Below are 72,089 nucleotides of genomic sequence, written 5' to 3'. Positions count from 1 at the left end.
TGTGCAATTTTCAAATGTATTTGTGCAACTTCATCACGGAACACAAAAGCTTCAATCTCTGTGTTGCTGGATAGAATTGTGTCAAGGTACCTTAATTCAATAAACTAATGACCCTTGCTTTTTGAATAGACCGCATTTGTCGATTCCTTTGACCGATCTCGAACCAGAGGCTCCTCTTGAGGGGACAAAGATCTTCATAGGCAATTAGCAACAAAAATATTATGACCAAGGGAGAGGCCGTGTGGGAGTAAAGGTGCCTTCCTATCCTTGTACAATTGTTACAATTGCTTCGTGGGGTGTGTGTGTGCCAGGGGCGGGGGTGAGGTTGGGGGTGGGGGCAGTGTGGGGATGACTGGCGAACTTCGGGTAGCTGTGGTCTCCACATTTAAAGAAACGGCTTTGTTGCATTTTAGGCAGCACAGTAAGTGGAGGAAGCCGGTGTCTAGTCTGAGGAAGTTATCTGAGGATAAGAAATTGGGGTAATTGGACCTGTATGCTCTGGAATTTCGAGGAATGAAAGTGATCTCACTAAGATATACAGGACTACAAAGGAGCTTGGTTGGGCTGGTACTGAGAAAGTGATTCTGTGGGTCAGGAAATTGGACATTGGACAAACAGTCTCAGGATAGGGAGTGCACACTTCAGGATTGAGGCAGAGAGAGAGTACTTCACTGAAAGAACTTCTCACCTTTTGAATCATTGAACACAGATTCTGAATATTCTGACGACTGGGATAAGTTTTCTGTTACTGCCAGGGGACCAATGGATGTGGAGAGCGGATGGGAAAATGGAACTGAAGCCCAAGATCAGCCAGAGGGAATGACACAGCAAGTTTGATGGGCCGAATAGTTCACTTCTGCTTCTGTTTCCTGCAGTTCAGAGGGTATATGCTTCCAGGATAGGGAAGCTCACTGCCTTCCATAAGGAATATAAAACTATGTGAACCTTTCAGAGGACAATACTCTCAGAATAGGGAGAACACAATGACAAAGGTCCTCAGATCGCAGAATCCTTACATTGTGGAAGCAGGCCATTCAGCCATCGAGTCGTCATTGAACCTCCGAAGATCATTCCACCCAAACTCACCTCCTACTCTATCCCTGTAACACTGAATTTCCCATGGCTAATCCGTCTAGTGTGCACATCCCTGGGCACTATGCGACAATTTAGCATGGCCAATCAACCCAACATGCACACCTTTGAACTGTAAGGGGCAACTGGAGCAACCAGAGGCAGCACATCTGGGCATAGGAAGAACATGCAAACTCATCACAAACAGTTCCCCCCAGGATAGATAGATTCACTTTGTTTTCAACACAACCAGAACACGCAATAATGCAAACTATTGAAAATAAGAAATATATCGCACAAGGAATGCCAAACACGATCATTATTGGATAGCCGATTTCTTTCAGAAAGAGAATTGGGTGATGTTCCACTTCCAGACAGAAGTACTGGCAGTTTGGAAGACTAACCCAGGAGCTCACAATCTGAGCCTAGGAGTGAGGCTCAGGTCCTTATTATGTCCTGAGGCAATCCTCACCGGGACTGTGAACCTCACAACAAATTATATTAGTTCCAGGCATTTTCACAAACACATTGCAACATGATTTTCCACATGAGCAAAACCACGTCAGTAGTGGCATATACTGCACAATACACCTGGTAGAGACATTTCAGTTTCCCCAACTCTCGGTCATTGCCACTTTACACTTATTGGACGATGTAAAAGATTCTGAAAGGCATCTTGAAAACCAGAGGCACAAGAGTTGTTGTATAAATGTGAATGCAAACAAAACTGGAATCTGCACTTAGCACAAGATGTCATAGCCCCACTCCCTCCTGAGAAATGGAGGACTGGCAGTGGCTTACTTTGATGGTCAGCATTTTCAGATAAGGTTATAGAAAATAGCACCTTCATAGTAACTTCAGCTAGTGCAGGATTTGAACCCAAAACGCAGGTACTATGCTGCATTTGCAAACCAACTGAGCTAACCAACGTTCCTGATGCCTTTGATGCATCTGTAATTATCTACCGGTGATAATGGAGACATCATATTACATCTGGTAGTCATTAAGGGCTCATGTGATGCAGTGCTGGAGTCCCTATCACTCTCACTCCTGCTGACCTGGTAAGGCAAATAATTCATTTCAAAACACTCATCATTATTTTTAAAACCTAACATGGCCTCATTCCTTCGTTTAAATCAGTCATTTATTTCCACCCCACAGCCATGTGATATATCTGCGTACCTCTCTCAAATTCTGAAATCTTGTGTGATGGTGATACCTCCCTTATTGCCTTGATTGCCTGGACCCAAAGCTTCTAATTTCGTCACTGCACCTTCTTGTTTCTCCATCTCCTTTTCAGTTTATATGTTCTAATATTCCATTGTTTTGACATTAGTTATCGCTATCTATCCCCTTGCTTACAGTTACTTTTGTGGTTTAATCTTCTATCTCTCTGTGCCTCTACAGTTCACAGCTTCTCATCGTATTGAAAACACATTGACCTATCAAGAAGAGACCACAGTTGCTAAAGTTGAACTGTACCTGTCACAGCTCTGCTCGCTGATAGCAGAGAAAATAAGCAGTATCAGCTTACTGTATCTGTAGGCATGTACTAATAGCTTGAAATGTGGACACACAATGATATTACGTAGCAGTCTAAACACCCTTATTTAATAGAATGAAATCTCAAGCAGCATTAACCAGAAAATGAATTGGGCCTGTCCTATCCATGCCATGGATACAAGAATGGGTCAGAGGCTGGGAATTCTATGGCGACTAATTCACTGATCTACACTATTTCCACCAAGCCTGTCCACCATTTACAAAGCACAGGTTAGGAGTATGGTGGAATGCTTCCCATTCTTCTGGATGGGAGCAACTCCAGCAACACTGAGGGAGGTTGACACCTTCTCTCTGTCAATGTGGATGTCTTAAAGGACTAATTTTAACTCACTGAAAATCTGTTTACCATCCATTTCCACAGATTTAAAGATTGATTCCATTGCCTCCAAAATGTCACAATCATTGAGGGGGACAATAAACAAATGATGACGAATTTGTTCATAATATTCCATGATTCGTGAATTTCTTGCCCTTGAATATCTGTCTGTAGGTCAAAAATATCTACCCTATGTCAAAACATCTTAATTTACTCCAAATTCTAATATTGTGACACTGTACATTTTAAATGGATTCAATAACACATTTGAGTCGAAAAACTTGTCGTTTTGCATATTCCAAGATTTTTTTTCTTTCTTCGTTCAAGGTGTGAGGGCATCACTGGCTGGGCAACATTTATTGCTCATCCTGAATTGCCGAGAGGACATGTAAAAATCAATCACATTGCTGTGGATCTGGAGTCGCATGTTGGTTAGACCAGGTAAGGTTGGCAGTTTCCTTCCCAAAAGGGTATGACTAAACCAAATGGGTTTTTTCCTGACAATCAACAACGGATCCATGGTCATCGTTAGACATTTAATTCAAGAGTTTATTTTATTGTATACAAATTCCGCCACTTGCCATCGCAGGATTGAAACCTTGTCATTATCTGGGTCTCTGGATTAACAGTCCTGTGAAAAAAAAAACAACTCGGCCATTGCCTCCCTAATGTTGTTTGGTGGAATAGTGGGAGAGTTACAGGGTACTGCAGCTAACAATTAAGTGAAAAGCATGTTACTGTGCGCATGTTTGCAAATAATTATAAGACTATGTCAGCGGCTGGGAATTCTTCAAGGAGCTGACACCCCAAAGCCTGTCCACCATCGATACGATATAGTTCAGCACAGTGATGGAATACTCTCTACTTTCCTGGAAAAATACAATTCCAAAGATTACTCGGCATCATTGACAACTTCTTCTAATATGTTATCTTTATGTCATAGAAGATCAGTGTAGCTTTTGTTTGGAAGCACCAGCAAGTTCCCCTCTGGGACCTGGACCATCGTGACTTGGAGGTATGTTGTCAATTGCCTGCCTCTGTATGACAGTATGTGCTATAAGGAGAGATTTGATACGTCGTGTTTCTCTTAAAAAAGTATATTATCAATTTGGTGATGGGGTGACTGAGCTTCTGGAAAAAGAGTAAATAACATTGTTTTCTTTTTCACTCAGAGGAAACAAGCATGAATGGGTGGAGTCAGGCTCATGGAAACCCAAGGTTTTTTTTTGCTTTCAGTTGTTGAAGTTGGGGTTTTGGAGTTGAACCTGCTAAATACAGTACTCTGTCTGCTGCTGCAAAAACTTGAGTTCTTTCTCTGCTGACAAATTAATTGCGTCAACGTTCCTTCTCCTGGAGTGGACGAGATTGCAAGTGAGGGAAACCTGTTTTATTGAATTTGCCTTTGTTCAAGGCTGTGTTTGTGGAATGCTACAGTTGAGTAGTAGTTAAATAATATATTTTCTTATTAAGTCTTTGGATAGAGTTAAAGTTGTGCAAATTCTCATATTTTTGTTGCTTTATTCTAAGAATAATGTTTTGCTTAAAACATAGAAGCTTGGCCAATTGATCATATTTGGAACACAGCGCCTGAGAATTGCTTCTCATGAAGGAAAAGGTTACGGTTCGGGTTGTCTCCTTGATGTATTTTGATGGGATTTTATCTAGTCAATAACAACTTGAGGGCTTGTCTGAGGTCAAAACTTTGAATTCCAGGTTGGGTCTAGGAACTCAATGACAGTGAGTAGTGGGTGTGAGATTTATTTATTCTGATATTACGTTTGGTTGTTTCCTACAGGGAGTGACTTGTGTATTAATGGTTGTCTCGGTGCCTTGCAGCTTCCTGAGTGTGGATGAAATCACTTGGAGTGCTGACAGAAGGTGAATGAGGCAAAGCTTATGGAATTAGTAAACAACCTGGAGTTGAAGTTGCCTGTGTCCATGAGGAAGTGGGAGATAATTGCAATAGTTCAGCATTTACAATCACCAGAAACCAATCGGAATAATTGGAAATAACAAAAATTCAAGTGCGAATGAAGCAGTTTGAATTAGAAACGATAGCAAAGGAAAAATATATCTTGGCTGCACGAAAGAATATTGGCAGAGGATTTGCAGATTGGAACTCAAATTGTATAATATTTTGACAGCATCAGCTGATTCCTAATTCACTCAGTGCTGAGTATTATTGGCTGTTTTTCATTTATATAAATGATTTGAATGAGATTATCATAGAATCACTGCAGTGTGGAAGCAAGCCATGTGAACCTTCAAATTGATCCAGACCATTACGCTGCATTTCTCATGGCTAAGACACCTACTTTGCACATCTTTGGATTGTGAAATGAAAGTGGAGTTCCCAGAGGAGACCTGCGTGGGGAGAATGAGCAAACTTCACACAGACAATTGTCCAATTGTGGAATCAAATGCAGATACTTTGCACTGAGATACAACATTGCTAGTCACTGAGCTAACCATGCGGAGATGCAACAAACTCTAGGTGTCCTTGTATACCAGTCTCTGGAAAAAAATATGCAGGTTCAACAGGTAGTGAAGTAAGCAAATTAAATATTAGCAGCATCACGAAACCATTTGAGTCATGGGACTGGGATGTCTTGCTGCAAATGCTTATGGCCTTGGTAATACCATTAATTGCAGTTTTGGTATCATCATCTGATGAAGCATGTTTTGGTGTTGGAGGGACTATGACACAAATTTGTCCAATTCACTCCTGGCATGGAAGAACTGAACTATGAAGGCAGACTGGATCATTTCAGATTATTTTCATGGGGTTTAGAAAAATGAGGAAGGATCTTATAACTACAAAATTCTATGAAACTATATATAAAACTATGAAATTCTAAGAGGACTAGTCAGGGAAAGAATAGGAAGGATGTTACAAAGACTGACAAAGTGTAGTCCAGAATCAGAGGTCACAGTCTTAGGAGACAGAAATGTTAATTTTCATACTGAGATAAGGAGAAATTTCTTCACCGAAAGAGCGATGAGCCTCTGGATGGTTGAAGCTAATACATTGCATGCTTTCATAAAGATATTAATTTTGTTCTTTGGATTAAAAGTATCAAAGGCTTTTGGAAGAAAACAGGAAAGGGATACTGTGGGATTCTGAAAGAATTTCAAATTGTCGCACTTTGAAGCTGCGAACTGCAGTATTATCGAATGTATACTTATTAATAACACAAATTAAATCAAAAGTACTGAATTTACTGAAAGATACCACGTGAAATCTAAACAAAATCACACTTTTACATTTACCTTTCTGATAATCAGCCAACTATAATGTGAATTCACACAGAAATCATGGTCAACTTAAATGTGTTTACTCGTGAAAGAACAGGTACAACAATGACTTATCTAAACGCATTTACTGGGTGGACTCAGCATAAGGGCACACCAAATAAACAGAGCTATTCAATTACTGTAAGGTCACCCCGCCGCCTTCTTATATTCCTGGAAAAATGTCCCAGCCTATCCAGCCACTTCTTATAACTCAAACACTCCTTTTATTTCTTGTCAGCTTCATTTCCATTTTTATAAAAGCAGGGCGTACATAATTCCATGTGATGCTCCAAATGTGACCGTACAGATGTCCTGCACAGCTGCAACCTGACGTCCCAACTATGATACTCAGTCTTCTGATCTGTGCAGCCAAGCTTGCCAAATGTCTTCTTCACCAACTTATCGACCTGTGCTGCTGCATTCAAGAATCTACATACACGCACACCTAGGTCTCTCTGTTTGACAGCACTACCCGGGCACTAACGATTAACCATGACAGTTCACTCTGGACTGTCTTACCAAAATGTAATGCCTTGCACGTATCTAAATCAAACTCCAACTGCCACTCCACGTCCATATGTAACAAGAACTCCACAATATTTTGGCTTGGGCTAACAAGTGGCACATATTGGCACTGTTTATAATTTTCAAAATTCACTCGCATTGCCACATTCACACACCAATTCAGCAATGTGTACCATCGGCAAGCTGCATTGCAATAACTGGGACAGCATGTTCCAAATGTCAGTAACTCTGGCACTCAATCTCGCAGTTTCGGATAACCAAAGGAAGTCCCTCCATGTTACCTCGATTTGTTTGTGAACTATTTTTGGACCGAGAAATATTTGTTCCTATCCACTCGGAGCCAATCCTTCAAATTGCCGCGATCCATCAGTCTCTCCAAAAAAAAAAAGTGTCAGTTTCTGCTTCATAGTTATGGGAAATTGCATTTGATATCATAGAGTCATAGAATCATCGAGATGTACAGCATGGAAACAGACCCTTCGGTTCAACCCATCTATGTCGACCAGATATCCCAACACAATCTAGTCCCACCTGCCAGCATCCAGCCCATATCCCTCCAAACCGTTCCTATTCATATACCCATCACGATGCCTGTTAAATTTGCAATTGTACCAGCCTGCATCACTTCCTCTGGCAGCTCATTCCATACACGTACCACCCTCTGTGTGAAAGAGTTGCCCCTTAGGTCTCTTTTATATCTTTCCCCTCTCACCCTAAACCTATGCCTTCTAGTTCTGGACTCCCCGAACCCAGGGAAAAGACTTTGTCTACTTATCCTATCCATGATTTGGAGATGCCGGTGTTGGACTTGTGTGTACAAAGTTAAAAATCACACAACCCCAGGTTATAGTCCAACAGGTTATATGGAAGCACACTAGCTTTCGGAGCGACGCTCCTTCATCAGGTGATAGTGTAGGGCTTGATTGTAACACAGAATTAATAGCAAAAGTTCACAGTGTGATGTAACTGAAATTATACATTGAAAAATTGATTGTCTGTTAAGCCTTTCATCTGTTAGAATACAGTGATAGTTTCACTTCTTTTATGTGTAAATCACAAAACCTTTTTTTTTAAGTTGCATTCTCGGGTTAACTGTTAACAATGGTGGTAGCTAGACAATAAGGGGGCTAACACCTTCAACATATTGTTTAGCTACCACCATTGTCAACAGCTAACCCGAGAATGCAACTTTAAAAAAAAGGTTTTGTGATTTACACATGAAAGAAGTGAAACTATCACTGTATTCTAACAGATGAACGGCTTAACAGACAATCAATTTTTCAATGTATAATTTCAGTTACACCACACTGCAAATTTTTGCTATAAAATCTGTGTTACAATCGAGCCTTCCACAATCACCTGATGAAGGAGCATCGCTCAGAAAGCTAGTGTGCTCCCAATTAAACCTGTTAGACTATAACCTGGTGTTGTGTGCTTTTTAACGTTATCCTATCCATGCCTATCATGATTTTGTAAAAATCTATAAGGTCACCCCTCAACGTCCGATGCTCGAGTGAAAACACCCCCGGCCCGTTCAGCCTCTCCCTATAGCTCAAATCCTCCAACCCTGGCATCATCCTTGTAAATCTTTTCTGAACTGTCTCAAGATTCATAACATCTTTCCGATAGCAAGGAGACCAGAATTGCATGCAATATTCCAACAGTGGCCTAACCAATGTCCCGTACAACCACAACATGACCTCCCAACTCCTGTACTCAATACCCTGACCAATAAAAGAAAGAATACCAAATGCGTTCTTCACTATTCTATATACCTGTGACCCCATTTTCGAGGAGTTATGAACCTGCACTCCAAGGTCTCTTTGTTCAGCAACACCCCCGAGGACCATCACAGTGAACTTGTTCTGCATCCTCAGCATTACACGCAAACCTGTCCACGCAACTCCAAGAACCACACCAAAATCAGAAATCCATGGTCTCGCTAACATCTGGTGATTATTTACAATCAGGGAACGTACAAAGAAGATGTGAGGGTAAGTTCTTTTACACATGGAGTGGTAGGAGTCTGGAACACACTGCCAGCGTTGATGGTGGGGGCAGATACAATAGGGGCATTTAAGGGGTTCTTTGACAAGCACATGAACATGCAAGGAATGGTGGGATATGGATTGACAACAGGCAGAAGGGATTAGTTTCATTGAGTGTCATGTTCGGCACAACATCATGGGCTGAAGAGTCTATTCCTTTTGCTGTACTATTCTGTGTTCTATGTTCTGCGTTCTGCAGTCTATGTTGTATGTTTCAACATTTGGAGATATTTTCACAAATCTGGTCACATGTGATATGACACAACTCCAAAACAGATGGGGGATAAACCAGGACTTCGGGAACGGAGGTAGGAACACCATAGTTTTACCATGTGACTTTTATCACTACATATATACACTATACATGTTCTCCAACTTAAACATGTTCAAATCTTTGGTGTAACCCAGAAACTGAGTGAAATCTTCCAAAGCGTTAAGAAATGTTGCACCCAGAATTTCAAGAAAAAATGTCATTGCACAATTTTTGTGGCTTGCTCATAAATGACTTTGTGGCTATGGTAGGGGATTTTAACTTTTCAAACATCGACTGGGACTGCCATAGTGTTAAAGGTTTAGATAGAGAGGAATTTCTTAAGTGTGTACAAGACAATTTTCTGATTCAGTATGTGGATGTACCTACTAGAGAAGTGCAAAACTTGATCTACTCTTGGGAAATAAGGCAGGGCAGGTGACTGAGGTGTCAGTGGGGGAGCACTTTGGGGCCAGTGACCATAATTCAATTCGTTTTAAAATAGTAATGGAAAAGGATAGACCAGTTCTAAAAGTTGAAGTTCTAAATTGGAGAAAGGCCAATTTTGACGGTATTAGGCAAGAACTTTCGAAAGCTGATTGGAGGCAGATGTTCGCAGGTAAAGGGAGGCTGGAAAATGGGAAGCCTTCAGAAATGAGATAACAAGAATCCAGAGAAAGTATATTCCTGTCAGGGTGAAAGGGAAGGCTGGTAGCTATAGGGAATACTGGATGACTAAAGAAATTGAGGGTTTGGTTAAGAAAAAGAAGGAAGCATATGTCAGGTGTAGACAGGATAGATCGAGTGAATTCTTAGAAGAGTATAAAGGCAGTAGGAGTATAATTAAGAGGGAAATCAGGAGGGCAAAACGGGGACATGAGATAGCTTTGGCAAATACAATTAAGGAGAATCCAAAGGGTTTTTACAACTATATTAAGGACAAAAGGGTAACTAGGGAGAGAACAGGGCCCCTCAAAGATCAGCAAGGCTGCTTTTGTGTGGAGTCACAGAAAATTGGGGAGATACTAAACGAATATTTTGCATCAGTATTTACTGTGGAAAAGGATATGGAAGATATAGAGGAGGAAACAGAGGAGGAAGTGCTGGACGTCTTGAAACGGTTAAAGGTGGATAAATCCCCAGGCCCTGATTAGGTGTACCCGAGAACTCTGTGGGAAGCTAGAGAAGTGATTGCTGGAGTCTTGCTGAGATATTTGTATCATTGATAGTCGCAGGCGAAGTGCCGGAAGACTGGAGGTTGGCAAACGTGGTGCCACTGTATAAGACGGGTGGTAAGGACAAGCCAGGGGACTATAGACCAGTGAGCCTGACCTCGGTGGTGGACAAGTTGTTGGAGGGAATCCTGAGGGACAGTATGAACGTGTATTTAGCAAGGCAAGGACTGACTCAGGATAGTCAACATGGCTTTGTGCGTGGGAAATCATGTCTCACAAACTTGATTGATTTTTTTGATGAAGTAACAAAGAAGATTGATGAGGGCAGAGCAGTAGATGTGATCTATATGGACTTCAGTAAGGCGTTCGACAAGGTTCCCCATGGGAGACTGGATAGCAAGGTTAGATCTCATGGAATACAGGGAGAACCAGCCATTTGGTTACAGAACTGGCTCAAAGGTAGAAGACAGAGGGTGGTGGAGGAGGGTTTATTTTCAGACTGGAAGCCTGTGACCAGTGGAGTGCCACAAGGATTGGTGCTGGGCCCTCTACTTTTTGTCATTTACATAAATGATTTGGATGCGAGCATAAGTCATACAGTTAGTAAGTTTGCAGATAACACCAAAATTGTAGTGGACAGTGAAGAGGGTTACCTCAGATTACAACAGGATCTGGGCCAGATGGGCTAATGGGCTGTGAAGCGGCAGATGGAGTTTAATTCAGATAAATGTGAGGTGCTGCATTTTGGGAAAGCAAATCTTAGCTGGACTTATACAATTAATCGCAAGGTCCTAGGGAGTGTTGCTGAACAAAGAGACCTTGGAGTGCAGGTTCATAGCTCCTTGAAAGTAGAGTCGCAGGTAGATAGGATAGTGAAGAAGGCGTTTGGTATGCTTTCCGTTATTGGTCGGAGTATTGAGTACAAGAGTTGGGAGGTCATGTTGCGGCTGTACAGGACATTAGTTAGGCCACTGTTGGAATATCACGTGCAATTCTGGTCTCCTTCCTATCGGAAAGATGTGAAACTTGAAAGGTTTCAGAAAAGATTTACAAGGATGTTGCCAGGGTTGGAGGATCTGAACTACAGGGAGAGGCTGAACAGGCTGGGGCTGTTTTCCCTGGAGCGTCGGAGGCTGAGGGGTGACCTTACAGAGGTTTACAAAATTATGAGGGGCATGGATATTATGAATAGGTAAAGTCTTTTCACTGGGGTGGGGGAGTCCAGAACTAGAGGGCATAGGTTTAGGGTGAGAGGGGAAAGATATAAAAGAGACCTAAGGGGCAACTTTTTCAGGCAGAGGGTGGTACGTGTATGGAGTGAGCTGCCAGAGGATGTGGTGGAGGCTGGTACAATTGCAACATTTAAGAGGCATTTGGATGGGTATATGAATAGGAAGGGTTTGGAGGGATATGGGCCGGGTGCTGGCAAGTGGGATTAGATTGAGTTGGGATATCTGGTCGGCATGGATGGGTTGGACTGAAGGGTCTGTTTCCATGCTGTACATCTCTATGACTCTATGACTTTTTAATTATTATCTTGATCATTTGGGGATATGGAAATCACTGGTTAGTTTGACATTTATTGCCCAGACGGCAGTAAAGAGTCAACCAAATCGCTATGGGTCTGATTTCTCCTGTAGCACTGAGCAGGTAAAATTGCAGAATTCATCCTGAAAGGACGCTTCTTTTCTGAGTCAAATTAACTTTCTGGCTTTACAATCACAAATGGGAACACGGTCACCATGAGGTTACCTTTTTACTTAATTGAAATTTCAGCTTGTTCTAACGTGGGATTTGAATCTGTTTACCCAGGATTTTAGAATTGGGCTCTGCATTACTTTATTGCTGGAACAGCACAGCAGGTCAGGCAGCATCCAGGGAACAAGAGATTCGACGTTTCGGGCACAGGCCCTTCTTCAGGAATGAGCAGAGAGTGTTCAGCAGGAGAAGATAAAAGGTAGGGAGGAGGGACTTGGAGGAGGGGAGTTGGAAATGTGATAGGTGGAAAGAGGTCAAGGTGAGGGTGATAGGTCGGAGTAGGGTGGAGGCGGAGAGGTCAAGAAGAAGACTGCAGGTCAGGAAGGCGGTGCCGGGCTGGAAGGATCCGGCTGAGACAAGGTGGGGGGAGGGGGGATGAAGAAACTGGTGAAGTCCAAGTTCATCCCCTGTGGTTGGAGGGTTCCCAGTCGGGAGATAAGACGCTCCTCCTCCGACCGTCGGGTTGTTGTGGTTTGGCGGTGGATGAGTCCAATGACCTGCATATCCTCGGTGGAGTGGGAGGGGGAGTTGAAATGCTGTGCCACAGGTTGGTTGGGTTGGTTCGTCCGGGTGGCCCAGAGGTGCTCTCTGAATCGCTCCGCAAGTAGGCGGCCTGTCTCCCCAATATAGAGGAGGCCACACCGGCTGCAGCGGATGCAGTAGATGATGTGGGTGGAGGTGCAGGTGAATCTGTGGCGGATATGGAAGTTTCCCTTGGGGCCTTGGAGAGAAGTGAGGGGGGAGGTGTGGGCGCAAGTGTTGCACCTCCTGCGGTTGCAAGGGAAGGTGCCGGGAGTGGTGGTTGGGTCGGTGGGGGGTGTGGATCTGACAAGGGAGTCGCGGAGGGAGTGGTCTCTACGGAAAGCTGATAGGGGAGGGGAGGGAAATATATCCTTGGTGCTGGGGTCTGTTTGGAGGTGGCGGAAGTGACGGCGGATGATGCGCTGTACATGGAGATTGGTGGGGTGGTAGGTGAGGACCAGTGGGGTTCTGTCCTGGTGGCGGTTGGAGGGGCGGGGCTCAAGGGCGGAGGAGCGGGAAGTGGAGGAGATGCGGTGGAGGGCACCGTCGACCACGTCGGGGGGGAAATTGCGGTCCTTGAAGAAGGAGGCCATCTGTGTTGTACGTATTTTGAACTGGTCCTCCTGGGAGCAGATGCGGCGGAGACGAAGGAATTCCCCCCCGACGTGGTCGACGGTGCCCTCCACCGCATCTCCTCCACTTCCCGCTCCGCAATTTCCCCCCCGACGTGGTCGACGGTGCCCTCCACCGCATCTCCTCCACTTCCTGCTCCTCCGCCCTTGAGCCCCGCCCCTCCAACCGCCACCAGGACAGAACCCCACTGGTCCTCACCTACCACCCCACCAATCTCCATGTACAGCGCATCATCCGCCGTCACTTCCGCCACCTCCAAACAGACCCCAGCACCAAGGATATATTTCCCTCCCCTCCCCTATCAGCTTTCCGTAGAGACCACTCCCTCCGCGACTCCCTTGTCAGATCCACACCCCCCACCGACCCAACCACCACTCCCGGCACCTTCCCTTGCAACCGCAGGAGGTGCAACACTTGCGCCCACACCTCCCCCCTCACTTCTCTCCAAGGCCCCAAGGGAAACTTCCATATCCGCCACAGATTCACCTGCACCTCCACCCACATCATCTACTGCATCCGCTGCAGCCGGTGTGGCCTCCTCTATATTGGGGAGACAGGCCGCCTACTTGCGGAGCGATTCAGAGAGCACCTCTGGGCCACCCGGACGAACCAACGCAACCAACCTGTGGCACAGCATTTCAACTCCCCCTCCCACTCCACCGAGGATATGCAGGTCATTGGACTCATCCACCGCCAAACCACAACAACCCGACGGTCGGAGGAGGAGCGTCTTATCTTCCGACTGGGAACCCTCCAACCACAGGGGATGAACTTGGACTTCACCAGTTTCTTCATCCCCCCTCCCCCCACCTTGTCTCAGCCGGATCCTTCCAGCCCGGCACCGCCTTCCTGACCTGCAGTCTTCTTCTTGACCTCTCCGCCTCCACCCTACTCCGACCTATCACCCTCACCTTGACCTCTTTCCACCTATCACATTTCCAACTCCCCTCCTCCAAGTCCCTCCTCCCTCCCTTTTATCTTCTCCTGCTGAACACTCTCTGCTCATTCCTGAAGAAGGGCCTGTGCCCGAAACGTCGAATCTCCTGTTCCCTGGATGCTGCCTGACCTGCTGTGCTGTTCCAGCAATAAAGTTTCAACTTTGATCTCCAGCATCTGCAGACCTCACTTTCTCCTCTGCATTACTTACCTAATGAGCTTATTATTAGAGTACCACTTCTCCCCCAGTCAATGTAAATTATTTATGTAGCTTACAGATGAGGGAGGAAGGAGATTTCAGCACATTCTTCATCTCCTCTCTGAACCTCCTCTGGGTCAGTGCGCAAATACAAATGGTTGTGCAGGAACTGGTGCACATCAGCAGGAATGTCACCCCGATTGCAAAATAGGGGAAAGCCACCACCTGACTAACACCGACACAGATGTGGATGATAGTGATGGGCACTGACAGCGGCACGAAGCAGCCGGAGATAGTGAAGAGCAGAACGATGGAGGTCCTCCTGCTCTTCAGCTCGGAATCTCTGCCCATCTCCCCAATACCATCTCGGCTGCTCTTCAGGACCTGGCGAGCTCTGGTGGCCACTAGGATGTGGCACTGGTGAGAGAGTTCAACAGCAGCAGCATGGGAATAGGAAGAAACATGTTCGAGATGTTTCTGAGCCACCGGTGAGCTGCCCAGGCCGGTGAGGTGATGTAACCGGCGACGGCGCCGCAGCCCCACTGTAAATTGTTCACAACGTGATTGGGTTCATAGCTTAAAGACAAGGTAATCTCGATCAAAATGTTTCAGGCCAATACAATGGATATGACCATTCTGGCTATTCTTTCAGTGCAATACCTTGTCTTTAGTTTGTTGCAGCAAATTGCTACAAAGTGATCAAAGGTGAAGGCGATGGTGAACCAGATGGAGAGTTGGATGCTGAACCCTTGCAGGAAGGCACTGAGTTGCCATGCAGGAGTGTAGTTCAGCAGTGAGCCCGGGAAATGATACTTGAAGATCTGGATCGCAATCACGTTGAATACAAGGACCATCAGATCACCTGTTGCCATGGCAGTCATGTAGTGAGTCGTTCCTTTGGGAAAGATTCAACACTGTCATCAGGTTCACAGAAAAAAAATCCAATTGTCAAATGTATCAGAATGCTGAGCAGAGATGGGCACAGGCAAGGCCTGGTACTCCAGAAGGAGGGTTCTGCAAGATTGTGGATGCTGCCTCGTGATTCTAGACACATACATCAATGAAAAATACTGTCATCTGATTGGCAACACATTATCTCTGTCATGGAAGTATTCTGAAGGTGATTTCAGGAGTAGAATATAGCTCATTGTCACTTTACAACCTTCTGCCTACCTATTTCAAGAAAACAAATATTGCTGCTTTAGTAATTTGGAGAGCATTCATTACGTTATGACTGGGATTAAAGTCTTTTGCTGTGAAGAAAGGTTATGGCTACATCCATTCAAATCCAGCAGAATACGAGGTGATCTCACTTAAACATGTAAGTTATCAAGGAGACTAGATAAGGTGGATCACTGGGAAATAGTCTCCTCTCATGGGGTACTTGGGGATACAGTTTAGTAATAAGTAGTTTCCCTTATCAAACAGAGATAAGGACATTTCTATTCAGTAGAGGATGTTTCGTATGTGGAATGCTCTTCCTCTGAAGGTAGTGAGGCTAGTGTTAGAAATACTGAGTTGGATTGTTTTGAACACACAAAGCATTCAAGAGCTGTGGAATGCAGGCAGGATACTGGAGCTTATTTTTATCAACAATCCTCCTACTGAAATTTCAAAAAGTTTCAAAGGGCCAAATTGCCTATTTGTGTTCCAAAATTGTACGTTTCTGTGTTCCTCTCCGATGGCTAACTTTCATCAAAGGAGTTGTATTTCTGAGTTGTCTTATATGTCTGTCCCTATCATTAAGAATCTGTCTATGTCAGGCCTTAAACATTCACGTGGACTCCACCTCCACAGCTCTCTCTGTGGCAATGAGTTTCAAATAGTCACAATCCTCCAGAGAGAAGAAATTTCTCCTCATCTCAGAATTAAATTTGTACTCCTTTATTTTGTGCCCTCTGGGATATTTCAAAACAGAACAAGCAAGGAAAATTACACAACATCTTCTGAGCACTTATTAAATTCTTCAAGGATTTTCGTGGTGAAATTGAGAATTTCTATTCAAAATGCTTGTGGTCCCATTTTCTGGCAAACCAAGGACACAGTTTTATTTTAACGGGGAAGAATTGCAGAAAGCTGGAAATCAAAGCGACTTGGGGGTTACTTGAGAATGAAACAGATAAAGCTAGGTCACAAGTGTGGGAATCTACTCCCTGGAGTTCAAAAGAAACAGAAGTGATCTCATTGAAACATCGGATTTCAAAGGCGTAAATGCTGAGAAAATGTTTCCCCTCATCGAAGATTTCTTTGGTCGGCACGATTCATTAGATACGATTACCCTTTCACGAAGCTGTGCTGACTCTGCTTGATGAAATATGGGTTTTACAAATGTTCTCTTGTCCTAATATTATGTTTACTCACTTTATGCCTTCCTCACCTTTTCAATAGGAGTGTCACATTGTCAATCTCTGTCATTTCTGGACACTCCAAAAATTGTTTTGTGATTTACAGCCAACGCACCTACTACCTACATAGCTAAATCTTTTAGGATGCTGGGATGTAAGTCGTCAAGGTCAGGAAACCTATTTACATTGAGCCCCATTAGTTTGTCGAATGCTCTTCTTTCAGTGATAACGAAATGACGTAATTCCTCTCCCATATTCTTCAACGTTAATGGGATGTTCGAAATACTCTTCACCGCAAAGATTGATGCAAAACATGGATTTAAATCATTTGCCATTTGCTTGTTTTCTTTAGTTAAGTGAAACACAGTTGTTTCCAACCCTCAGCAAACTGAGACTGGACAGATCAAGCTCAGGCTGAAACCAATGGTAATGAAGAGACAGCAATATCAGCAATAAGCAGGAATTCCATTTGTGGGACTTTGGAAAAATTCGCAGACACCCCAAATCAAATCAGAACACACAAGAAAAAGGTCACAGTGGTTTCGAATCACTTACCAGGAATTCCAAAGACTGCAAGAATGGGAAAGAGAATTTCAAGTGGAAGCGCCTGTGGTCCCATTTTTCGGTGAAAGCAAAGTTAAAAATCATGCAACACAAGGTTATAGTCCAACAGGTTTAATTGGAAGCACACTAGCTTTCGGAGGAGCGCTCCTTCATCAGGTGGTTGTGGAGGTTCATACGATCCTCGGTAGTAAAATGGTTCGTGTCCCCGCCTGTCACGTGGGAGACCAGGGTTTAATTCCCTGCTGGGGAGGCTGCTGTATTTTGAGAATCAGGGTCCTTACTTCAAGCCAGGAATACTGGGTTCAAGTCCCGCTTGCTCCAGATGTGTTCATTGACATCTCTGAGTGGACTGCTCATAAAAACAGTCTGACCAACAAGGAAAACCTACAATAGTCCCCATTGGTGAAAGCAGAAACAGTCAAAATGAGGGAATGTATTGAAATACACTCAATCTATACACATGTCCCCAGCCTGAGAGAGAGCGTGAACAGATGTCACGTAACACAACAAATTCTAATATACGTGTTAATTAAGCCTAGGAGCATGGGGCTGGTAGTGCAGGAGTCTCCTGTGGCTATACCTATCTGAAACAAGTATGCCAATTTGGAAATTTTAGGAGGTTATGGGCTCTGAAGGAAATGTAGCACGAGCAGCCATATTCCTGGTACCAAGGTGGGCTCTCATGAAATGAGCGGTATGCAAGGTTCCAAACAATTCTTTATTATAGGGTCTCTCTGGACAGAGGCACAGCCAGACGTTTCTGCAGCCGGCAGTGAGAAATCAGAATGGCATGTTACCTTCCTGGTGCCAGGATCAAGGATATCTCAAAGAGAGGGTAAAATGTTCTCAAAGGGGAGAGGGGCGAGCAGGAGGTCATTGCACACACTGGAACCAATCACATACAAATGGAAAGGGATGAGATTCTGAAGGGAGAATATACAAAGTTAGGCAGGAATTGAAAAAAAATGGTCCTTTAGGTTAGTAATATCTTAATTACATCCGGGGCTGCTAGCTAGTGATGAAAGGACTAGGAGGATAAAGCAGATGAATGCGTGGTTGAGAAGCTGGTGCAGGGGAGAAGAGTTCACATTGGATAATTGAAATCTATATAAGATGGACCAATTGCGCCTGAATTGGAAAGGGACGATTATGCTGACAGGGAGATTTGCGAGAGCTACTGAGGAGGTTTTTAACTAGTAAGACGAGGTGGGACGCAGGGAGATAGTGAGGAGAGAGATCAATCTGAGATTGGTACAGTTGGGAAAAGGAGCAAGTCAAGCAATCAGCGCGGGCAGAAACAAAACAGAGAAAGGTAAGACTGAAATTAAACTGCATTTATTTCAAAGCAAGAGAGTAAACAGGGAAGACAGATGAACTCAGGACATTGTTAGGAACATGGGACTGGGATTTCAAAGCAATTACTGAGATGTGGCTTACAGAGGGACAGAACTGGCAGCTACATTTTCCAAATTAAAAATGCGAAAGAAAGGGGTTGGGGAGTGCAGGCAGATGGGTAATCTTGTGCGTGGAGCTGGCAAAAGACGAGGTGTTTTTGATAAGGGATAACATTACGGCTATACTTAGGGAAACTATTCCTGGGAATACGACCAGGATGGTTATTTGAGTGGAACTGTGAAATAAGAAACGGATAATCACATTATTGGGACTTTCCAATAAACTTCCTAATACTCAGTGGGAAATTGAGAAACAAATTTGTAAGGAGATTGCAACTGCCTGGAAGGATAATAGCGTAGTCGTGGTAGAGGATTTTTAATTTCCAAATATAGACTGGGATTGCTACAGTCATGAGGGTTTAGATGGAGACGAATTTGTTAGGTGTGTACAGAAAATTTTCTGATTTAATATGTGGACGTACCTACGAGAGAACGTGGAAAACTTGACCTTCTCTTGGAAAATAAAACAGGGCAGGTGACTGTGGTGTCACAGGGGAACACTTTAGGGCCAGCGACCATAATTGTAATAGTTTCAAAATACTGATAGAAAAGGACAGACTTGTTATAAAGGTGAAGGTCCTTAATTGGAGAAAGACCAATTTTGACAATTTGAAAATTTAATTCGGCGTGAATGTTTGCAGGTAAAGTAATGGCTGGAAAACGGGAAGCCTTCAAAAATGAGATAACGAGAGCCCAGAGACAGTATGATCCTGTGAGGCAAAGACAGCAAGACGGGTAGTTGTAGGGAATGCTGGATGACTCAAGAAATGAAGGTCTTAGTTTGAGAAAAAGAAGGAAGCACACGTCAGGTATACACAGCAGAGATCAAGTGAATCCTCAGAGGAATATCACGGCAGTAGGAGTATACTTAAGAGGTAAAATCAGGAGGGAAATAAGGGGACATGAGATAGCTTTGGCAAGGAGACTTAAAGAGAATCCAAAGGGATTTGATAAATGCATTAAGGAGAAAAAGGGTAACGAGGGAGAGAATAGGACACCTCAATGATCGGCAAGGCAGCTGATGTGTGGAAACACAGGAGATTAAGGCAATGCTAAACGAACGTTTTGCATCAGTATTTAATGTGGAGAAGGAAATGGAAGATATCATGAAAAAAACAATACAATAGACGAGCAAGTGCTGGATGTCTTACAAAGCATAAACATGGATAAACTCCGAGGAGCTGATCAGGTGTTCCAGAGAAAACTGTGGGATGCTAGAGAAATGATTGCTGGGATTCTTGTTGAGATATTTATATCATCAATAATCACAGGTGAGGTGCTGGAAGACTGGAGTTTGGCGAACATGGTGCCACTATTTAATAAAGATGGTAAGTAAAAATCAGAGAAACATAGGTTGGTGAGCCTGACATCGGTGATGGACAAGTTGGTGGATGGAGTCCGACGGGCAGGATTACCATGTATTTTGAAAAGCCAAAACTGAATAGGTATAGTTAACATAGCTTTGTGCTTGGGAAAACATCTCTCACAAAATTGATTGAGGTTTTTGAAGAAGTAGCAAAGAGGATTGATGAGGGCAGAGTGGTGGACGGAGTAATTATGGACTTTAGTTAGGTTTTTGACAAGTTTCCTCATGGTAGACTGGTTTGCAAGTTTAGATCTCATGGAATACAGGGCGAAATAGCCACATGGATACAGAACTGGCTCAAAGGTAGAAGACAGAGAATGGTAGTAGAGGGTTGCCTTTCAGACTGGAGGCCTGCGACCAGCAGTGTGTCACCAGGATCGATGCTGGGTTCACTGCTTTTCATCATATGTTTAAATGATTTGGATATGCCCGAGAAAAGTGTGGGAAGCTAGAGAAGTGATTGCTGTGCCCCTTGGTGAGATATTTACATCACCGATAGCTGCTGGTGAGGTGCTGGAAGACTGACGGTTTGCTAACAAGGTGCCACTATTAAAGAAATATTGTAAGCAAAAATTCAGAGAAATATATGTTGGTGAGCCTGGCATCGGTGGTGGGCAAGTTGTTGGAGGGAATCCTGAGAGACTGGTGGTACTGATAAAACATTTGTAGATGACAGCAAAACTGGACGTGTACAGGGCAGCAAATAAGGCTACCTCAGAGTACAACGGAATCTTGATCATATGGGCAAATGGGCTGAGGTGTGGCAGGTGGAGTTTAATTTAAGTAAATGTGAGATGCACCACTTTGGAAAGATACACAAGGGCAGGAGTTATACGCTTAATGGTAAGGTCCTGGGGAATGTTGCTGAACAAAGAGGCTTTCGAGTGCAGTTTCATAGTTCCTTGAATGTGAAGTCGCAGGTAGACAGGATAGTGAAGAAGGCGTTTGGTATGTTTTCATTTATTGGTCAGAGCATTGAATATAGGAATTGGCAGGACATGTTCTGGCTGTACAGGACAATGATTAGGCCACTTCTGGAATATTGTGTGCAATTGTAGTCTTCCTCCTATTGGATGGATGTTGCGAAATTTGAAAGTGTTCAGAAAACATTTACAAGGATGTAGCCAGAGTTTGAGGATTTGAGCTAAAACGAGAGGATGAATAGGCTGCTGTTGTTTTTCCTGGAGCTTCAGACGCTGATGGTGATCTTACAGAAGTTAATAAAATCATGAGGGGCATAGATAGAGTAAATAAACAAAGTCTTTTGCATGAGGTGGGCAAGTCCAGAATTAGAGGGCATAGGTTTAGGGTGAGAGGGAAAGAAAAGAGACCTACGGTGTAGCTTTTTCAAACAGAGGTTGGTGCGTGTATGGAATGAGTTGCCAGAGGAAATGGTGGACTCTGGTACAATTTCAACATTTAAAAAGCATTTGAGTGGGTATGTGAATAGGCAGGGTTGAGACGGTATGGTCCAAATGCTGACAAATTGTACTAGATTAGTTTAGGATATCTGGTCGGCATGGATGAGTTGGACTGAATGGTCTATTTCTGTGCTGTGCATCTCTATGACTCTATGACTGCTTGCCTCCTGTCATTGAGAAGCATTTACAGTGAGCTGTGTGATCCCCAGAGAAACAAAGCCAGTGTCTGCCAGGCATTTGAACTCTGAATTATGAAAAGAAAATGACACGGGACCAGATTCCCTCTGCCTGACCCAATGGGGTGTGATTCAAGTAATGAACTGTCACCATTTTAAATCAATCTGTGGTACCACACGGTTCTGGAGAATGAGAGTGTTGATCCGAGATCTTTTAGCCCAGAGAGAGCTCAGAGAGAGGAATCTAACAACTGGGTCACATGAGCCTTCAAGTTGCATCTTTCCAATCTTATCCTTCTCTTCCTCCCATACTAATTGTATTCAGCGAAGGAATGAAGTAGTCGTCTTAAGAGCCACTTTCATTTTCTGTCAGAAAGATCCTCACAACATGATTTCTATGGTTTACATGGACAGTCATGAGAGTTTATGTACATGTACACTATTTTCCCATGAGACCTCTCTCAATGATGTAGAAGTCCATCGAATATTCCTGTAGTCTTTCTACTTTGTTAAAAAATTCTTTATTAAATTTCTGAAAAGAATACCTACTGTGCTGTGATTTAGAATTTCTGATAAAATACATTCACGCCAGCATTTCGCAGAAATATGTATTTCGTCTTAGATACCAGTAAAACTGAGAACCTTTCACCTATTATTAATGAAAAAAAAATCAATCTCCCGTCTCTTTAAATTTATTCAGTGCTTTACGATTTAACACATATTCCACAGATTTATGACCCTTTGTGGGAAGAAAATTCTGCCATCACAGTTTTAAATCTACTCCCACTTAACCTAAAACAGTGACTGCGTGAAAGTGAGGACTGCAGACGCTGGAGATCACAGTCAAGATCAGAGTGGTGCTGGAAAAGCACAGCAGGTCAGGCAGCATCCGAGCTTGACTAAAACAGTGACCTTTCATTCCACATTTCACCACACGAAGAAAACATGCTCACTGCCTCTCTTTTGCCAATTGTCAAATCAATTATTAAAGGTCAAAGAACTAACACTTTCGGCAGATGCCTATGATGTTTCACATTGTCCGTTACAAGTGAGGACTTAGACGTGGGAATTCACAAAGCGATTTGACAGACAGAACATATGGGGATGGACGGAGTTTTAGGGAGCAAATGGGAGGATGCAAAAGCTACAAGTCTGAAAGTCCTGAACTTGGAATGATAAAAAGAAACTAACACATCAGTTGAAGTAATGCTAGACATACAAAAGCTCACTTTTGGACTTTAATTGGGCCAATGATTGAAGTGCTGGGAATGTCGAAGTAATCCTCAGATAAAATTCTTCCTCACCCACTGATAAAACGATTCAGAAGAATGGAGGTTTTGCGTCTTTTATTTCAATGGAAGTCGACTTTCTTCATTCCTCAAAACAAGAGCACCTGAAACGATCGGAAAAAATCAGATATGGGATGACATAGTCCAGGAGCGATCCCATAACTTAAAACAGAATTACCTGGAGTCTGGTGTGAAGAGGATGACGAAGCAGAGATGAGAAACAATTAGGTGATTGCCACAGATTCGTTTTCCCCCCAAGGAACTTGTTAATTTGACGAGCATTCATTGTACAGGGCTGTTCCTGAAGTGTAGGATAAAGGTGACTCTGGTGGAACGACAAAATTAAGATTCTCATGAACAGTGCTGAGGAGATTCCACGGCAGTCCATCATTTTGCAGAAAACTGTGCCTGTTTTGGGCACTTGCGGCTGACTTGATTGGGTGCTGCCCTAAAGTGAGGATTGGTGGCTAAATCCTCAAAGATAGGACTTAGTATTGTATTGGACTCAATTTAGCAGGATTTTGTCAGTGAAACCTGTGTGCCTCATGCTGAGTGGCATGTTCAGTGAACGTGTTAGGTCAGTCACTGCTGTATCTGTTCTTTAATGTGTTAACCTAATTATGTTGACCACGATTTAGATGTGAATTCACGTTGGATGTTGGTTTCATTGTGATTTTATTAATTTCACGTTGTGTTCTTCAGTAACTTCAAATCTTTTGATTTTTTTCGACGTCTGCTTCATTTGGAAACTTCGATGATACCGAAGTTCTCTAAATTAGATTCATGACTATTCTGAATTCTGGGATTCAGACTTTCATCCAACTCAGTCTATCTTTCTTGCTGTCTCCTGATACCCTTTGCTCCTTTCAGCCCTAAGAACAAAATTAACTCCGTCTTGAAAACATTCAATGTTTTAGTCTCACCCTCTCCCTGTGGCAGAAAATTCCAGAGGATCACACTTTCCGTCCTCAAGATCCTACTCTGTGTGCTCAGAGTGTGACTACAGGTTCATATCTCTCATTTATTCAGAACATTCTTCTTATTCTTGCCCTGTATGGTCTTTTTTAGAACTGTTGAGTTTGAAGTATAATTTTAGTGAATTATATAGTTATAACATGCTCCGTCATTCTTGTTAATGTCCGTGAAATAATCCAGTATGCATTCAGTGCTGCCATCCTAAGAGTCTGTCTGGTAAATTCTCATTATACTTCCAACGTTGCCAAAACATCCCTCATTAGATAAGGAAAGCAAAACTGCACTTACTATTCCAGACGTGGTCTCACCAAAGTGCAAAATAATTGCAACACAATTTCCCTTCACTAAGGAGGAGGAAAACAACATCAAACTGCCATTCCAAGATGTCACAGTAGAGCGAAGAGCCAATGGGGAACTTCAAACCAGTGTCGACAGAAAAACAAATATTGAACTACAGAAGCAATTATCCCAACACCCACAAATGAAGCTGCATCAAAACATTATTTCAACGAGCCAATACACACTGCAGCACAGAGGAACTACGCAGAGCAGAGGAAAATCTCCTGTACTGTGTATTCAAAAAGAATGGGTACCCAATGAACACAGTCCGCTGATTTCTCAGCAACAAACCCAAACAAGCAGGCAAAACACGTCCAGAAACAAGCCACTTTCCTCTACGTCAAAGACGGAAATGACTGCAAGACTACTCAGACCACTTGGCATATTGGTAGCCCACAAACCCAGCAACACACAAAAACAGCAGCTAATGAACTTGAAAGACCCTATACTAAAAATGAGCAAAACTAACGTCATTTAAAAAATACCATGCAAGACTGTTAATAAAAACACTACATTGGACAAACAGGCAGAAAACTAGCCACCAGGACACATGAACACCAACTAACCACAAAAGACATGACCCTCTCTCACTTGTATCTTGACATACGGATGAGGAATGACACCACTTCGATTGGAGCAATACATCCATCCTCGGTGAAGTGAAACAAAGACACACACAAGAATTCCTAGAAGTATGGCATTCCAACCGGACATCTGTCAACACATCCAGTTTGATGCCAGCTATCACCCGCTGAGAAAAGGAACAGGAAGATGACTTCACCACTGGAAATAACATCACCACAGGAAATGACATCACCAACACAAAGAAACCCAAACATATAAATAGAAAGCAGGAATTTTCAGCATTGCTTCGCCTGAGGCCCACTGAAGATGTTATATAGTAGGGTAATGAAACGTCTGGAAAGGAACCTTTCAGCTCAGCGAGCAAACCGACATCCAAAACTTTAATTGCGTCAATCATGATTGGCTACATGTTCAACTTAGGCCAGCATTATTTGCTTGCAAAATTCATCATTTCCCATTATGCGATTTGAACCTGTATATTAGTTTGGGTTCTGGATAACTGGCCAGTGAGGTTATCATGACACAACCAACTCCCCCCAGTTAAATAAATTACTTGTGTAGCTTTCAGCAGAACAAAATGAGATTTCAGCAAATTATTCACCTCCTCTCTGAATCTCCACTGGGTTGTTGCATAAATACATGTGTTTGTGCAGGAGCTGGTGCACATCAGCAAGAACGCTGCCCTGATTGCCAAATAGAGTAAGTTTGAAAATTGGAAAGACATAATGTGGGTAAAGCTGACACAGATGTGGATGACAGTGATTGGCGCTGACAGAACCATGAAGCAGCCAGAGATGATGAAGAGCAGAACGATGGAGATCTTCCTGCCCTTCATCTCGGGGCCTCTGCCCATCTCCCCAGCACAACCTCTCATGCTCTTCAGGGTTTGGCGAGCTCTGCTGGCCACTGGGATGTGCAGGGCAGTGCGAGAGTTCAACAGAAGCAGCAGTGGAAAAGGAAGAAACATGATTGAAATGTTGGTGAGCAACCAGTGAGCTGCCCAGTCTGGTGAAGTGAGGCAACCAGCGACTGTGTCATAGCCCATGCTTACATTGTTCAGAACGTAATCACGTTCATAGCAACAAGACAAGGGAATAATTACCATAATGTTGAGTGTTCATGATGGATATGACCAGATTGGCCGTTCTTTCAATGCTATACATCGCCTTTAATTTGTTCTAACAAATTGCTACAAAGCAGGAAAAGGTGAAGGCAATAGTAAAGCAGGTGAAGGGTTGGAGGCTCAACTATTTCAGGAAGGCACTAAATCAGCACGCAGGAGTGTATTTCAGCAGAGAGCGTTGGAAATGATAGTTGAAGATCTGGCTCACATTTCAATTGAAGAAATGGATCATCAGATCTACTGTTGCCATGGCAGTCAGTTAGTGAGTGATTCCTTTGGAAAGGCCGCATTTCCCTTGGGAAAAATCAAAACTATCATCAGGTTCGCTGTAAAGAAAATTCAATTGTAAGATGTATCAAAACACATCTTGTAAGAGTTGAGCTACGATACCGTCATAGAGTCGTAGAGTCAAAGAGATGCACAGCACAGAAACAGACCCTTTGGTCCAACTCATCTGTGACGACAAAATATCCCAACCCAATCTAGTCCCATCTGCCAGCACCTGGCCCATATCCCACCAAACTCTTCCTATTCATTTACCCATCCAGAAGCATTTCAAATGTTGAAATTGTTCTAGCCTCCACCACTTTTTCTGGCAGCTATTTCCATTCATGTAGCACCCTCATAGTGAATAAAGTTACCCCATAGATCTCTTTTATATCTTTCCCCTCTCACCCAAAACCTATGCCTCTAGTTCTGGACTCCCCTACCCAAGGGAAAAGACTTTGTGTATTTATCCTTTCCATGCCCATCATGATTTTGTACAGCCACTTAAGGCCACCTCCTCAGCCTCCAATGTTCCAGGGAAAACAGCCTTAGCCTATTCAACCTCTCCCTATATCTCAAATCCTCCAACCCTGACAACATCCTTGTGAATATTTTCGGATCTCTTTCAAATTTCACAACATCTTTCCGATAGGAAGGAGACCAGAATTGCACGCAATACTCCAATAGTGGGCTAACCAATGTCCTGGACAGCTGCACCATGACCTCCCAACTCTTGTACTCAATACTTTGACCGATAAATGAAAGCATACTAAATGCCTTCTTCACTATCCTATCCACATGCGACTCCACTTTCAAGGAGGTATGAACCTGCACTCCAAGGTCTCTTTGTTCAGCAACACTCCCTAGGACCTTACCATTAAGTGTATAAGCCCTGTTCTGATTTGCTTTCCCAAAATGTAGCACCTCACACTTATCTAAATTAAACTCCATCTGCAACTTCTCAGCCCATTGGCCCATCTGATCAAGATCCCAATTTAATCTGCAGTAACCTTCTTCGCTGTCCACTACACCTCCAATTTTGGTGCCATCAGCAAACTTACTAACTATACCTCTTATGCCCACATCCAAGTCATTTATATAAATGTTGAAAAGTAGTGGATCCAGCACTGATTATTGTGGCACTGGTCACAGACTCTAGCCTGAAAAACAAACCTCGACCAACACCCCTGTCCTTTACTTTTGAGCCAGTTCTGTAACCAAATGGTGAGTTTTCCCCATATTCCACGAGATATTACCTTATTCACAAGTCTCCCATGGGGAACCTTGTCGATCACCTCACTGAAGTCCATATAGATCACATCTACCGCTCTACCCTCATTAATCCTCTTTGTTCCTTCTTCAAAAGCCTCAATCAAGTTGGAGAGGCATGATTTCCCACGCACAAAGCCATGTTGACTATCCCTAATCTGTCCTTGCCTCTCAACACACATGTGCATGCCCCTCAGGATCCCTTCAACAACCTGCCCACCACCGAGGTCAGGCTCACTGGTCTATACATCACTAGCTTGTCCTTACCGCCTTTCTTAAACAGTGGCACCACGTTCACCAACCTCCAGTAATCCAGCACTACGCCTGTGACTATTGATGATACAAATATCTCAGTAAGAGGACAAGCAATGACTTTCCTAGACTCCAGTAGAGTTCTAGGGCACACTTGATTAGGTCCTGAGGATTTATCCACCTTTACACGTTTCAAAACATTCAGCACTTCCTCCTCTGTAATATGGGCATTCTTCAAGATGTCACCATCCATTTCCCTATATTCTATATCTTCCATCCTAGATTCTACAAAACTGAGGTGCTGCTGGCAATTCTGGACTTGAACTTCAACGAAAACCAGTGAAATCTCATTAACAATACATTGTCTGTGCCATGGACCTAATCAAAAGATGTTTTCATGAATGGTATATTCAATTAGATTCCCTACAGCATGGAAGCAGGCCCTTCAGCCAGCAAGTCCATGCCGACCCTCCAAAGAGTAACCAACCCAGATCCATTCCCCATATTCACCCCTGACTATGGGCAGTTTAGCATGACCAATTCACCTAATCTGCACAACTTTGCATTGTGGGAGGAAACCAGACACCCGGAGGAAGCCCAAGCAGACATGGGGAGAAAGTGGAAACCCCACAAAGACAGGCACCCAAGGCAGGAATCGAACCTGGGTCCTTGGCCATGTGAGGAAGCAGTGCTAACCACTGTGCCGCCCCAAAACATGCGACAAAGCATTAACTAGGAATTGAAACGAGGCCTCCTGCATGGCGGGCAATAATTCTACCAAAGAACCACCAATGCCATTGCTGCTCCCGTTGCACCGCTTGCTCTCCTGATTTCAAGAAACCAAATATTATTATTTTAGAAGTCACTCAGACAAGATTCCCTTGCCACATTCCTGCGAATAAGGTTTTGTTGAAGTAAGGCTATGCACATCTCCATTCGAGTCTGGAAGAATCTAAGGTAATCTCACTGAAACATGTAAGCTCTTGAGGGGACTAGATAAAGTTGAAAACAAAAGGGAGATAGTTTGCTCTTGATTACAGTGATTCAGACGAGGGGACACGGTGTCAGAATAAACTTTTCTTTCTCAAACAAAGATAAGAAATTTACTATTCTCTGCGAGAGTGGTTACAGAGCAGAATTATGTTCCCTTGAAGGTAATGAGTTAGACAGAGTTTGGATACACAATGGAGGGGGAAGCTATGGTTTCCAGGCAGGGCAGCTGTTAGCCACTGATGAGAAATTTTTAGTATTGCAAGGATGGGATCGAGAATTTCTGTACCAAGTGCTTTTTGATCCAATTTTCAGTTGAAAGCAGGAACAGCCAAAGCACACTCCGATGAGGGGAACATCCTCTCAGCATTTGCCCTGTCAAGGCCCTTAAGAATCCAATGTGTCTCAATGGGATCACTGTTCATTCTTCTAAACTCCAGTGAGCAGACTCTGAAACTGTTAAATTTTTGACCATAAGTCCGTCTTTCCACATCTATGGTAATCCTAATGATTCTCCTATGAATTACGTCCGATGAATTTTTCTTTCCTTTATTACTGGATCAAAACTGCTCACAGATCTATTCTCACGAGCTGTTTGTAACTTGCAGTTAGATGTCCCCGCTCTTGTACTCCAACCCTCTTGAAATAAGGGGGCAAAATTCCATTCGCCCTCCTTATTACGGCGTAAACCTGTGTGCTCTTTTTCTGTGTTTGCATGTAAGTAGCCCCCAAGTCTCCTTGTGTATCAGTTTTCTGTAACGTCTCTCCATTTCAATAAAACTCTGTTGAATTGTTCTATCTTCCAAAATGAACAACTTGACATTTTACCACATTAAACTCCATTTGCAATTTTTTTTTTTACCATTTACTTAATCAGTCAATATGTCTCTGAAAAACGTTTGTATCTCTTTCAAAATTTCCATTTCAATATGTGTTGCTGCAGTCTGCAAAATTCACTTGATGAGATTAAAATTTTCCAAATGTTCTGCTATTCCATCGTAATTAACTGTTTCCAATGCCTTTTCAATAGCCCTTTCCTTCCTTTTGAATTACAGTCACAGTTTTTCAAGCCTGTGCTACTTCTCCACAATAATAATGACACACTTTTTTTGCCCCTCCCTCTTTCAGGATGCAAGGTTGCAATTCATCAGAGCCAGGAACATTATTTGTTTTTCGTCACATCAGTCTGTCAAATAATCCTTCTTTACTGATGGTCATCTGACGTAATCCCTGTAACCCACTCCGCATATTAATGGGATGTTCATAGTATCATCCACCGTCAAGACTGACGGAAAGTAATTCTTTAATTCCTTTGCCATTTTCTTTCGTTTAGTGAAACACAGTTGTTTCCAATTCAGTCAACCCGGACAGGACTAATTGGACTCAAACCGAAATGAATGGTAATTAAAAAAATGAAAACTCCGCAGAAAGAAGCCGTTAAATCCATGGTATATCGTTTCAAATTGCAAAGATTCAATTTAAAACAGAACAGTTAAGAAAAATGTCACAGCGGCTTCTAATCACTTACCTGGAATTCGAAAAATTGCAAGAACAGGAAAGAAATTCTATTGGAAGCACCTGTGTTCGCATTTTCAGATGGAAGCAGAAAATTTCCCAATGAATTAATTCATTGAAACATCACCAATTTATGCACAAGCCAATCCTCCAGTGAAACAGTAAACAGATCTCATGAAACGTACTATTTCCAAAGAACAAGTTAACATCTCTCTTAACTGAGCAGTATTTACAGTAGCAGTGTGATTCGCCCGAGGATTAGGGCCGGTGTCTCTCAGATTTCACAGTTCTTCCTTCTTAGGAGGCCACTCGAGAACTGATTGCCTCAGTTCAACTTTAAACAAGCATTGAGACTAGATTAGTCCATGACGAAGATGCAAATTATGAAGTTACATGTTTTTAAGTCAACCTGTGCTATGACACGGCGCTAGAGAAAGTTAGATGAGGGATAGCATATACCATATACATTTACAAATTAGAGTCGTTGACATGAAAATCACGTTTTACTTAAATCTGTTTCGACTAGGAGATCTTAAATCACATTGTCAAAAGCAAAATTGATTTCAACGTTTATAATATATGTTCTGTCAGCCAAATACAAGACTTTTATGCAACTCAGCTCAAGTCTTAAAGTTTCAAAAGCAATTAATTTCATTTCCCACAGGATCTCAACAAAAGAAAAATAGGTCCCTCTAACATTCCTGTGTTCATTCAATGTTTTTGTTTTTCCCTGTATGCAACAAATGTCTGGAAGGAGCCATTACAGTGCTGCAATTTGGAATCAATTTCTGATAAAATATATTCACGTCAACATATCACAGGATTCTGCATTTCGTCTTCGGCATTGAGATGACCATAACGGTTTAATTCATTGCTTAATAAAAATCCGTCTCCCTCATTCTTTAATTTACACAATGTTCTGGCATCCAATGCAAAGTCTACAGATTCATGACGGTTGCAAGAACAAATTTCTTCTCACCTCTGTTTTGAACTTGCTACCACTAATCCGAAAGCAGTGACCTCTCCATCCAGATTTCCCTACGTGAGGAAACATTCTCCATATGACGATTTTGTCAAGTTTCAAGTCAAGGCTCAAAAACCAAGATATTGGAGTTTAGGCGGAAATACATGATGTCTGATATGGAGACTTGGTCATGAAGTAATTCAGAAGGGGAGTGGAGGGACAGAATATTTGGGGATGAAACAACCTTTCTGGAGAAAAAGAGAGAATGCAAAAGTCATGAAGCTCCTGGTCTTAAAATGATATGAAGTAAATAATATGTATCTGTTGAAATGATGCTCGGCATACAAAATCTCATTTTTGGACTTTCAGTGGGACATCTATTGTAGTGCTGAAATGTCTAAGGTATGTTTATAAATCAGCGCATCTAGAAATGAAATGGGTATTAAAACAATAATTGTTACGCATTTCATACTCTTCCTCAACTATTAATAAAGGTATTCAGAAGAATAAAGACTTTGATTTTTGCTTCAAAAGGAGCCAATATTCTATATTTCCCAAATGAAGAGCAACTAAAATGATAGAAGAAAACATTGGGTTTTGGATGGGGCGTGCTAGGAGTGACCAACTAATTTAGAACAGAGCAACTTGGAGGACACAAAGATGAAGAGGAAGAGGACATGAAGAGAAATAATCTCAGTACAACAGGTTCATTTACTTTACAGGAATTAGTTGATAATTACAGCCTACATTTTTTAGTTACGTTACTGTGAGGTCAGAGAAAAGTGACTCTGGCTGAGCCACACCATTAATATGCTGAGAGTACTGGATAGTAAATACGTTAGATAAGCCATTGTTGTGCCTGTTCTTTCATGAGTAAATCCAATTACGTTGACCAGGATTTGTATGCGAATTCGTGTTATATTTGGTTTAATTATGAGAAAAAAACATGTAAAAGTGAGATTTTGTTTTCATTTCACTTTGTCATTCAGTAAATTAATTACTTTTGATTTACTCTATCATTCATAATAACACATTTTATACATCATAACACATTCATAACAACACATAAAAGCCATAATAAATAACTCGCTAACACATTCGATGACACCCCAGCTTTCGATTTTAAAAGTATGATCATTTTGAAATTCTGCACGTCAGAATTTCATGCAACTCAATACCATTTCTTGCCTTCTTCCAAAACCCTTTGATAGCTTTAGCGTGAACAGCAAAATTCACACCTTCCTGAAGGGACTCAAGAAGTTAGCATCTATCTTTCCTTGTGGAGAAAGTGAGGTCTGCAGATGTTGGAGATCAGAGCTGAAAATGTGTTGCTGGAAAAGCGCAGCAGGTCAGGCAGCATCCAGGGAACAGGAGAATCAACGTTTCGGGCATAAGCCTGAAGAAGGGCTTATGCCCGAAACGTCGATTCTCCTGTTCCCTGGATGCTGCCTGACCTGCTGCGCTTTTCCAGCAACACATTTCCAGCTCTATCTTTCGTTGTGGCAGGGAATGCAAAGGCTCACAGCTCACGAGGTGAAAAAAATTCTCATGATCACAGTCTTAAATAGCTGATTGCGTGTGCTCAGACTGTGAACTAAGATTCTGGAATTCGAAGTCAATGGAACATCATTCCTATTCTTGACCTGTCTAGTCATCTTATAATTTTATAGTGTATATACTTAGTTTCATGGAATTTTGCAGTTATAAGATTCCACTCTTAACTCCAGTGAAAATAACCCCAAATGATGCAGTCTGTCTTCAAATGAAAAGTGTGCCATCCCTGGCGTCAATCTGGGAAATTTGTGCAATAGTCCCTCCTTCACCAAAAAAATACTTCTTCAGATAATGAGACAAAAACTGCACTCAATAGTCCAGGTGTGGTCTCACCAAGATTCTAAAAATTGCAGCAAGACACCCCGGACCCATCAGTCAACTGGGCCCGTTATGAACTCAATATTTATTTTCCATTTTTTCAGTACCTTTTGCACCTGTACGTTTAGCTTCAGGGACAGGTGTATAAGGACACCCAGGAGTTGTTGCACCTTCTCATTTCCTAATCTATCTATTCTTGATTATCAAACATAATATCATTGAATGATTGAGCATACTCACCTGATTGAATGGCCTACTTCTGCTCCAACATCTTATCGTCTCATTTTCTCCTCATTCTGCAAACGACAAATCAATGCTAAAGTAAAATACCACAGCTGCTAGCGTTCTGACATAGAAACAAAGTGCTGAAAAAAATCCAGGTGATCTGATAGCATTTGCGGACAAAGACTCCTGCCAATCTCACCAGAGCGTATACCTTACCCTCACTATCCACACCACTAGCAGTGCATTCAAAGAATGATCCGTCACCATCGTACACAGCTTTACACCCTTGTCATCGTTCCAAATGGTCTAATCATATCAACACACTGTGGATCTTTCCTCCTTCGCCCCCAATATGTCAACCACCTCCACATATAGGACCTCTTCTTTTATCTCATCCCTGATTATTGTTCAAATTCCCAAACACTTCTTTCCCAGTGAAGCAGTGTACTGTACATATTTCTATTTGGATTTCTGTATTGACTGCCCACAACACTAGTGAGACAAACACACACATTGCGAAACTGCTTTCAGCACACCATCCTGTTCACATGCGAGCATAGTTAGTGCTAGACCACAGCAGCTTTACAGTGAAGACAAACACAAGTTAGAAGAACAACATTTAATTTTCTTGGGGGCTCCTTTACAGCTTTTTGGGCTCAATATTGAATTTGGCAAAGTTAGACTTTGGTTCTCTACTCCACTTATATATTTTCCCTTCACTAATACCTACTGAGTACGTGCATCTTTTCTCTCGTGGTTTTGCTTTCAGTCAGAACTTATTTTCCTTCTGTAATTCGCAGCTACACTGGATCTAAGTCTCTTCTCTGTGACAAATACCACTCTCTTTGTACTTTACTTTGACACGAAAGATCTCCAAATGCCCTATAGTTTCGATTCCAATTGCCCACTCTCTTTTCAACAATGCAAAACTCATGACTTTCCGCCTGTCCGTAGTTCTAAACAACAGTTTATAACAGCAACCTGTCAGTGTCGCTGAGGGCCATTCGTTAGCTCCAAAGTGAGCCTTTCCAAATGTTCTGGTTAAAAAAAAAACTCCATAATTCTACCCAAAGATTTAGTTTAATTGAAGAAGTGCAATGTTTGAATTAGATTAGATTACATTACAGATTAGATTACATTACAGTGTGGAAACAGGCCCTTCGGCCCAACAAATCCACACCGACCCGCCGAAGCGAAACCCACCCATACCCCTACATTTACCCTTATCTAACACTACGGGCAATTTAGCATGGCCAATTCACCTGACCCTGCACATCTTTGTGACTGTGGGAGGAAACCGGAGCACCCGGAGGAAACCCACGCAGACACGGGGAGAACGTGCAAACTCCACACAGTCAGTCGCCTGAGGCGGGAATTGAACCCGGGTCTCTGGCGCTGTGAGGCAGCAGTGCTAACCACTGTGCCACCGTGCCGCCCACAAGAAGAAGAAGTTCCTGTTTTCCTCCAGTGGACAGGTTCGTGGGTGTGCGAGTGTTTTGTTTTGTTTTGTTTTTATTCTCAAGTGAGCTAGTAAAGGCAGAGGTCCCAAACTGTGTCATTTAACAATGACAGGGGAGTGGCCAGTTCTGCCAGTTTAGTTTTTGTTCTGGTTTGCTTTAGTTGTCGCAGAGAAACTGATGGTAGCTGCAGTAGAAGCTTCTACGTTGGAATAAAGGTTCCATTTTTCGGCAGATGATTCTTTACTGGATTCTCTCTCTGAACTCTCTCCTGATTGTAAGAACCAGTGTTTAAATCTAACTTTTGCCAGAGGGTGTGTTTGTAGGATGTAGAATTGGAACAGCTCCTTGGTAAGTTGCTATGCCGAGTCAGTTGGGTTTTCAAATGTCGCGTTATACTAAATTATGTTTTCTTTTGTTCGTGTTCCAACTGTAGCATTTAAATAAATTCTGTTTTGCTTAAAGCCGAGCGGTTCGACCAGCTGCATTACTCCTGGTTAATCCACTACACATCTGCCTTTAAAGTAAGAAAAAGTTAGGGTCAAGGCTACCTTCTTGAAATACTTTGAGTAGATCTGGTCTGGCCCATAACAATATGCAGCCTCCAGTAATTATAAATCCAAACTGATGGTAGTGGCTCTCTGTTTGTTAAATTTTGCATTATTTGTTTATCAGCCTGCTATTGTCCTGCTTTTCACTCTTTCTGGTTTAAATCCATCTCTCTAAAATCTGACTACTGCATGAGCCTCATGCAACCCATCCAGCTGTGTGAGATGAGGAAGAGGGCTTCCAAATTGTTTGACCATATTGCTAAATCATGTTTGATCACGATGTTATCTCCCCGCAGGAACCAATTGCTCCCCGCAGCAACGATGCTTCAGATAATACATAATCAAACGCACTTCACCAAAGCGTTAATTGAACAGAAAACGATACTGTGAAACATTCTAACTTGAAACTCGGAATCGCCAACACACTTTGAAGGATTTTTTTTTTAAAAAAGTACTATTCTGAGGACGAAACAAGAACTAACTGATTTGGAGGACGAGCCAGGAATTCACAACTTTGCGTTATTTTCAATGGTGATTAATAGCAGACATTCCAAACCGGCATAAATCGGGAAGTAGAACGTGGTCTATCACAATCAGAGAGTGACGTGGCGGCGCCAGTGTTCAACTGGAGTGGAGAAGATCAGAAGTCCACGACACCAGGTTTATTTGAAATCAAAAACTTTCGGAGCACTACACTTCGAAAGTTTATGATTTCCTGTGACTTCTGACAGAAGGGTTGGAACCACCCGATGTTTTCCCGCCTTCTTTTCTGTTCAACCTTCAGATCTGAACAAGCACAGAGCGCCTTAGCTGCTGGGCAGGACAAGGAATGAGCTCAGCCTGAGGAACAACATGGGAGGTTCTCAAAAGCATTATGCCAGCCCCCTGACGAGCATGCGCACTGACAGAACCTTGCCATAGAGCGGTTCCCAAACCGCGTTGGACTGTGGGAACTGCAACTTCCATTGCTCAATTGCAGTCAGTGAGTCTTCAGTAGACAAGCAAGAGGACTATGGAACACAGTAAGACAGGCAGCATCAGAAGATGGAGAAGTTAACGCCTCATCTGCAACCTTTCTTCAGAACAGGGGTGTCTGAGGGAGGTAATGAGTCTTTCTGCTTCCATTTTCAATATTCACCCTGTCTCTATCCCAACAGATGCTGCTTGATTGGCACAGCAGTCAAGTATTTTCTGCTCGAAAATATGGTGCTGGCAAAGCACAGCAGAGCAGGTGAATCGACGTTTAGAGCAAGAGACCTTTATCAGAAATTCCTGATAAAATGCTTTTGCCAGAAACATTGATTCTCCTTCTCCTCGAATGCTATCTGAAAGCTGTGCTTTTACAGCACCACATTTTCGACTCTGTCTCAAGCATCTGCAATCCTCACTTTCTCTAAGTATTTTCTGCTGTCATTTTCATCGTTTTGGCTTTGGATTTTAAGCTGGCTTTCTCCCACATGTGGTAGAATCTGCACATTGAGTAGACCTGTGTTATGCACGTTGCCAGACCCACTCAACACATTTCAAGAATGTAGTCCAGACCATGACTTCAATCGTTCTTTTAAGCATGTGTACAATGGATATTCCAGGAGAGATGCTGCTGGTCAAACCAACTTTATTTAAACAAAACAGAATTCATGTGCAAGACTACCGAATGAAATATAAACAAAAGAGAGCAGAATACCGAATAACAACCTATCCATAAATCCAACCAATATCAACAACTTAATGAAGCTATTCCCAAAGCTTGCAACAATTCTGAGAAACAGAATTCTCCTCACACAAATGGCAAAATCAAACAGGTTCTTACAGGAGAGAAGTCAGAGACAATTTCAGCAAGAACCTGCTTCTTTGGGTCCAGCAGCTTCACAACTGCCTGACTACTTTCAGTGAATACCTAGACTGCCAAAAACCAAATCAAAGCAGAGAGAAGCTGACCCGGGCGAACTGCCCACTCCCCTTTTATTGTGCAAATGTGTTTTTTTTTAATACTTGAACGTCTTTTGTCTGAGGCCGGATCTGGTAGTTTTTATCGAATTGGCCTTAAAAATCTTCAGTCATAGACATTTCGCGTTCTTTTCCGACCTCTCTGAAAGAATGCCGAGGACAACATAATCTTGTCAAAGTAGCAGCATCATCGCACCTCTCAGAATCTATTAAACCACAGTCAAAACAAGTCATCTTCTTTGTTGAGGCACTGAGATAAAGCAGAATTGAAACGTGGGGTGGTATCCTGTTTGTGAAGAAACAACAAGCGCAAAGAAGGCTGTGCCATATCAAAGTTTTCTCTTGAGGAGCCAAATATATCTTAAGTCCTTAACTTCCCAGCAAACTCCTGGTCTCAAACGTGACCTTCACTCTGACTCCCCCTTCTTCCGTCAGGAAAAAGGGTGCGGACTTCAAAGATAATGAGTTATATAAGTCCTTAACTTCCCAGCAATCTCCTGGTCTCCAACGTCACCTCCGCTCTGTCACCCGCTGCTCCCGGACTGGAAAAAAGCCGCGGGATTTGAAGGTAAGCATTTATAGTAAGTCCTCACCTTCCTGGCAAACTCTTGGTCTCCATCGCCACCGCCGCTCTGTCCCCTGATGGTCCTGGGCTGGAAAAAATATCCCTTCCATCTCATCTCTAAATTGATGTGCACTACTTTTCTACCTGCAAATACTTGTTTCTGTCGACACTGAGCCAACCTTTCATCATTCTAACCGTCTCAATCAGCTGGGTCACTTCCAGTCAAAACAAAAATAAATCCAGTGTATACATTTCTTCTTCGCAGTTACAGGTATTTGTATTTGGTATTATCCTAATTACTCTTCGACACAATCAGTATGACACGCAAACTGTCAATGTGACAGCCAAAACCGCACTAAACTCGACAATTGTGGTCTTGCTAACGTCAGATTTAAATTTACTGTAAGTCCCAACATTTGTGGATAGTTGAACAAACCTGGTCATATGTTCAGAAACGATTTACATGGATATTGCCAGGGTTGGACGGTTTAGGGAGCTACAGGGAGATGTTGAATAGGCTGGGGCTATTTTCATTAGTGTGTCAGAGGCTGAGGGCTGAATGTTTAAAGGTGAAAAAAATCATGAGGGACATTGACCGGATAAATAGACAAGCTCTTTTCCCTGGGTTGGGAGAGTCCAGAAGTAGAACGCAGAGGTTTAGGGTGTGAGAGGAAAGATATTAAAGGGACCAAAGTGGCAACTGCTTCACACAGAAGGTGGTACATGTGTGGAATGAGCTGCCAGAGGAAGTGGTGGAGGCTTGTACAATTACAACATTCAAAAGGCATCTGGATGAAGAGGAAGGGTTTAGCGGGATATGGGCCAAATGCTAGCAGAAAGGGATATCTGGTCGGCATGGACAAGTTGGACTGAAGGGTCTGTTTCCATTACCATATATGTGTTATACTGCATTTCTGAAATAAACATCACCTAGGATCAGATGGGTTGAATTGAGAATTACAAAATTTAGATGAGTGTACGAATTGTTGCTCAAGTGTTGGAAAAGGTTATGAAAGTCAGGATTTATAATCATCTAGAAAATAATAATTTGATTCGGGATAGTCAGCACGGTTTTGTGAAGGGTAAGTCGTGCCTCACAAACCTTATTGAGTTCTTTGAGAAGGTGAACAAACAGGTAGAAGAGAGTAAACCGGTTCATGTGGTGTATATGGATTTCAGCAAGGCGTTCGATAAGGTTCCCCACAGTAGGCTATTGTACAAAATGCGGAAGAATGGGATTGTGGGAGATATAGCAGTTTGGATCAGTAATTGGCTTGGTGAAAGAAGACAGAGGATGGTGGTTGATGGGAAATGTTCATCCTGGAGTCCAGTTACCAGTGGTGTACCGTAAGGGTCGGTGTTGGGTCCACTGCTGTTCGTCATTTTTATAAACAACCTGTATGAGGGCGTAGAAGGGTGGGTTAGTAAATTTGCAGACAACACTAAGGTCGGTGGAGTTGTGGATAGTGACGAAGGATGTTGTCGGTTACAGAGAGGCATTGATAAGCTGCAGAGCTGGGCTGAGAGGTGGCAAATGGAGTTTAATACAGCCAAGTGTGAGGTGATTCACTTTGGTCAGAGTAACCAGAATGCAAAGTACTGGGCTAATGGTAAGATTCTTGGTCGTGTAGATGAGCAGAGAGATCTTGGTGTTCAGGTACACAGATCCTTGAAAGTTGCCACCCAGGTTGACAGGGTTGTTAAGAAGGCATACAGTGTTTTAGCTTATATTAATAAAGGGATCGAGTTCCGGAATCATGAGGTTATGCTACAGCTGTACAAAACTCTAGTGTGGCCGCACTTGGAGTATTGTGTACAGTTCTGGTCACTGCATTATAAGAAGATTGTGGAAGCTTTGGAAAGGGTGCAGAGGAGATTTACTAGGATGTTGCCTGGTATGGAGGGAAAGTCTTACGAGGAAAGGCTGAGGGACTTGAGGCTGTCTTCGTTCGAGAGAAGATGGTTGAGAGGTGATTAATAGAGACATATAAGATAACCAGAGGGTTAGATAGGGTGGACAGGGAGAGCCTTTTTCCAAGAATAGTGCCGGCAAGCACGAGGGGGCATAGCTTTAAATTGAGGGGTGATAGATATAGGGCAGATGTCAGAGGTAGTTTCTTTACTCAGAGAGTAGTAAGGGTATGGAATGCTTTGCCTGCAACGGTAGCAGATTCGCCAACTTTAAGTACATTTAAGTCGTCATTGGACAAGCATATGGACATAAATGGAATAGTGTAGGTTAGATGGGCTTCAGCTTGGTATGACAGGTCGGCTCAACATCGAGGGCTGAAGGGCCTGTACTGCGCTGTAATGTAATGTTCTATGTTAAATGTAATGTTCTAAAGCATTTTGTTCATTTGAGACATTGTCATCACCAGTGAGGTTGGCATCTAATACCCAGAGGACAGCTGTGATTAACCCAGATGGCCATAGTCCTGATGCCACAGGTAAAGGTATCAGACTTGCATTCCTTAGTTCTGAGATGACAATTAACTTTCAGGCTTGACAACTGCTAACAGGATCATCAGATCTCCCGTTGCCATGGCAGTCACCATAAAATGGCTTTTTTATTGAATGGAAATTTCACAAATGATGCGACCTGAAACTGCGCCCACAAGATTTTAGCTTTGGTTTCTGGATTACTGGCCCGCTAAGATGATCATTACATCAGCTTCTCCTAATGTCAAACTCAATTATTTACATGGTTTACAGAACAGGGAGGAATGAGATTTCAGCACATTCATCATCTCCTCTCTGAACTTCCTCTGGGTCAGTGCGTAAATACAGGTGTTTGTGCAGGAGCTGGTGCACAGCAGCAGGAACATGACCCTGATTGCCAAATAGAGTGAAGTTGAAACATGGTAATACACTGTGTGGGTAAACCTGACACAGATGTGGATGACTGTGATGGGCACCGACAGCACCATGAAGCAGCTGGAGATGGTGAATAGCAGAAAGGTGGAGGTCCTCCTGCTCTTCAGCTCAGGGTCTCTGCTCATCTCCCGAGCACCTCCTCTGCTGCTCTTCAGAGCCTGGCGAGCTCTGCTGGCAAATACACAGGAGTTGGATTCGTGGGGGATAGCTGTAAATTGCTGAAACGAAATTCAGTGCAGAACCAGCAATACAAATGTCACAGAAACCTTTAACCAAGTACCAGGAATTCCAAGATTTGCAGGAATGGGAAAGAGAATTTCCATCAGAAGCGCCTGCAATCTCTTTTCCAGGTGAAAGCGGAAGCATTCAAAATGAGGCAAAGCATTGAAAGGCACTTGATTATACAGAAGCCAATCCTCCTGTGAGCGTGTGAGCAGATCTCATGAAAAAACACTATTTCGAACAAACAAGTTATTGTGTAGCATTTAAAGCGAGCTCTGTGATCCACAGAGAATAAGGGACAATGACTCCCAGCTTCCAGAGGCACTAACCTCTGAGAGGAACACGAGAGACCTAATTATTTTGGTTTAACTTTAATTTGATGCAAAGAGTAAGTTATTCCATGAGGTAGGTACAGAACATCGCGTTTCAGCCTTTTAAATCAATGCGTGCAAGGGGAGGGCAGCTATGAGTAACCCAGATGACCATGGGCCTGATTCCACAGATAGGCACATCATCTAAAGATATCAGAATTCCATCCCTTAGTTCTGAGATGTCAATTAACTTTCAGCTTGACAAAAATTAACAGCCAGACGGTCACCATAAAACTAAGTCTTTTATGATTGGAAATTTCACAAATGATGTGATTTCAAACTGTGCATCCAGGATTTGGTTTCTGGATTAAAGGCCCAGTGAGGTTTTCATTACATCAGCACCTCTCCATGTCAATGTGAATTATTCACGTGGTTTACAGAGCAGCGAGGAGGGAGATTTCAACAAATTCTTCATCTCCTCTCTGAACCTCCTTTGGGTCAGTGCGTAAATACAGGTGTTTATGCAGGAGCTGGTGCACATCAACAGGAACGCCGCTCTGTTTGCCACATAAAGAGAAGTTGAACCTTGGTAAGTCACAACCTGGGTAACGCCGACACAGATGTGGATGACAGTGCTGGGCGCCGACAGCACCATGAAGCAGCCGGAGATGGTGAAGAGCAGAATGATGGAGGTCCTCCTGCTTTTCAGCTCGGGGTCTCTGCCCATTTCCCCAGCACCACCTCTGCTGCGCTTCAGGGCCCGGCGAGCTTTACTGGCCACTAGGATGTGGCGGGTGGTAAGAGAGTTCAACAGCAGCAGCAGGGGAATAGGAACAAACATGGTTGAGATGTTGGTGAGCCACCGGTGAGCTTCCCAGGCTGGTGAAGTGAGATAATCGGTGACGGTGCGGCAACCCACTGTACATTGTTCAGAACATAAGCAGGTTCAAAACGAAAACACAAGGGAACATTGACCATAATGTTAAGAGCACTCACGATGGATATGACCACATTGGCTGTTCTTTCAGTGCAATATCTCGCCTTTAATTTGTTGCAGCAAATTGCTACAAAGCAGTCAAAGGTGAAGGCGATGGTAAACCAGATGGAGAGCTGGAGGCTCAGCCCTTGCAGGAAGGCACTGAGTCGGCACGTGGGGGTGTAGTTCAGCAGCGAGCCTGGGAAATTATACTTGAAAATCTGGCTCACGATCACGTTGAAACTAAGGACCATCAGATCTCCCGTTGCCATGGCAGTCATGTAGTGCGTGATCCCTTTGGATAGGCCACACTTCCCTTGGGTAAGAATCAGTACTGTCATCAGGTTCGCTGTAAAGAAAATCCAATCGTCAGATGTATCAAAACGCCCAGCAAGGAGGAACAGTGTCAGGGATTCGAAAAGGTGGGATGCTGTTTGTAATTATATATTTGTACAACAACGAAGAACAGTGACATCTCATTTGTAATCCATGGTCTCTGTCAATGATTAATAGGATTAGGATTATAGATAGGGGTGAGTAATTGGAAGAGGATGAGAGGAATATTATACAAGTAGTTGTCACTTTTCACCGCTTGATCTCCCCTTTCAAGAAAAAAAAATCCTGTGGCTTTTGCGGCAGCTCAGAGAAGATTCGTTTGCCTCATTCTAGAGATTAAAGTTTTGGTTTGCGAAGAAAGGTTCTGCCTATATCAATTTGAGTCCAGAAAAATATGATGTGATCACATTGAAATATCTTCGATCTTCTGGGAATGGAAAAACATTAGAAAACCAGGGGTTACCTTCTTGACAAGAAAGGTTAAACTATGGGACTGGTTTAAGGATGAGCAGTTTCTCTTTTCAAGCAGTGATAAGGAGGTTTTTATTCTCTCAGACAATGGTTATAACGTGGAATCCTCTTCCTTTGAAGACCGTGGGGGCAGTGTCTATGAGACCGAGTTGGATAAAGTTTGGATAAACCAGTTGTTGGACACCCATGCAGTGCAGGTGGTTTGATGGAGCTCATTCAGATCAGCCAATATCCTCCTGAAAGTCGGATGGTGTTCAAACGGCCAATTGGCCTATTCCTACTCTTAATTCATACGTTCCAACATTCCTTTTCCCTAGTTAATGTGCGTCAAAATTGTTGTCTTTTTGAAATGTCTGCCACTGTCATTAAGAATCATATGGAGCTCAGCATTAAATATACGTAAAGACTCTCCTTACACAGCTACCTCAGTAGCAAGGAGTTTCAAACACTCACAACTCCTGGAGAGAACTCTTTCCTCCTCACATCAGTCTGAAATTGGTATTTCTTTATTCTAAGACTATGCCCTTTCGGATGTCGCAAAATACAACAGACAAGAAGAATGTCACAACAGCTCTTCACCACTTAACAGGAATTTTAACGATCACAAGGATGGGATTGAGAATTTCTGTCAGAAAGTGCTTTTGATACCATTTTCAGGTGGAAGCAGAGACAGTCAAAGCACTCTGCCATCAGGGGAGACATCCTCTCAGCATTTACCCTGTCAAGCCCCTGAAGAACCTGATCTGTCTAAACGAGATTACCTCTCATTCTTCTAAAATCCATTTAGTCGACCCCCAAAATGTTTAGCCTTTACTCATTATACAATCCCTCCATATCTGTGATTGATCTAAAAATCCCTCTTTGATCTGCCTTTTATGAAATGGTACCTTTCTTTCAATAACAGAATCAAAACTGTTCACAGAAATCCTGATTTGGTCTCACCAATACAGTGTACAATAGCAGAAAGACTTGCCTACTCTCACACTCCAACTTGAACACACGTACCAACAGGTTCAAAAACAGCTTCTGAATATTAGAGTGCTGAATGCTCTCTCTAAATTCTAATAATGTTGACATTGCTAATGTTGATCTTGCTTTGCAAAACTCCTGTGCAGTTGTAACCTATATGTTTCAGATCATCTGAATACCCACGATCTGCATGATCTTCTTTACTATGATCTGTCCGTACTACTCGCAAAACAAAACTATTTTTTACTGTACTAAGGTACATGTGACGAAAATAAATAAAATGAAATCAAACTAACTCTTGAAATAAGGGTCAACATTCCATTAGCATTGATGACTACCAGCTGCACATGTGTGCAAACTTTGTACGTTTGTTGCACAAGGTCCCCTTTATGTTCCAGCTTTCTGCAGCTTTTTTTCTCAAAACTCTGTCTCTTGTTATACTTTCCAGAATGAAAATCTTCACATGATCATGTTTTACTCCATTTGCCAAGTTGGTGCCCACAAACCCCATCAATATCTCTCTTTAAACCGCTGGTGTTCCTCTCATAATCTGCCTTTCCACTTATGTTTGGTGTCATCTGCAAATTTGGCTGTGGTAAATTCACTTCCTTCCTCTAAGTCGTTGATTTTTATTGTAAACAGTTGCAATCCGAGGTGCCTGTGGAACCCCACTGTTCATAGAATGCCAAACTCAACAAAAAAAACCATTTACTTAATCAGTGCTTCTTTGCATGTGGCCAATTCTCTATCCATAACAATGCACTACTTCCAACAGCATGAACTTTGGGTGGCTAGCTTGATGAAGGGATTCTCAAAGTTGAAATATAACGCAACTACAGTTGCCCCATATCTATTCTGGTTGAGTCTTCCTCAAAATATTCAAATCAATTTGTCAGAAAAAGAATTAACTTTCATGAAGCTGTCCTGTCTGCTATTAAGATTAGGATTTTTTAAATATTGTGCTGTCCCATCTTTAGTAATTGATTCCAATACTTTTTCAACGATATATATAGTTACTCTTTGCTCACCACAAAGCGCAGGGATCCGGCTTCAATTCCCACTTCAGGCGACTGCATGACTAGAGTTTGTAAATTCTCCCTGTGTCTGCATAAGTTTCCTTCCTCAATCCAAAGCTGTGCAGGTCAGGTGAATTGGCCATGCTGAATTGCCCATCGTATTCAGTGCATTATTCAGGGATAAATTTAAGGGGATGCGTTACTCTTTGGGACTTGCTGGGACAAAGGGCCTGTTTATATACCTTCGGGAATCTCATCTCATTTATCCACTATTTATGTACACATCTCTTTTTCAGTCTTTGCTGCAAGTCATCAGGGTGAGGGAACTTATTTGCCTTTAGCGTCATGAGGTTGTCTCATCCTTCTTCTTTCGTGATTGAGATGGGCCTCAGTTTCTCCACTATAGTCTTTAGAATTAATGACATGTTCGAAGTATCATCCACTGTAAAATGTGGGGCAAAACATTTGCATTAGCCCTCTGCCATTTCATTGTACCTTGTGATTATGTCCCCAATTCATTTTCACTCTGATCACTCTCTTCGTTTTTACATATTTAAAGAATCTCTTGCAGTCGGTTTTTATATTCGTTGGTGGCTGGCTCTCAGTTTATTTCCTCTCTCTTTTCAGTCCTCCTTTGCTGACTTCAGAATTTATCCTTTTTCAGGCCTGTCGCTGATTTCTGTATCTGCGTGTGCTTTATCTTTTAACTCAATATGCTTCTGACCTTCCTTGGATAGCCACCGTTGGTTTATCCCACTTGTAGAATCTTTCCTCCTTACTGGGATGTATTTTCTTTTTGTGGAGTGTCATGAATTACTCACGTAAGTGTCTGCCATTGCTAGCTTTGTCATTTCTGTGTATCTATCCATCTAGTTCACTGTAGCTAACTCTATTTCATTTCATTGCAATACCCTTTGTTCAGGCTAAGCACAGGTGTTTCCAAACCAGAGGATTGGGTTAGGACAAATTGCACTCAAGTTGAAACTGATGGTAATGAAGAGCAGGCAACGAAACCAATATGCAGGAGATGAATTCATGGGGTACATTTGCCAATTGCTGTGACGGAATTCTACGCAGAACCAACAATAAAAATGTCACACAAAGATTTCACCACTTCCCAGGAATTCCAACGATTGCAAGAATGGGAAAGAGAATTTCCATCGGAAGTGCCTGCAATCCCTTTTCGGTGAAAGTGGAAGCATTCAAAATGTGGCAAAGCATTGAAAGACACTTGACTTATACAGAAGTCAATCCTCTGGCGAGTGTGTGAGCAGATCTAATTAAACACACTATTTCTAACAAACAAGTTATTGTGCAGCATTTAAACTGAGTTCTGTGATCCACAGAGAATTAGGGACAATGGTTCCCAGCTTCCAGATGCACTAACCTCTGAGAGGAACATAAGGGATCTAATTATTTTGGCTTAACTTTAATTTGATGCAGAGAGTAAGTTATTCCATGAGGTAGGTACAATGAATCACATTTCAGCCTCTTAAATCAACGTGTTCAAGGAGAGAGCTGTGGAGAAAATAAAACTTGGAACCAAGGCCGACTCGCCCAGCGTGAGAGATCGCACAACAGTGCCATGTCAGCCCTCAGTTGTGAATTTTTTAATCTTATTCTTCTCTTTCTCCAGTGGTCTAATGCATTTGTTGAACAATGGAAAGGCATTCTTAAGAAGTAGTTTGACATAGTATTAGCAAGAATTTTTCGACATGATTTCTATGGCTCACCAACATTAATGAAATAAAACACATTGATTGCCAGAGCAATCATATTTTACTTAAGGCTGCTTCAATCAGGACGTTTTAACGCATTTGGATTAATTCATATCAGCTTTTGCTAAAATGTCCATTAAAATGTTGTTCTTTCCGGCGAAATTAATGATTTTTATATTATACAGCTGTGCTATTAAACTCCAAAAAACTTCATTTCTCTTTACACACAGTTTCTCCTAAAGCCAATGAAAGCACGAAGGGATTGTCGTCAATATGTGTACGTACATCAAAAGTCATTTAGGCCATGAGATCTTAAGAAATTTGAATGTATGCATTTCGAACCTTTGTAGAGTCAACATACCTCAGTGTCTCTTTATATGCTATAGACGTTATTGGCAATCAAACTATTTTATGGCAAATACCTGAGTGGCTCTACCCTACCCCGATCCGAACAACAGATAAGGTTTTGAAAAATAAGGTGTTGTTCATCGAGAAAGTACTGATGAGGACTGATTTCTCTGAGAGGTATGCACGTTTGGAAATTCCGTGTCTCAAAAGACAATGGGATGTAGAATTCTTAAGAGTCTTTTTAAACGTGTAATTGGATAGATTTTAGATTATCACTGGGATGAAGATTATCAAGGATACACAGGAACCTAGAGTTCATGTTCATATCAGATCAGCCATTATCTTATTGAATGGCAGAGAAAATTCGAATTGCCAAATAGCTGAGTTTTGCTTGCATGTTCACACATTTGCCCAACACCACCCCCTACCCTCCAAACCTCATATTCGTGCAGCTAAATGACATCAATATCAATTTTACTGGCATCAGCACCCAGTTTTTATGGCTTCTTATAATTTGGATATTGCTAAACCCAAATGTAATTGTCAGCACAACTTTCAAGTTGGCATAACCGGCCTCTCCAGTTTTCAATCAAATGGTTTCCCTTTCTTCAATCAATTCCTGGAAGGTGCCACTTCAGTGCTGCAATTTAGAATGAACTTCTGAAAGTACCCATCCATATCACAGAATTTGCCATTTCATCTTAGGCCCAAAGAAAACCATACCCTTTAAGCTATTCATAATTAAAAACCTGTCTAACTCCTGTCAATGTTGAGGCATCCAGCACACTTTGTTCAGACTCATGCCTCTTGTGGTAAGAAAATTCAGTTTATCTCCGTATTAAATCTGCTACCACTTTTCCTAAAACTATGACCTTTCATTCCAGATTGCTTCAAGGGAGGAAGCATCCCCTACATGCTAACTCCGTTTTGTATCACATCAAGTATCAAAGATCCAAGAACTAGACTGTTGGCTGATGTTTATGATGTCTCACACAGTCTAGTATGTGTGTGGAGTTGGTCATAGGAATATAGAGTAATAGAAATGTACAGCATGGAAACAGACCCATCAGTCCAACCCTTCCATACCGACCAGATATCCCAATCCAATCTAGTCCCACCTGCCAACACCTGGCCCATATCCTTCCAAACCCCTCCTATTCATATACCCATCCAAATGACTCTTAAATGTTGCAATTGTAATAGCCTCCACCACTTCCTCTGGGAGCTCATTCCATACACGTACCATCTTATGTGTGAAAAAGTTGCTCCACTATCCTATCTACCTGTGACTCCACTTTCAAGGAGCTATGAGCACTCCAAGCCTCTTTGTTCATCAACACTCCCATACCATTAAGTGTTAAGTCCAGCTAAGATTTGCTTTCCCAAATCTGAATTTGTCTAAATTAAACTCCATCTGCCATTTCTCACCTCATTGGCCTATCTGGTCAAGATCCTGTTGTAATCTGAGGTAACCTTCTTCGCTGTCCATTACACCTCCAATTTCAGTGTCATCTGCAAACTTACTAACTGTACCTCTTATGCTCACACCCAAATCACTTATGTAAATGACAAAAGGTAGAGGACCCAGCACCGATCTTTGTGGCACTCCACTGGACACAGGCCTCCAGTGGAAAACGACCCTCCACCACCACCCTCTGTCTTCTACCTTTGAGCCTTTTCTGTATCCAAAATGGCTAGTTCTCCCTGTATTCCATGAGATCTAACCTTGCTAATTATATGGTCATTCAGAAGGAAATTGTAGGGAAACAATATCTGGGCATGGAATGCTTTTAAGGGAGCATATGGAAGGGTGCAAAAGCCAAAAAAGCTGAAAGTTCTAACCTAAAATGTTGCAAAGAAAATAACGTGCATCGGTTGAAATAATGCGAGCCACACAAAGCCTCTATTGTGGATGTTAGGTGGGAGACAAATTGCAGTGGTGGGATTGTCCTCTGAGTGGAGTGCATCTGGAAAGGAAATGGGTATTTAAACCGTCGTTATGTTATGCAGGTCACATTCTTCCTCAACTGGTGGTTATAAAAATCTGAAGTATGGAGACTTTGCATTTTTTATTTTAAAAGGAGTCGATTTTATTTTATTCCCCAAACTGTTAAGTTAAACATCAGGAGCAAGTCGTTCACTCACGTTGTCCGACAATATAACTGCTGACTTAGTGAAACAGCGAATCAACTTATTTTGAGGCAAGCATGCAGATTGCAATTCAGTTCCAGTACACCAGAGTTTTATTAAAGATTGACTAATAAAACGGTTAATTTGTCTTTGGAATAGTGCAACGAGACCCTACTGATTTCAACTTTGCAAAATCGCCTGTCTAGTTCTAAGACATTGCTTTCACTGAGATTGAATCATCGGGAAATAAGGATACGTGAGATGCTTCCTGACTTCTTGAACTATATCGCAGGCTTGTAGAATTAAACTGGTTGTTTGGGGCAGGGGTGTGTTTTGGCGGTGGGTGGGCAGTGGACAAATGTTCAGAAAAGGAACATGACTTGGAAATTGAGTTGTCTGACGATCTTCAATTCTAAAAAAATTATAACATCACTTGAAGAAAGAGAGAGAGACTGACTTGTATAGATCACTTATTCTAATGGAACCTTAATTCCTGAATTGAGAGTTACACCAAACAGCCTAGATAGATTTTGAGTCAGAACAAATCACAGAGACTGAACAGGCTGGGATTATTTTCCCTGGAACGTCAGACGCTGAAGTGTGAGCTTGTAGGGGTTTATAAAATCATGATGGGCATGGATAGGTTAAATAGACATGGTCTGATCCTTGGGGTGGGTGAATCCAGAACTACAGGGCGTCGATTTAAGATAAGGGGTGAGAAATTTAAAAAGGACCAAGGGGCAATTTTTTTCAGGCAGAGGGCGGTAAGTGTATAGAATGAGCTGCCAGAGGAAGTGTTGGAGACTAGTACAATTGCAGCATTTAAAAGGCATCTGGATGGGTTTCTGAATAAAAAAGAGTGTAGAGAAATATGGGCCAAGTACTGGCCAATGGGATTCGATTAGTTTAGCATGTCTGGTCGGCACGGATGAGTTGGACCAAAGATCTGTTTCTGTGCTGTACATGTCTTTGACTCTATGGCTCTATAAATCTCTGAGGCCATCATTTGATTAGAAGGAAATAGAAAGCATCTTGAGCACGTTGACGACAAAGACACAGACAAAGTTATAAGTTATTATTAAGTACATTTTTGCAGTAGAGATTGAATATACTAAATTGATTGGGCAGAATTAACATGGTTTTGGACAATGGAGTCATCTTTAATGGATTTACTGGAGTTCTTTAAGAAAGGAAGGTGTACTATGAAGAGGTTCCAGTGTCGGTACTATGCTTAGATATCCAGGCAATATTTGATAAGGTGATCTATCAAAGTGCGTGCAGGAAATGACAACTCATGTTGTCGTGGATAACATACTGATACAGGCAGGTTGATTAGCTGTCCAAAAGAAAAGCAGAGAATATGCATAAATAGATTTTTTTTTCTGAACATCAATATATGACAAGTTGTGCATGACAGCGGTCACTTCTGAGGCATCAACTATTCATAATTATTACAAATGACTTGGTCCAATGGACTAATATTATGATTGCTATATTTGCTGTTTTGACGAAAATACACTGAAAGGTACATTTGTGCTGAGGTATGAGGAGTCTACAAAGAGATATAAATAAACAAAGCATTGTCACTGATATGGAAAGGAGAATTTAACATTAAAAACACAGTGACGTTGTCAATTTTGGCAGGAAGAATGAGAAAGGCTTTTTCTAAATGATGAGATGGTCAAGCTCTGAGATGCAGAGACATCTGAATGTCCTAGTGTTTGAATTGCAAAATGGTAGTTTTCAGGTATAGCAAGGCATTGGGAAAACAATGGAATGTTATCATACAGTGTACGAAGAATTGACAGCAAAGAAAGAAGTCTACTTTTTAGAATCTTCAAACTTTGCAATTATTCTGAGATGAGCGGGAGTTGATTCCCATGTGGCTACTGTTTGCATTCTAGATTTTATTAGAACAACAATCACCATATTAATACTTCAATTATATCTATGTATATGCCGGTGACAAAGCAACATAGTCATGGCTACTTTGCTATCCTGTCAATATGCCTGGCTCAAGTAGTTTTCTAACGTGATCATTGCACTGTCGATGACATTATGTAATCTCTCACATGATGGAAAGGTTCAACTAAAATGGTTTAAAAAACCCAAAACCTCACTTGTAACTTGGATAAACATTTGCTCAGGAAAAGAGAATGGTGAATAATCAGAAACACTGAAATTCATTTGTTGAGTTGTTTTGACTCTGGTTGCAGTCCATTCAGAATGCAAGTGTGCAATATATGTAAGCTGACCAAAGAGGGAAATAAATTCAACTGGTGTTAAATTTTCAGCAGATACTTCAGGAGGGTATCATTAAGTTACTGCGTTCAGATTAGTTGAATTTAGAAACAAGAAAAAAATCACAAGAATCTGAAATAACAACATAGAATATCATAAATATGTGTCAGGTCAGGAAGCATCTGTGGAGAGAGAGGGACAGAGAGAGAGACTAAGAGAGAGAGAGAGAGTTGGTGAGACTGTCGGTACAGCAGAAGCAGCAGGGCAGAGAAAGAGAAAGAAATAAAAGCAAGGTCGAGAGGGACAAAGGGGTGGCTGCGGTCACGGAGAGAGAGAGAGAGAAAATAAAGAGGAACAGATAGGTGGAGACAAAGGGACAGTGGGTAAGAAATAATGGGACAAATAGGTAAAAAGGAATAGAGAAGACTTCATCAAATCTTTCATTGTTCCACATAGACAAGAATGAATCGAAATGAGTTGCTCCAGGATAGCCCATATATCACAGTTGCTGCTGCCAAAAGGAGCTGACAATGGAGCAGCTGCATTATGACACTGACAAATAAGGCATTGACATGCAAGTTACCCTGTCGAAGAAGGGACTGAAGAAGGAGCACCGAATTCAAAACATTAGCCCTGCTTTCTCTCCACAGATGCTGCCAGACCTGCTGAGATTCGGCCTGTAATTTCTGCTTTGGCTCCCGATCTCAAGTATCCGCCCCATCGACAGCATTTGAACTTCTTGATGGTTTCTATGGCTGGATATCTCCAAGTAAAAGTTGGTGTCCCATTGTTCTCGGAACAGGGCTTATCCTAGTGTGGCGATAGGCATTGATGGCTCAGGAGGAGAGCCACTCTTCACAGATTGACCTCAGCAACTTGTTTATGACGCTGGTCAGCAAAAAATGCCAAGATAGAAACATAAGCAGTGAAATTGTCAGTGACGGTCGTGTGACTGTGAATGAATATTTACTTGGAAAAGTTGCTTGTGCTCTGGAATTTTCCAGGTGCCAATTATTCACTTAATTTAAACACCACGCACAAACACGGCTTACCACACTGTTAGAATGTTTGTGAATTGAAGCTTTTCCTCCAACAATCGTATGCAGACCAACCGAAAATGCGAAGAAAAGTCAGTAATAGATACAAAGTACTTGAATTGAATCAGTTCGGCTCTGGGTGTATATCGGCTGACCATTAAAATGTCCTGCTTCACATCAAGATTGACACTTGTTTGAGACTTTGATGAACGTTTGCAAAGCATTACTTATATTTGGAAACATTGAGTTTGAAAGTAGAGCTACACGGGATTTTGGTTTTTCCATTATGTGATAGAGCCTTGTTTTTACTAAATGTCAGAAAACCATTATTTTGGCATTTAGTCAAAACAACATTTCTGAGACATCATGTTGACTTAAGAAAAGTGATTAGACAAGCTCCCTTGTGAGATATTTGCTTAAGTGCTTAATCTAAGATTTACGATGCAGATCAAGTCAGAAGTCAAGGAAGCTCAACGAGGTTCAACTCAGAGACAAAATATCCACTGTGGCAGAAGGACATAAAAATTTGAAAGTCCCCAGGACATTAAATACGGAACATAGTTTTAAGCTGTATTAATAGTCCAAGTAGATAGTGCTGGGAAAATCGCAGGCTTTTTTTTTTAACAGTGTTAACTTGTGTATGTGTCTCTTGCTGAGAGAGAGGGTGTTAGAGAGAGAACCATACCTGATGAATATGCATAGGTCATAGAAAGGAATTCCTTGAATTAGAAGTTGATTAGATTATGATTCAGAGATGCCGGTGTTGGACTGGGGTGTACAAAGTTAAAAATGACACTACACCAGGTTATAGTCCAACAGGTTTAATTGGAAGCACACTAGCTTTCGGAGCGACGCTCCTTCATCAGGTGATTGACAATGAAAATCCTTTATTGCATTTGAATACCTGTAAAGGATATTGCTGAGAAAAAAACGTTGATTTTTATTTGTTGGCAATGATAAGACTTTTCAACGTTATCTGAAAATCTAAAAATAAGGACCTCAAGAATTGCAGGTGTTGAGAAGTGAAAATAACACACCATATGATCCTGTAAATTGGTGCTGTGAACTGTACAGCCGCATTGCTCTCCTGAACCTGGAGCAATTTTATTTGTCTGTGTATGTGGACATAGAGGACTAAGAAGGAGATAAGAGTTACAATAAATAAATTCGCAAGTTGATATATTGTATTTAGTTTTCATGTGATTAGTGCTGATTCTTTTGCAATGATTAGTGTTTTACTGTCACATACAAAAACCTTGTCAGTGTCTTCCGTTGCCCTGACTTTATCAGAAAAGGAAGCTGAGGACTGGTTGATAATTTTATTAAAACTTTAATGCTTGTGACAGCCTGTGAATAGAAGGATTCCTGTATAAGTTCACTTTTGCTTATGGGTCATGACAATGCCTCAGTTAATTTTCATTCTGTCATCCATATCTCACTCAAGGCCTTCAGTAGATCTGGAGCCCAAATGTTCTGGTTGCATCAGAACTAATCATTGGCTTCACCAAAACATCCTTCGAAATACGTTTTTTTCCTGAAGTCCTTCCAACACTCTATGGTGACAATCTGATAATACATATATCAATCTAGAACTTCAAGGTTTCCATCTTCAACATTACATTTACTTTTTTGAGCAACAACCAACACCGATATTAAGAGAGATTCCATCACCAAATAGCATGAAAATATTTTGCCTACTTCAATAGGCAGAATGTTTGTGATATTTTCATTAAGCTGCGTGAATTGGTGGCACAAATTGAATAAGTGAGAATGATGTAATTGCCATTATGGAGACATGGCTGCAGGGTGACCAAGCATGGAAACGCTGGATCTTGGAACAGAATATCAAGATGAAGAGGATGAATGCAACAGAGCTATAAAGGGCATTAGCAATTTATTGGAACTGCTCATACACTACACACCAGCAATGTTTGCTTGGGAAGGATATTAATTAGGAAATGAGAGGAGCATTTAACAATGCAAGAGCAATACTTTTAGTTAATTATAATTGTTATATAACCTGGAAAAAAGTCAATGAGTACAAATACGATAGACATAACTTTGTTTTATTTCTTTTCTGAAATACCTTCTGGTTCAGATTTATTGCCTGTCCGTAACTGCCTATGAACTGACCAGTTTAATAGTCTAATGCAGATTCAGCCATTTTGCTGTCAGTCCAGAGTCACATGTATGCCAGACAAGGTACCTAAAGGATACCAGTGATCCAGATGGGATTTTACAAATATCAGAAGAGATGCCAATGTTGGTATTAGGTTGATATTTATTGAATTGAAATGGCAACATCTGCCATCTTTGGATTATAATTGCTGATCCAGAACATTAATATGGGAGCCAGTGTTACTAGTCTGAGGATTTTACCACCACACTATTATTTTCTTCTTCAGAATATGCTGAGATGGATTTTCTGGAGCTGTTTGTTGAGGAACCAACCAAGGAAGAGGTTGTTTTCCAATTTTACACCTCACATTAAGCAATGAGTATGGGCTAATTATTAATCTTGTTGTAAAATCCTATACTTAACAACAATGTTTGAATTAAAAGCTAAACTGATAGAAGGGCAAGATCTGGTGCTTGCATCATTAACATATGGCTTTGAACAAACACGCATTCATTTAAGAGGGAATGTAAGGTCTGCGAAAGCAACAAAGGAATTTAAATATTACTAAGCGACATTCAACTGAAAACATTAAAATCTATTTCTCTTTCCAACGTTGCAGTCAGGTCTGTTCAATTTCTCTGGCCGTTTCTGTGTTTAGTGAAGTCAAATATTGCATTTGATCATACATCACAAAGTTGCTAAAAACTAGTAATCATAAAGATTAGATACACTTCAGTATATAGCAAATGATGCCCAAGAAATCAATAAAAAAGGAAGAGTGGAATATTGATTAAAAAAAACAGGAAACTTAAAGTTGTAAATACTTCAACATGTACATAAAAAGTAAGTGATTAGCAGAGACAACGTTGGAATAGGAGTATTTATAAAAACAAACAGATAAATGGCAGAGTTTAAAACAATTACTGTGTGTTGCTGCTCAGAAAATGTTACAAGAAATCTCATAGAAATGACAACTATCAATGAGAATGAAGAACTGAAAGCAATTTAAGAAAAAAAAAAGTCACGTACAAATTAATGGAGCAGAAGTTTGACAAACCTCTGGCATCTGAAATTATGCATCCCAGTGTTTCAAAAATGATGTTTAAACAGTTTCTGGACACAGTGCTGATCATCTTGGAAATTGGTTTATGGAATACAGATTTACAATATTGCAAATGTGAACCCTTGTTTAAAAAGAATGAAGAGACAAAACACAAAATGCCAAACTTGAAAGCCTGATATGACTGGTCGGGAAAATCCTGGTAGACAATATAATACGAAAAAAATATATTTGGAAAGCTATAAAATGATGGTCTGATTGGGCTGAGATCAATTAAATGGAAATAATGTTCGGCAGAGTTTATGATCTATCTGAGTCTGTTGCTGGTAGCATAGATGAGGTGGTGAAGTCAAAGCTTTAGTGTTAACGTTTTTGGACTATCATTCTGGAGACTCAAAAAATGTTACAATGACCTGGGTTCAAATCTTGCAACAGACGATGGGAGAATTTAAATTCAATAAAAAAAGTCTGAAATTAGGAGTCTAGTGATGACCTTGAATCCATTGTCAATAGTGAGAAGATGCCATGTGATTCACTAAAGGCCTTTAGGGAAGAAGCTGACTGATTTACCTGGTCTGGCAGACATGGGACTCCAGATGTGGATGACTCTGACGTTTCCTCAGGGCAATTAGGGATGGACAATAAATGCTGGCTGAGAAAGTCACCCCCACATCCTGAGAACGATTTAAACAAAAAGAGTCATTGAAGTGTACTCTGATTTTAAAAAGGTATTTGACATATTTGTGTAGATGAGGGCATGAAACAAAATTGGAGCACCTGGTTGAAGGAAGTGGATTGAGGAATGGTCAGGTGTAACAAAACAGACAGGAGAAATGCATGGTCCATTCTCAGATTAGCAGGCTGTGACTGGTTGAGCACTTCAAGTAACACTGCTTGGGCCCATGCTGTTCATCATTTCTGAAACACAATTTGGAGACACATCTAATTTTTACAGTTGTGTGGATCACAGAATACGAGGTAGTGATGTGTGCTGTCAGGATAATCAAGAGGCTACAAAGACTAATTGAATAGCGAAGAATATTCCAATAGAATGTAATTTCCCGGTAGTGTGAGGTTGCCACTTTGTTAGCAATAGTCGAAGTATGGATTATTTATAAAAAGTCCAAAGGTTATAAAGTTCTGATGTTCAAAGGGCAATAAGTGTTTTTGTTTGTAAGTCACTACAAACTAGCGTGCAGCTACCACAAGCAATTTGCAAGTCAAATGGTTTGTTGGACTTTAGTGTAAGATAATGGACGTGCAGGAATAAGGAAGTTGTGCATCAGCAATTAGAACATTCGCGAGACCACTTGGAATTCCATTTTGGTATGCTCAACAATTAAGAAGTAATATGACTTCACAAAAAGGGCCACAAAGTGATTTCACAGACTGTTTTCTGGGATGTTGGAAACTCCTGTGAGGAGAGATTGCAAAGACGAGGATTGTGTCCTCTAAACTAGTCAAAAGTGAGTACTGCAAATGCGAGAGATCAGTGTGGTGCTGAAAAAGCATGGCAGGTCAGGCAACATCCGAGCAGCAGGAAAATCAACATTTTGGGCAAAAGCCCGCCCCATGAAGACACTAATATTGCGTCTTCTAAAGATAGGGAAAATGAGAGGAAGTCACGTTGCAGCGTAAAGTTTCTATAAACACTCACAGGATAGAGGTTGGCCCTAGCTGAACCAAGGAATAAAGTTGCAGAGAAAGGAAAAGCCGTTCAGCACCGAAAATGATTAAGCAGGTTCTGAAACTCCTTTACTTGAAACTGTAGCTTAATGTGACATAGGTAGTGGTCTGTTTAGGGCATCTCTCCTTTCTGCAACAAGGAAAACAAATTGAATTTTGGAATTTGCTGCTAAAGGAATAGAACTTAAAAGATAATGAAGTGCTGCTGTCCACGTCCAAGGCATTTGTGTGACTGCATGTGCAGTACTGCATACAGTTCTGGTCTCTTTACACAAGGAGGGATGAAGTTGCATTGGATGCAGTTCAGAACGACTTCACTAGATTAATTCCAGAGATGAACTATCGTGTTATGCAAAGAAATTGGGCAGATTATGCCCATACTCGCTCAGGTTCAGAAGAATGGACGGACATTCATTTGAGAAATATATAATGCGAGAGGCAGATAGACAAATTTGATGTAGAGTGGATATTTCTTCCTATGGATCAACCTGGAACCAGGGGTCACTGTTTTAGGATGGTACAGTAGCACATTTAAAACAAGGACGAGGATGAGTTTCTTCTCTCATAGGGTTATGAATCAGTTGAACTCATTACCCCAGATGTGGTGAATTCTGGTACATTGAGTACATTTAAGGAAGGGATAGATTGATTTATAATGAGTAATGTGGTGTAGGTTTTTGGGGAGCAGGCAGAAAAGTGAAGTTTAGCTTGAGGTAAGATCTAGCATGGTCCGATCAAATGGCAGAATGGGGCTGAATGGCCTCCTGCTGTTCCCAGTTCTCATGTTCCCGTTCGAACATTCTGCCAGTTGAACACTCAGACTCACGTTCCCTCTGCTAAATAGTTCCATTTAGAAGACAAAGCTAGAATTGGTCTCATTGGCTGCACATTGTTTCTCCAAACTATGAACCTGAACTCCTGAGTGTTTCTAGTTTACAAAATTCTCCAGGGCCGACCATTATAAGTGGAAGTCCCTACAAAATACAATACCTCGCATCTTTCTGAATCAAACTCCATCCGCCACTCCATGTCCATTTGTACCTAGATCTGGGCAACTTTCAGGCTAGCACTGATAACTGATACCTTCGAAATTCGCTCCCTGTTCCAACAATGCACACTCGCATCTATGTGTAACCTCTTCAAGAAAGGCTACAACAACTTAGTAAGTCTTCGAGGAATGCATTTGCCATACCTGTTGTCAGTAACAGCTAAAGATTCAAGGACAGCATATAGGAGGGAATACCATCACTGCAAGTTCCCTTTCAAAGCACATGCCTTCCTGATCTGGAAATATACTGCCATTCCTTCACTGTCACGAGGCCAATAATTCTCCTTGTCTCAGTCTCAGCCTATTCTTCCATATTGGTCTGGTCGCTGCTTCCTTTAATGACACTGACAAACCATCCCACACCTTTGGATAGTGAAAGGTCGTCAATTGCCTCTGTTTTCAGCTGAACATACTTCATCTCATCAATAAGTCGATTTCTTCCACACCTTGACTCGTCAAAAAATATTACAGTACTTTCTGTGTAAATCCTTTATCATTCTAACTACCTCTATCATCACACAATGAAAATTACCTCACTGTTTCCATTTCTGGTACAAAGTTACATGGTCTTTTACCAGGCATTATCCAAATGGATGTTTTCTGCACCCTCAGAATTAACCCTAACCTGCCAATGTGACTCCCTAAACCATAGAAAACTCTGCAGTTGTGGTCTCACTAATGACTGGCTTACTATCAGTCCCAACATTTTTGATATTTGAACCATGATGGTCACATGTGATATGACACACTTTTGAAACAGGTGGGTCTTGGAACAGGTTTTCTTGATCAGAGACAAGGACACTACTAGTGCACCACCTGACCCTTATCTTTTTATATTTACTGTATGTCCTGCACATTCCATCCTCTAACTCACTTCAACTTTTTAAAATCCTTTGTGGATTGCTCCGAAAATTTCAAGAAAAAAGATAATGTTCAATGTCAGTCGCTCTATTAAAATTGGCATCTCGGATTTTGTTCTGTTGGGTGAGTGGGCATCACTGGCTAGTTTGGAAATTTATTGCCCAGAGGTGTATTAAGAGTCACCAAGTGGCTATGAGTCTGATGTCCATATAAGTATAGATGTCAGAATTTTTTTCCCAAAAGGACATTAATTCTTCGATGACAATTGACACTCACTCTTGACAATCACTCACGTTTTCATAGCTTGTTAATGAATGGACATTGTTACAATTTGAGATATGGGATTTTAACCTGTATACCCAGTTTATTAATTTTGGGCTCTGGATTACTGGCCCAGTGAGGTTATCACTCCACCATAATCTCTGCCATAAATATAAGTTAGTCACATATCTTACAGAGTAGAGAATAGGGAGATTTCAGCACATACTTCAACTCCTCTCTGAATCTCCTCTGAGTCAGTGCATAAATGCAAGTGTTTGTGCAGGAGCTGGTGCACGTCAGCAGGAATGCCGCCATGATTGCCAAATAGAGCGAGTTTGACCCTTGGAAAGCCACTGTGTAAGTAACGCCGACACAGATGTGGATGACAGTGATGGATGCCAACAGCACCATAAAGCAGCTGGAGATGGTGAAGAGCAGAATGATGGAGGTCCTCCTGCTCTTCAGTTCGGGGTCTCTGCCCATCTCCCCAGCACCACCTCTGCTGTTCTTCAGGGCATGGCGAACTCTGGCCACTAGGATGTGGCGGGCAGTGAGAGAGTTCAAAATCAGCAGAAGAGGAATTGGAAGAAACATGTTTGAGATGTTGGTAAGCCACCGGTGAGCTGACCAGGCTGGTGAAGTGAGATAACCAGTGACTATGCGGCACCCCCACTGTACATTGTTCAGAACTTGAATGGGCTCATAGCGAAAAGGCAAAGGAATGTTGACCATAATGCTAAGAGCGCTCACAATGGATATGACCACATTGGCTGTTCTCTCAGTGCAATACCTCACCTTCAATTTGTTGCAGCATATTGCTACAAAGCGGTCAAAGGTGAAGGCGATGGTAAACCAGACGGAGAGTTGGAGGCTTAACCCTTGCAGGAAGACACTGAGTCGGCATGCAGGAGTGTAGTTCAGCAGTGAACCCGGGAAATGATACTTGAAAATTTGGTTCACAATCACGTTGAAAACAAGGACCATCAGATCTCCTGTCGCCATGGCAGTCATGTAGTGAGTGATTCCTTTGGAAAGGCCGCACTTCCCTTGGGGAAAAAATCAGCACTGTCATCATGTTCGCTGAAAAAAAAAATCCCAATTGTCACACGTATCAAAATGCCGATCAGAAATGGGCACAGTCAAGGCCTGGAATTACAGAAGGAGGGTTCCATAAGATTGTGGGCTGCTTCCTGGTGATGCTAGACTTGTACATCAATGAACAAAACTGACATCTTAGTGGCAACACGTTATCTCTCTCATAGAAATATTCTGAAGGTCATTTCAGGAGTAGAATAGAACTCACTGTCACTTTGCACCCCTTTGCCTGCGTATTTCAAGAAAATAAATGTTGCTGCTTTGGATGCTTGGAGAAAGTTCATTTACCATATTCCTGGGATTTAGGTCTTTTGCTTTGAAAAACAGGTTATGCCGACATCCATTCAAGTCCAGAAGAACGTGAGGTGATCTCACTGAAACACGTAAGTTACTGAGCGGACAGGATATGATGGATCACTGGGAAATGCGCTCCTCTTCATGGGACACTTGGGAATACAGTTCAGTAATAAGTAGTTTACCTTATCAAACCGAGATAAGGACATTTCCTTTCTGTTAGAGGCTGTTTGGTATGTGAAATGCTCTTCCTCTGAGGGCAGTGGGACTGAGTTGGAAGGACTGAGTTGGATTGCTTTGAAAACACAAGACGTTGGAGGACTTTGGAATGCACGCAGAAGTCCAGATCTTATTCTCATCAACAATACTCCTACTTAAATTTGGAACGGTTTCAAAGGGCTACATTGCTTATTTCTGTTCCGAATTCGTAGGTTTCTGTGTTCCTCTCCTGTGGCTAACTTTCGTCAAATAAGTTGTATTTCTGAGATGTCTTATATGTCTGCCCCTACCATTAAGAATCTGTCTATGTCAGGCCTTAAGCATACATGTGGACTCTGCATCCACAACTCTGTCTGTGGCACGGTGTTTCAAACATTCACAATTCCCGAGAGAGAAGAAATGTCCTCTCATCTTAGAATTAAATTGACACTCCTTTATTCTGAGATTATGCCCTCTAGGACATTTCAAAACAGAGCATGCAAGGAAAATGTCGCAACACCTTTCAAGCACTTACCAAAAAATTTCAAGGATTTTTATGATGGAATTGAGAATTTCTATTCAAAAGGTTTGTGGTCCCATTTCCTGGTGAAGCCAAAGCCCTCTCCGATGAGGGGAAAGCATTCTTTCACCATTTATCCTGTCAATTTCCTTAGAAATCTGATATGTCCCAATGAGGTCACTTCTGATTCTTCTAAACTCCAGTGAGTAGATTCCCACACTAAGCTTTACCTGTGTAGTAACTTTGTATGTTTCATTCTCAAGTAAACCCTAATCGCTTTGAATTCCAGCTTTCTGCAACTCTTCTCCATTTAATAAAATTGTGTACTTTGTTCTCCCTTCCAAAATGAACAGCTTCACGTTGACCCACATTATACGCCAGTTTCTGACATTTTCCCCACTTATTTAACTGATCAACATCTTTTTGTAAACTGTATTCATCTCTCAATCTGTCATTTTCACTTATGTTTGGTATCACCTGCAAATCTGGCCACAAAACACCTCTGCAGAACCCGACGCATCCCTTATCCCTTTTCAGTGTTTCCTTTCCATCAGCCAGTTCTCTATCCATACAATTATGCTGCCTCCAACACAGTATAATGTTATCTTATAATTTAACCGTTTGTGAGGTACTTCATTGAGTGCTGTATCAATGTCCAAATGCAACGCTTCTCCTGTTGCCCTGTCCATCCAATCTAGTTATGATTACCTTCCCTACATTGTGAAACAGTCTTTCGGCCCAACCAGCCCATACCGATCCTCTGAGGAGTAACCCAACGAGACTCACTTCCCTCTGACGAATGCATCTAACACTATGATCAATTTAGCATGGCCAATTCACCTGGCCTGCACATCTTTGGACTGTGGGAGGAAACCAGAGCACCCGGAGGAAACCTACGGGGAGAATATGCAAACTCCACACAGACAGTTGCCCAAGGCTAGAATTGAACCTGGAACGCTGTTGCTGTAAAGCAGCATTGCTAACCACTGAACCACCTTGCCGTCCTCAGAAATCCTAAGAATTTCATTAGACACAATTATCCTTTCATGAAGCTGTGCTGACTCTGCTTGATGAGATATGGGTTTTACAAATGTGTTGTTATCCCAACCTTATTAATTGATTCCAATATTTTTCAACAATATATACGTTTCTTTACTTTATGCCTCTCTCACCTTTTCAATACGAGTGTCATATTGTCAGTTTTCTAAATCTCTGGCATTTCTGGACACTCCAAGGATTTTTTTATGAAATACATCCAACGCATCTACTATCACTGTAGCCAATTCTTTTAGGATGCTGGGATGCAAGTCGTCACGGTCAGTAAACTTATTTGCCTTGAGCGCCATTAGTTTTTCGAAAACTCATCTTCCAGCGATGGTGAAATGCCATAATTCCTCTCCCATATTCTTCAGAACTAATGGGATGTTTGAAATATTCCCCACCGTAAAGATTGATGCAAAACATTAATTTAAATCCTTTACCATTTGTTGTTTCCTTTATTTAAGTGAAAGACAGTTGTTTCCAACCCTCAGTCATCTGGGACTGGACTAATGAAACTCAGAGTGAAACCAATGGTGATTAAGATACTGAAAACTCAGCAATAAGCCGGAATTCTATTTGGGGGACATTGGAGAAAATTGCAGACACCCAAATCAAATCAGAACACACAAGAAAAATGTCGCAGCGGCTTTGAATCACTTACCAGGAATTCCAAAGACGGCAAGAGTGGGAAAGAGAATCTCAAATGGAAGCGCCTGTGGTCCCATTTTTCAGTGAAAGCAGAAAGAGTCAAAATGAGGCAACGCATTGAAGTACACTTAATTTATATACAAGGCTCCATCCTCAGGGAGAGTGTGAACAGATTTCATTAAACACACAAATTCTAACATCCACATTAAGGCTAGGAGCATAGGTCTGGTAGTGCAGGAGTCTCCTGTGGCTATCTCTGCCTGAAAACAAAGTATATTGTTTTGGAAAATGTGGGAGCAGTTGGACTCTCAGGGAATGTAGCATGAACAGACATGTCCTTGGTACCAAGAATGTCTCCCAAGAAATGAGTGGTACGTAAGGTTCCAAGCGATCCATTGTTATGGGGAACTCTCTGGTCAGACGCGCAGACATACATTTCTGTGGTCAGCAGCGAGACATTAGAATGGCATGTTAACGTCCTGGTACCACGATCAAGGATATCTCAAAGAGACGGCAAAATGTTCCCAAAGGGGAGAGGGGCGAGCAGGAGGTCACTGTGCACATTGCAACTGAACTTATAAGAATGGAAAAGGATGAGATTCTGAAGGGACAATATACAAAGTTAGGCAGGAATTGAAAAAGGAGATCCTTGAGATTAGTAGAATCTGGATTACATCCGGTACTGCTAGCTAGTGAGGATAGGAATAGGAGGATAGAGAGATGAATGCGTGGCTGAGAAGCTGGTGCAGGGGATAAGAGTTCACATTGAATCACTGGAATCTGGAAAAGAGGGACTAATTGTGCCTGAATTGGAAGGGGATGATTATGCTGACTGGGAGATTTGCAAGAGCTATTCAGGAGGATTTAAACTAGTAAGATGGTGGGCGTAGTGGGATGTAGGGATATAGTGAGGAAAGAGACCAATCTGAGATTGGTACAGTTGGGAAAAGGAGCAAGTCAAACAATCAGCGTGGGCAGAAACAAAGCAGAGAAAGGTAGGACTGAAATTAAACTTCAATTAGTTCAAAGCAAGAGGGTAAACAGTGAAGGTAGGTCATGGTTAGGAGCATGGGTCTAGGATTTCAAAGCAATTACAGAGATGTGGCTTACAGGTGGACAGGATTGACAGCAACATTTTCCAAATTAAAAATGCAAAAGGAAGGATGCAAGTGGGGTTGGGGAGCGGTGGCAGGGTGGATACTGGTGTGCGTGCAATCATAGAGTCATAGAGATGTACAGCATGGAAACAGACCCTTCTGTCCAACCCGTCCATGCCGACCAGATATCCCAACTCAATCTAGTCCAACCTGCCAGTACCTGCCCATAACCCTCCAAACCCTTCCTATTCATATACCCATCCAAATGACCCTTAAATGTTGCAATTGTACCAGCCTCCACCACGTTGTCTGGCAGCTCATTCTATACACGTACCACCCTCTGCGTGAAACAGTTGCCCCATAGGTCTCTTTTATATCTTTCCCCTCTCACCCTAAACCTATCCCCTCTAGCTCTGGACTCCCCAACCCCAGGGAACAGACTTTGTCTATTTATCTTATCCATGCCCCTCATAATTTTGTAAACCTCTATAAGGTCACCCCTCAGCCTCCAACGCTCCAGGGAAAACAGTCCCAGCCTGTTCAGCCTCTCCCTGTAGCTCAGATCCTCCAACCCTGGCAACATCTTTGTAAATCTTTTCTGAACCCTTTCAAGTTTCACAACATCTTTCCGGTAGGAAGGAGACCAGAATTGCACGCAATATTCCAACAGTGGCCTAACCAATGTCCTGTACAGCCGCAACATGACCTCCCAACTCCTGTACTCAATACTCTGACCAATGAAGGAAAGCATATCAAACACCTTCTTCACTATCCTATCTACCTGCGATTCCACTTTCAAGGAGCTATGAACCTGCACTCCAAGGTCTCTTTGTTCAGCAACACTCCCTAGGACCTTACCATTAAGTGTATAAGTCCTGCTAAGATTTGCTTTCCCAAAATGCAGCACCTCGCATTTATCTGAATTAAACTCCATCTGCCACTTCTCACCCCATGGCCAATCTGGTCCAGATCCTGTTGTAATCTGAAGTAACCCTCTTTGCTGTCCACTTCACCTCCAATTTTGGTGTCATCTGCAAACTTACTAACTGTACCTCTTATGCTCGCAACCAAATCATTTATGTAAATGACAAAAAGTAGAGGGCCCAGCACCGATCCTTGTGGCACTCCACTGGTCACAGGCATCCAGTCTGAAAAACAACTCTCCACCACCACCCTCTGTCTTCCAGCTTTGAGCCAGTTCTGTATCCAAATGGCTAGTTCTCCCTGTATTCCATGAGATCTAACCCTGCTAATCAGTCTTCCATGGGGAACCTTGTCGAACGCCTTACTGAAGTCCATATAGATCACATCTACTGCTCTGCCCTCATCAATCTTCTTTGTTACTTCTTCAAAAAACTCAATCAAGTTTTTGAGACATGATTTCCCACGCGCAAAGCCATGTTGACTATCCCGAATCAGTCCTTGCCTTTCCAAATACATGTACATCCTCTTCTTCAGGATTCCCTCCAACAACTTGCCCACCACCGAGATCAGGCTCACCGAAGTCAGGTGGCAAAAGACGAGGTGTTTTTGAAAAGCGGTAACATTATGGATATACTTCGGGAAAATATTCCTGGGAATACATACATACCGTTATTTGAGTGGGGCTAAGAAATAAGGAACGGATGATCACATTATTGGGACTTTCCAAAAGACTTCCCAATACTCAGTGGGAAATTGAGAAACAAATTTGTAAGAACATCTCAACTATCTGAAAGAGTTATAGAGTAGTTGTGGTAGAGGATTTTTAATTTTCAAACACGGACTTCGATTGCCACAGTCATGAGGGTTTTTATGGAGGGCAATTTGTTAGATGTGAACAGAATTTTTTTTAATTCAGTATGTGGATATACCTTCGAGAGAACGTGCAAACCTTGACCTTCTTTTGGTATATAAGGCAGGGCAGGTGACTGAGATGTCAGTGGGGAACACTTTGGGGCCCTCGACCATAACTGTGTTAGTTTTAAAATAGTGGCAGAATAGGATAGACTGGTTATAAACGTTAAGGTTCTAAGTTGGAGAAAGGCCAGTTTTGGCAGTATTAGGCAAGAACTTTCAAAAGTGAATTGGGTGTCGATGTTTGCAGGTAAAGTATCAGCTGGAAAACGGGAAGCCTTCAGAAATGAGATAACGAGAGTTCAGAGACAGTATAATCCTGTTTGGGGGAAATGCAACGCTGTTAGGTGTAGGGATTGTTGGATGACTAAAGAAATGAAGGTTTTGGTTAAGAAATAGTAGGAAGCACATGTCAGGTATACACAGCAGAGATCAAGTGAATCCTCAGAGGAGTATCAAGGCAGTAGGAGTATACTTAAGAAGGAAATCAGGAGGACAAAAAGGAGACATGAGATAGCTTTGGTAAAGAGGGTTTAGGAGAATCCAAAGTGATTTTATATTTACATTAATAACAAAAAGATAACTGAGGCAAAAATAGGACACCTCAACAATCAGCAAGGCATCCAATGTGTGGAAGCTCAGGGGGCGGGTGAAATACCAAACAAACATTTTGCATCAGTATTTACTGAGGAGAAGGATAAGAAAGGTACACAATGTGGGGAAACTGACATCTTGAAAAATATCCTCACTACAGAGGAGGAGGTGCTGGATGTCTTAAAACGCATAAACATGGATAAATCCCCCAGGAGCTGATTAGGTGCTCCCGAGTAAACTGTGGGAAGCTAGAGACATGTTTGCTGGGCCTCTTGCGGATGTATTTGCATCATCGATATTCATAGGTGAGGTGCAGAAATACTGGAGGTTGGCTAATATCGTACCACTGATTAAGAAAATTGCTGAGGAAAATCGACGGAACTATAGATTTGTCAGCCTTACATCGGTGGTACGCAAGGTCTTGAAGGTAATCCTGAGGGACAGGATTTACATGTATTTGAAAATACAAGGACATAATAAGGATAGTTAACATGATTTTGTGCACGGTAAATCTTGTCTTACAAACTTTATTGAGTTGTTTGAAGAACTAGCAAAGAGGATTGATGAGGACAGAGAGGTGGACGTAATCTTTATGGACTTGGTGTTTGACAAGGTTCCTCATGGTAGACTGGTTAGCATATTTAGATCACACGGAGTACAAGGGGAACTAGACATTTTGATACAGAACTGGCTCGAAGGTAGAAGACAAAGGATGGCTGTTGGGGGTTGCTTTTGAGGCTGGAGGCCTGTGATCAGCAGTGTGTCACAAGGATCGATGATGGGTTCACTGTTTTTTTGTCATTTAGATGAATGATGGGGATGTGACCATAGGTGGGACAGATAAGACATTTGCAGATGACACTAAAATTGGAGGTGTAGAGGACATCGAAGAAGGCTACCTCAGAGTACAACGGGATCTTGATCATATGGGCCAATGGGCTGAGGAGTAGCAGATGGAGTTTAATTTAAATAAATGACAGATGCAGAACTTTGGAAAGGTAAATAAGGGCAGGAGTTACACACTTAATGTCAAGGTCCTGGGGATTGATGCTGAACAAAGAGACCTTGGAGATCAGGTTCATAGTTCCTTGAACATGAAGTCCTGGAGACAGGATGCTGAAGAAGACATTCGGTACGCTTTCTTTTATTGGTCAGAGCACTGAGTATAGGAATTAGAAGGTCATGTTGCAGCTGTACACAGGACTTTGATGAGGCCACATCTGGAATATTGTGTGCAATTGTGGTCTTCCTCCTATTGGATGGGTGTTGTGAAATTTGAGAGTGTTCAGAAAAGATTTACAAGGATGTAGCCAGAGTTTGGAGGATTTGAGCTATAAGGAGAGGATGAATCGGATGTGGCTGTTTTCCCTAGAACATCGGATGCTGAGGGTATCTTACAGGGGGTTAATAAAATCATGAGGGGCATGGACAGGATAAATTGACAAGGTCTTGTACGAGAGGTGGAGAATTCAAGAATTAGGGGGCATAGGTTGAGCGTGAGGGGAAGAAGTAAAAGCGACCTTAGGGGTAACATTTCATACGGAGGATGGTGCATGTATGGAATGAGTTGCCAGAGGAAATAGAGTGCTCGGGTGCAATTTAAACATTTAAAACGCATCTGAGTGTCGTTGTGTATAGGAAGGGCTTCGAAGGAGATGGGCCAAGTGCTGCCAAATGGGATTAGATTGTTTAACATATATGGTCTGCATGGATGATTTGGACTGAAGGATCTGTTCCCGTGCTGTACATCTCCATGACTGTATCACTGTCTGCCTCCTGTCCTTGAGCAGCATTTACAGTAAGCTATGTGATCCCCACAGAAACAAAGCCAGTGTCTGTCAGGCATTAGAACTCTGAGTTTTGAAATGGTGACGAGGAACCTGATTGCCTCGGCCTGACTTTAATGGGGGTCGAACGTAAGGTAATCCAGGAGGCAGATTCAAGTAATGAACTGTCGCCATTTTAAAATCAACCTGTGCTACCACACGGTTCTGGAGAATGTGAGTGTTAAAGCAGGGTCTTTTAACCCAGAGAGAGAAATCTAACAGCTAAGCCCCATGAGCCTTCAAGTTGAATCTTTCCAATCGTATCCTTCTCTTCCTTCTCTAACTTCCATAGTGACTGAATTCAGTGAAAAATGAAGAACTATTCTAAAGAAATATTTTCATTTTCTCTCAGAAAGATCTTCACAACATGATTTCTATGGTTTACATTGACAGTCGTGAGAGTTTACGTCCATGTATACTATTTTCCCACCAGACGTCCCTCAATGATACAAAAGCCCCTCGAAGATTCCTGTACTCATTACAATTTTTAAAAAGTTCTTTACTAAATTTCTGTAAGGAATCTCGACTGTGTTGTAATTTAGAACCTCTGAAAAAATGCATTCACTTAAACATTTCACAGAATTATGTATTTCATCTCAGGTACCAGCAAAACTACAATCTTTTAACTCATTAATAATAAAACAAATCTGTTTACTTTCTTCTTAAATTAACTCAGTGCCTTCAGATCTAACACATATTCCCCAGATTTTTGACCCCTTGTGGGAAGGAAATTCTACTCAGCACAGTTTTAAATCTTCTTCACTGAACCTAAAACAGTGACTTCTCATTCCACATTGCCCCACACGAAGAAAACATCATCACTGTGTCTCTTTTGTCAATTATCAAATTAACTATCAAAGAACAAAGAACTAACACTTTTAGCAGATGCCTATGATGTCTGACACTGACTGTTACAAGTGGGGACTCGGTCATGTGGGATTCCACAAAGACATTTGAGAGACAGAATATATGGGGATGGATTGAGTTTTAGGCAGCAAATGAAAGGATGCAAAAGGTATAAATCTGAAAGTCCTGAACTTAGAATGATACAAAGAAAATAACACACCAGTTGAAATAATGCGAGACATACAAAAGCTCATTACTGGACTTTCATTGGGACACTGATTGAAGTGCTGGGAATGTCAAAGTAAATCTCAGATAAAAGCAAAGCTGGAAATGGATATTTAATGCATGCGTGTACAATATGTTATACTGGGCACATTATTCCTCGCCCACTGATAAATGATTCAGAAGAATGAAGGTTTTGCATCTTTTATTTCAAAGGAAGCTGACTTTCTTCATTTCTAAAATCAAGAGCACCTGAAATGATCAGAAAACATCAGACATAGGATTTCACAGTCCAGCAGTGATCCCATAACTTAAAATGGAATGACCTGGAGTCTGCTGGGAAGAGGATGAAGAAGCAGAGATGAGGAGCATTAAGGTGATTGCCACAGATTTGTTTTTTTGGGGGGAAATGTTGATTTCACAAGCATTCATTCTACAGGGCTGTTACTGAAGTGTCAGATAAAGGTCGCTCTGGTGGAACAACAATATTAAGACTTTTATGAACAGTGCTGAGGAGGTTACACACCACTCCATCATTTTGCAGAAAGCTGTGTCTGTTTGTGGCAGTTGGGACTGGCTTGTTTGGGAGCTTCTCTAAAATGAGGATTGGTGGCTAAATCCTCAAATCCTAAATCCTCAAAGACAGTACCTCGTATTGTACTGGACGCAGTTCAGCAGGATTTTGTCATTAAAAGATGTGAGCCTCATGCTGAGTGGTCTGTCCAGTAAATGTGTTCGGTCAAACAGTGCTGTATCTGTTTAATAATGTGTTAACATAATTATGTTGACCACCATTTGCATGTGAATTCATGTTAGATTTTGGTTTTATTAAGATTGCATTCATTTCATGTTATGTTCTTCAGTAACATTAAATCTTTTGATTTTTTTTTGGACATCTGTTTTATTTGTAACATTCGGTGATACTGGACTTCTCCAGGTGAGATTAATAATCATTTTGAATTCTGGGATTCAGTCTTTCATCCAACTCAGTCTATCTTCCTTGCTGTCTCCTGATACCCTTTCGCCCTCAGAACAAAATTAACTCCGTCATGAAAACATTTAATGTCTGAGTCTCACCCTCTTCCTGTGGCAGAAAATTCCAGAGGCTCACCACTCTCACTCCTAAGTATCCTACTCTGTGTGCTCAGTGTGTGACCACAGGTTCATAACTCTCCTATAAGCGGAACATTCTTCTTATTCATGCCTAGTCATTTTAGAACTTTAGTGTTTTAAGATTAGATTAGATTCCCTACAGTGTGGAAACAGGCCGTTCAGCCCAACCAGCCCACACCGACCCTCTGAAGAGTAACACAGCCAGACCCATTTCACTCTAACCAATGCACCTAACACTATGGGCAATTTAGCATGGCTAATTCACCTGACTCACACATCTTTTGATTGTGGCAAGAAGCCGGAGCACCCAGAGGAAACCCATGCAGACATGGAGAGAATGTCCAAACTCCACACAGGCAGTCACTTCAGGTTGATTTATTAAGTGGAGATTCATTGAATTATATAGGTATAACATGCTCTGTCATTCTCCTCAACTTCGGTGAAATGATTCAGTCCGTCTTCGTAGGTCAGTACTGTCATCCCAGGAGTCAGTCTGGTAAATTCTCACTATACTTGCTACGTGGCCAATACATCCCTCATTAGATAAGGAGACAAAAACTGCACTTACTATTCCAGGTGTGGTTTCACCAAGGTGCAAAGTAGTTGCAACACAATATCCCTTCTCGACCAATTCCAGTTTAATAACAGGATGCCTGTAGCATGGCTAACCAAATTATATTCAGTGCTCTAATTGTCCCCTGTTCAGCCGCAACAAAATGTCTCAATTCTGATACTCAATTTCTGAACAATTAAAACAAAAATGTGAAAAGTCTCCTTCATCGTCTGGTCTATCGATGGTACAAATTTGAAGAAACTATGTACCTAGAAACCATGTCACTCTGTTCGACATCAATCACCAGTTCCTAGACATTAACCTGGCAAGTCCTGCCAAAGTCTGTGGCGCATAAATGTATTACCTCACCATCCATCTGCCACCACATGTTTATACGTAACAAGATCTGGACAACATTCAGGCTTGTGCTGAGAATTGTAAAGTAATAATGCACCATCTCGAAACTTAATCTTTCACTCCCTCTACCAACGCACACATGCAGCATTGTGTACCCTACACAAGATGCACTGCAACAACTTACCAAGGCTCCTGACATAGCAGCTTCCCAGTCTGTGATGTTTCCCATTTAGATAGACAAGGACAACAGTCACAATGGGTTCCTGTTCAAACCATACGTCATCCTGACCTTGAGATACATTGCCATTCCTTCACTGTCAATGGCTCAAGAATTCTCCTTGTCACAGTCTCAGTCCATTGTTCA

General features: G+C 41.9%; 1 protein-coding gene and 1 pseudogene across 1 annotated transcript; both read right to left on the bottom strand.

The window, feature by feature from the left end:
• Positions 1-41,629: 41,629 nt before the first annotated feature.
• On the bottom strand, positions 41,630-46,197 carry LOC148140460 (putative G protein-coupled receptor 139; annotated as a pseudogene).
• A 13,465-nt stretch (positions 46,198-59,662) lies between these two features.
• LOC148140459 (uncharacterized) lies at positions 59,663-63,358 on the bottom strand. The gene is made up of 2 exons (XM_087979768.1): positions 63,295-63,358; positions 59,663-60,531 (listed from the first exon to the last, which is right to left on the bottom strand). The coding sequence occupies exons 1-2, from the start codon at positions 63,356-63,358 to the stop codon at positions 59,663-59,665; spliced, it is 933 nt and encodes a 310-aa protein (XP_087835894.1).
• Between the last annotated feature and the right edge of the window lie 8,731 nt (positions 63,359-72,089).

Source organism: Chiloscyllium plagiosum, unplaced genomic scaffold (assembly GCF_037043375.1).
Source record: "Chiloscyllium plagiosum isolate Xiang-an unplaced genomic scaffold, Cpla_swu_hap1 HiC_scaffold_35, whole genome shotgun sequence".
Classification (NCBI taxonomy): domain Eukaryota; kingdom Metazoa; phylum Chordata; class Chondrichthyes; order Orectolobiformes; family Hemiscylliidae; genus Chiloscyllium; species Chiloscyllium plagiosum.
The sequence above is the reverse complement of the archived record's forward strand: the minus strand, read 5'-3'. Positions and strand labels throughout refer to the sequence as shown.

Bases quoted from the DNA above. Each gene is read 5' to 3' on its own strand.
- LOC148140459 (XM_087979768.1), bottom strand. From the start codon at position 63,358: ATGGGACCACAGGCGCTTCCATTTGAGATTCTCTTTCCCACTCTTGCC. The intron at 60,532-63,294 runs GTAAGTGATTCA...TTTTTCCCCAAG, and splicing joins TGCCGTCTTTGGAATTCCTG to GGAAGTGCGGCCTTTCCAAA.